General features: G+C 33.0%; 2 protein-coding genes across 2 annotated transcripts; both read right to left on the bottom strand.

Annotated features, from left to right (window-relative positions):
* Positions 1-17,512: 17,512 nt before the first annotated feature.
* On the bottom strand, positions 17,513-30,226 carry LOC127724295 (uncharacterized). Its single transcript, XM_052231224.1, has 6 exons — positions 29,985-30,226; positions 22,721-23,143; positions 21,202-21,265; positions 20,504-20,665; positions 19,706-19,839; positions 17,513-17,643 (listed from the first exon to the last, which is right to left on the bottom strand). The coding sequence occupies exons 1-6, from the start codon at positions 30,213-30,215 to the stop codon at positions 17,569-17,571; spliced, it is 1,089 nt and encodes a 362-aa protein (XP_052087184.1). The 5' UTR covers positions 30,216-30,226; the 3' UTR covers positions 17,513-17,568.
* A 29,115-nt stretch (positions 30,227-59,341) lies between these two features.
* LOC127724854 (neuronal acetylcholine receptor subunit alpha-10-like) lies at positions 59,342-60,894 on the bottom strand. The gene has a single exon (XM_052231865.1). The coding sequence runs from the start codon at positions 60,839-60,841 to the stop codon at positions 59,438-59,440; it is 1,404 nt and encodes a 467-aa protein (XP_052087825.1). The 5' UTR covers positions 60,842-60,894; the 3' UTR covers positions 59,342-59,437.
* Between the last annotated feature and the right edge of the window lie 11,195 nt (positions 60,895-72,089).

The raw sequence follows: 72,089 nt of genomic DNA, 5'->3' as shown, positions 1-72,089 counted from the left end.
TGTTTAAATTATACCGAGCAAGTATGTTGACCGTTGTAACCTTTCTGCATCACGTGTGTAGTGATAATACTTTCAGTCCTATTCGTCTGCTGACCAACGTCACTTACATATGGAGAATCGAACTGGATTGTCAAGTTGTTGTACGAAACTAAAACAAAATCATATTTTAGTCATTAATCATTGAAATTTGTAATTTATATAGTTTTTGTTATAAAAAGGCATAAAATTGCAAAAGATACACTTATCATATTGCATTTGTTTTAAGTGTTCAAAGAATTGCTCTGATTCTTCCTTTTTTATTTGTTTTTGTCTGTACAGATTTATCTCCTCTGGATCTTATTAGAACACATCTATGAAAGTATTCCATATCCATATGGAAAATAATTTGTTTATTTAGAAAAAGGTTTTGCACCAGTAAAGGCGTAATACACGCACGTGCATTGCATACCACGAGGTAGTTAAAACGACTATTGAAAAACTTCTCAATATCCCTTTTCTTTCCTAGCAAATATGTAGTCCGCTTCAGAAATTGTAATACAACATTCCGCCCCACAAGAAACAATCAAAAGCCCATTTTCAAAGACATATACTGTACTTTGTATTTAAGTCAACAGGTGTTTTATTAGTCAAACCTTTTGGTTGTTTGGAAAACACCTTTAAGTGTTGGTTGTGTGTTGTCACGAACTATTTACTCCTTTTATAGAGTAAGAGTAAAAAGATAAATTCTGGTGTGGTTGTAAAAACTAACTTGTGTGGTAATTATAAGTGTTTAAAAACGTTTTCTCACGGAACTTAAAATCACGGCAAAGCACGTCCGACTTAACTAACAGTTTTAGTAAGAAACAAATTTTGCGCACAATGTAATGTGATAAAGGTCGCTAATCTACTTACGTTCGTGTTCCTTTCTTATGTTATTAGAGGGAATTGCCGGTCCACACTCAAGGTCGCCCATCAGTATAGCCTTTTCTTGCTGTTCGAAGTTTGACAATATGCACTTAGCTTGTGAGAGATTCTCTACAGCCCAAGATGAGGAAAACAGTTGCTTTGTTTCAGCTATTCGAAGATAAACATTATACATAACAATTTATCATGCCTGCTTGGTGGTTTTGTTATGTGTTACAGAACATGTACTGATGATTTAGTCACGGACTTATATTATGTATACCTTTAAGTAACATAGATGCAATACAATTGATTGTCGAATCAAACTGAGGATATTCAATGGATACGAATTCTTCAGTAAATGCTTTAGAATACTAAAGGCTCTAGATGAGGGTTCTTCATTTCTGTATTCTTTAATTGTTGTGATTTTTTATTCTATTCTTTATTTTTTTACCTTTATTCTGCAATTTTTGCCTTACATTCTCTTTTCTGTATACCCTATTCAGACCCGCAAACTAGATATACATGTTATATCGATAGACAATTGGGACGTGACAGTCCTTCAACATATTTTTTTTATATTTTCATAGGTAAAATACATTAATATTTCAGACATTGATATCTCAAGGTTATATGTTTGCTGTCTTGTAGAAAGCTTTTACTCATAACAAGTGTGTCGAAAAATAAATGTAGAAGTCTTACGTTCGTAATAAGCAGCATTTCTAGCGGTTTGCATTTTTGTGCAAGCAATAGTACGTCCTGCAATCTTGAATGAAATAAAATAATAAACCATAAGTACATGATAATAATGATACAAAGTGCTTGATACTGTGTGGCAACTCTGAAACGTGGAGACAAAATTTTGTATTGCAATCACTCCCCTGACATACATATCCACACAAACACATTCTTTCATGCACTCTCCTCTTAGCAAATAGATTACAAACTCCGAAAAGTCGAGCCATATATTGTTCATAATTTTGTTTGTAAATTTATATTTTTACATTCTTTGAAACTTAGGAGTATGTTCCATCGTTATAATCAAGAATCTAAGAATAATCAAAAACAGCTATAATATTTAATGTCTTTGGTATCCGCAATTGATCACATATGGCAATGCTAAATTGAATGTTGTATAAAATATAGTCTTTATTGAATAACTGATTGATTGATTGGTGTTTTAACGCCACTTTCAACACTACTGTGCTAATTCGTGGCGGTCAGCTTTTATTGGTGGAGGAAGCCGGAGTGCCCGGGGAGAACCACCGACCTTCGGTAGGAAAACCGACAATCCTAGTCAATTGAGATTGGAATCGAGTGTACCTGCCGCGTGCGGGATTCGAACTCACAACCTCAGTTTTGACAGGCTAATTATACAGTAGTTCGACTACTTAAACCACTCGGCCACAGAGGCCCCTTCGAAGATATATAAAGCAGACTTCAAATGTGTATATATCAAATATAGATGATTCCTAACATCACTGAAGAGACATTAATTGTCGAAATCCGGATATGGTGAACAAATTTTTGCACCTCAAGTTTATTGTTTTCTGTTTGGTATTAAATTAATAATAATGATCCATTTTGTTACATCTTGTGATCCGTTTATTTGGCAATCGCCAATGGCAGTCAGCAGGGTTTAAGAACATTCGTTGTTGAACCTGTTAGTCAAATGCGTTTTGTTAAAATATACTTTTTCACTTTTTTGGTCTTTTGGAAAATGTTGTTTGTGCTGTATTTAGACCCCTTTACCAAGAAATTGTTTTGCATGCACACGTATAAAAATGGTGGTTTTTATCCAACGCAATCATAGGTTTGAACGTTGTTTTCAATTTAGATTTAATCAAATTATAGATTATTACATTGACACCAGTTGGATTATCGAATTTATCCAATTGAGATAGTTAAACTATCGAAGATTAAAGTCCGAACCTCGGCGAGGACTTTAAATTCGATGATTTAACTATCGAGATTAAATAAATCAGATAATCCACGGGTTACATTGTAAAAATCTGTTTCTCTAATGATTATCAAATAAATTTACATTTTGATATGTCATACAATATTAAAGCTGTCTATTTCTGTTAGCACCTTTCGAATTATCAAGAGAGCAGATAAAGGTTATGAACTTTTAACTTAGCCAATAATCTACTGAGATCATCGGGTTACCACACGTTGATTAAATTTTATCATACAATGGGTCCAGAAAGGATTAACTTGCCAAAGAATTAAAGAGAAAAATGGTAAAAATGAAGATTGCAGTGTCCTTGATAGACCGCCGTGTACTCAATAACAGATTTGTCAGTATAATGAATGAGAAAGCTTGTTAATAATTAAAAGCAGAAATGCTATAAAGTGTGATACATACTTCAACAATTAATTTTCCTTCTCTGTTGGCCTGTTTATCGCTTACAAAGAACGTCGATTCTGCTTTTGTTATTGGATATTTACTAAGAATCATATTACCAGCAACATTAACTTGCTGTGTTTTAATACATGATCTCGCACGTGTAGCCCCTTCAGCTCCCACACAAGTAATGCACTCTTGTTTCAGATTTTTCCAAGCATTGCATTTATTTTCTTTGTCACATTCTAAAATTCCTTTTATTGTGGTTATTCCAGTGCATCTTCTCATGCACCACAAAAGTTTTATTGTTAGAATAAACGGACAAGGCGACGAATTCGCTGTTAATAAGTTAGTTGTCGTTCCATCGTGTATAGAGCTGTAAACGTATGGATATTTTTGCTTAACGTTGTTAAATATTGTTAATATATCATTTTGTAAAAACACCTGAAAGAACACAATGAGAAGCATAAATAATTATCAAACCAATCAACAAAATCTTTGTAAAAGTATATATGTTTGTATATAAAAGTCTTAAAATTTGGTCAACGATACTGATTTAAGATAGTAATATACGAACAAGATGTAATAAATTCGTTTCGACAAATATTTTGGCAGTTTATGTGTAAAATCAGCTCACTAGTACAGGTTATTTTAAACAAGTTTTTTAATCTGAATTCTTGCACCTCATCAAAAACCAAAAATTGTGGCTGCGTACTTATGCATCTCTGTCAAAAACTAGTTCGTCTAAATATTTATGAAATAATTTTTGCAACACCTTTATCAACGAACACTGCTAATTCTTCCTATTGAAGCCGTTTGGATGAATCCCATTCAGTTCTGTATCAAGAAACTTCCCGAACTTCTCCGGACCTCATTCCAGGGAATGTTTTGTTCAATAACTAAGACTTGCTTTGATTTAGGTCATCGAGTTTGCGGTTCGACTGCCTGACGTGTTGGCTATCTGGGATAACTGTCTTCTTAGTGATATCACTCCTCTGTCCATTGAGGCGTTTGTAGAATTTCAGCCCTGAATCACCAACATATTGGAGGTCACAAACTACATTCTAGAATGTAATTCACATTCTTTCTTTTGCAGGTCATATTGCAAGATATTGTATAGCTTTTTTTTGGTGGCCTTACTGATTATACTGATGCATCTGCTGGAAACAGTTGCAACGCTTGTCACAACACGACTGGCATTATCCAGAAGTAATCCACGGCTTAAACACTTCACCTTGTACCAACATATTCCTTTGACTTTTTGGTTGCCTAAAGGCTATCATGGGAGGCACGGGTGAAATCTAGCATAGTTAAGTATCCTTTTTCAACAACCTGATTTCCAAATTTATGATAACTCATTCATTTCTTAATCACTTGGTTTGGACTTAAAATAGAGATAATACTGACATATTTGTTTTTTTCACCTTGTGGCCTAGAAAGAACGTATACAGTCCCCAAACTGTGTGTTATAGCTAGAAATTTTAATACAAAAAATGCATAAAAAACTAGATGTGTCGGAACGACACGAATAACCCCGCTCGCAAAAAAAAGCTTCAAGTCATTTTTTGGCGTGGACATTGGAGAATGAAAGTCCGTATAACTGTTTTTGTCATGAAAATTCATATTCCAAAGCCCGTAATTTCTGCACAAATCAGCGGAGCTGAACAAACGTAAACTCAAACTAACTCATCATAGTTGAATCACATACTAAAAATCAGCTCAATATCTAAAGTCGTTTAGGAAAAAGTCCGTATACTGTTATTTTCATGAAATTTTCAAATTCTAAAGTCCGTAATGTTGGCAAAAATAAATGGAGCTGAACCAAACGTCAACTCGATCTACAACTCATCATAGTAGACTCACATACTAAAAATCAGCTCAATATATGAAGGCGTTTAGAAAAAAAGTCCGTATTACTGTTTGTTGCAAATGACGGAATGACGGATAAGAGTAAAACTATATAACCCCGACCACTTTGTCGTCACTCTCAGTGGGCGAGGGGTTGGCAGCTTTCACGGACCACCCCGTTGTTTCCCACATAACACATAGCCGGTCAATTGTTCATGATCTATACGCTTGTTATTGTCAAAAGCAACCAACTTTAATGTCTTACGGTTATTTGAAATGCAAATTTGTTTTAACCACAATATAATTGATGAAGAAATGCATGAGTTAGAAGTTCAAACTTGAAACTTTTCAAAATAATCAGTACATAATAAACTCATCATTGATACCTGAATTAAACTTTTGTACGCCAGACACGCGTTTCGTCTACAAAACACTCATGAGTGACGCTCAAATCAAAAACAAATTTAAATAGGACCAAATAAAGGATGAAGTAGAGCATTGAGGACTAAAACATTCCGAAAGGTTTTGCAAAATTCAGCTGAGGTACTTTATTCCTGTGGTAGAAAATCCGAAGTATTTCGATAAAAGTTAAATCAACAGTTGATTTTAATTATGACCTTATCAATGATAATTTATGTCAACACAGAGGTACTGACTACTGGCCTGATGTAAAGTAGATATTGACCTCTTCATCTAGTTGAGTTTTATCGAAACTGGTCCTCAAACCGCTCGGGTCTTAAAAACTAAATTTATTTTGAATTTGATTTAAACTTACCTCATTTAGACATACAACATCCGCATTCTCTGCCAGTAATGCAGCAGGGAGTTGGGCAAGTCTGCCAGCTTTATTCTCAAATTTAGATACTAACTTTGCACTGAATGCCAGAAAAGATTTAGCTGTATCACCGCCATCACTTACTGTTGGTTTATTGTACTGTGGACAATCATTTATTACACATGACACCAAATTAATCGAACACACCAAGACAAAAAGTATGGTTTGCATTTTTATCAACGTCCTGAAAACATAACATTGAATTAGTTTATATTTCGCATAGTGAAAGAAAAAATGTTTGATCATGAATTAGATGTTTTGGTTTTGATAAATTGAATTGATAAACATAACATAATTTTTTTCTTCTTATTTTGTAAAAGAAAAGAAGACAACTCTTACATTGTCTTTTTTGAGACATTAGGTACAATTTAATACAACGGGAGGGATTGTACTTGATTTTCATATGATGAAGACCTAATCTTTCAATCAGTTTAACTGAGGTTTGGAGCTGGCATGTCAGTAACTGCTAGTAGTCCTTTGTTCATTTATGTATCATTGTCATTTTGCTTAGTTTCTTTTGTTACCTATTCTGACATCGGACTCAGACTTCATTTTTGCGCCTGTCCCAAGTCAGGAGCCTCTGGCCTTTGTTAGTCTTGTATGTTTTTTTAATTTTCGTTCATTTATATGTTTTGGAGTTTAGTGTGACGTCCATTTTCACTGAACTAGCACACAATTTTATTTAGGGGCCAGCTGAGGACCACCTCCGGGTGCGGGATTTTCTCGCTGCATTGAAGACCCATTGGTGGCTTTCGGCTGTTGCTTGCTCTTTGGTCGAGTTGTTGTCTCTTTGACATATTCCCCATTTCCATTCTCAATTTTAAAATTGATCTATTAATTTTGTGTCTATATTTTAAATGTCAGGTCGTATACATTATATTCTGAAACGCTGAATTATTACTCGTAGTTCATAGTCGATTACGTTGACTTCTCCCCTCTATCCCAAATTCCTTTTCAATAAATTTAACCATTACATCATAATATGCCATAAAGATTTTGAATTTTTGATAATATATAAAGTTTCACAATTTTGAAAACAATTGATATTAAATTCCATTTAAAATGAGAAAACTAATACAATAACAAATAAGTTACTTACCTATAATTTGAGAAACTTTCAAGATGATGAGGCTGGTTTGAATTTCTCAATGATTGCATTGTGTTATATAGTCAAGCGGAATCGATAGAAACAATTCACCCAGCCAAATGCTGCTTCGACAACACCTTGGTTTTCAGTAAACAAGTTTATGAAAACAACCATTATTACGTTTACAGCATTGATTTTGTTAATGTTAATGAGTAACATATTGTCTTCAAGGGCACCAGCGTGTGTCATATTGTTTGTTAATAATTTCATGTTGGAGAATTGTCGTTAAATTTTTATTTCTGAGGAAAAGTCTCAGTTCCATTTATTTTTTTCACTTAATTTTAATATGTTTTCTGTATGCAAGTTTTTGTTTAACTCTCGTTGTTTTGATATGATGCGTAGTTTTTATCGCCAAAAAAATTGATTCGATGTACCACACTTACTTAAAGTAAGTGGCGCTTATTTGTCTTACCTAGAGCATTAATGTTTCAAACATTATTTGTTATAAGGTGTAAGCAAAATCTATTGTTGTTATCGCATGGAGATTTGCATATGTCTGTTATGGTTCCTTGGATTTTCAATGAAGACATTTATCACATTCACGTAACCATAGTTTTATATTTTACAAAACGTGGAGATGTGGTTTGATTGCCAATGAACCAACTATCCCCAGAGACAAAAGGACGATGATTAAATAACTGAAGGTAACCGTACGGCCATCAACAATGAACAACACCTATAAAGTATTATAAGCTATAAAAAGCATCGCCATGACAAAATGTCAAACAATTCAAAAGAGAAAATCAATGGCCAGATTAATGCTTAAAACAATGAATAAATATGGAAGACAGCAAACAACGACAACCACTGAACTGCAGGCTCTTTAAAAAAGATCTAAGAAACAAACAAAATCAACAGTGTGCTGTTTGATTGGATTTCGCGTTTGCATTCATACCACATTTCCTTATTCTAAGACCAGTCACAGTGTTTGAAATGCGGATTGTGGTTGCTTTATAATTTTTTGGTCTGAATTGCAACATTAAACTTCTTATTAAGATCTTTACACAAGACTGTCGGTTAGTGTTTTGTTTACTTATGAATATGTTAACAAATATAATTACGTTGTCTGAAAAATACGATAACAGTAGATAAAGTTTAAGAGAGGTTTAAACAAAAATATAAAGCTCCTTTTGTTTTTCTTTATATTTGTTTTTGTTGTATCAAATGAATTTTCACACTTCTGATATTTTTCCTTCTTCAATATTTTGATATATTTCTTTAAGTTTTAGTTTGTAATGTATACTCTCTAATAACTTTTTGCAAGGTGATTAACCCTCCGGTAATATTCTAAATGTGTATCAATTAATTTATTTCATGGTTATGAATGCAACATGTGTCAACATAGCTGAATGTCGCAGCAGTAATCATCTTGTTTTACAAATCAGTCTCATATGTTTTCATATATATTTACATTTTGATGGATAATATTTGTAGATCAAAATATAAAAAATAAGAAGATGTGGAATGATTGCCTATGAGACTACTCTCCACATGAGACCAAATGGCACAGAAATTAACAACTATAGGTCACCGTACGGCCTTCAACAATGAGCAAAACCCATACCCCATAGTTAGCTATAAAAGGCCCCAAATGACAAATGTAAAACAAGAAAACAAGAAAACTAACGGCCTAATTTATGTACAAAATAATGAGCGCAAAACAAATATGATACACAGAAACAAACGACAACCACTGAATTACAGGCTCCTGACTTGAGACAGGCACACACAGATTGTAGCGGGGTTAAACATGTTAGCGGGCGCCAGACCCTCCTCTAACCTGGGACAGTGGCATATCCTTCAGTCTGTCTGTCCGAGGGTGCAAAAGAATTACAATATTCCGATTCTTTCTGCTATATAGATGATGTTCTCTCACTACGAACGCCATCACGAGTTGGTTGACCGTTATGGAATATCCGTTTCACAGATGAGAGCGGATGTTTCAAATGTCCTAGCTACAATCCCGTCCCCTTTTCCCCGAATGTGACCTACCGAATTAGACTTATTACCCGGTTTGTACTAACATGAGCAACACGACGGGTGCCACATATGGAGCAGGATCTGCTTACCCTTCCGGAGCACCTGAGATCACCCCCAGTTTTTGGTGGGGTTCGTGTTGCTCAGTCTTTAGTTTTGTATGTTGTGTTTCGTGTACTGTTGATTGTCTGTCGGTCTTTTTCCTTTTAAGTTTTCGACTTATGAGTTTGAATGTCCCTTTGGTATCTTTCGCCTCGCTTTTGAAAAAGCTAGATTGTCATCTCATATAAATTTCTAATCTTACATTATTTTTTTCTTCCTACTTGTTTTATTATTTAGTTGATTGATAACATAATTTATTTGTTTTGACTCAATTTTCTTATTAATAAAATGTATATCACATTATGTGGTTGAAATAAATTGATGTGCGACATGGACCTGTATATCTATTAGCAATTAAAGGACATTCAAAAATGAAAATCAGATGACTTCATTTTCCATTTCAATAAGATAGTCTGAAAGAAGTTATAGCATTTAATTCTTTTTTTTTAAGAAATCACACAGGGAAAATATGTGTGAGATTACAAATGACTTGCTAAACACACGCGCAAATTCTATTCTATTCATCAAGTATGGGTCAATCAGATATCTGCGGTTGCTGTACTGCAGTAAAGGTAATACGGAAAAAATAAAAACGCCTTAAAAAGCATACAGCTGTGAAACCTGATTGCAAATTGGAATAACAAAGCAAATGTCTTAAAAGGGACATTTAAATATTTGATGGCATTAAAACTAGTCAGTTAAAGTTAAAAAAAAAATATTTTGATGTTCTCTATTTCATCTCTGAAATTATGTAGTCCAACATAAAACAATCGACCTACCTAACTATCCTCCTTTGAAAAGTAGGATAAGGAAAGGTTAAACAAACATATGTAGCCCCTTTGGGTGTTTCTGTATATTTTGTTTTATTAAGTCAAATAAATTTCCACACTTCCAATTTCTTTACCTCCTCAAGGAGTCGATTTAGTTCTTATATTCTTATAGATTAAGATTGTGATGTATATTGCAGCATGTGCATAATGATTAACCCATCGGTTATGTTCTAAGTGTGTACAGCCCTTGGATGGTGTAAATTTCCCCCCAAAAAACGTGTATGGTGTAATGGTGTTTGGAATATGGTGCAATGGTAGAAGTTGTATGGTGCTATGGTGTATGGTGTAAGGGAAATGGTGTTATGGTGTAACGTGCGATCGGGAATGGTGTGAATGAATGGTGTACGACATTTAAAACTATGCAAAATATTGATAAGAACTGATTTTTAATTTTATACATTAATTTACAATATTGTGATCAAAAAACGTTTTTTAAAATAAATAAATAATTTTGTAGTCGCACGCTTTCTTTGAAATCAAATTGCATTATGGTGTAATGTGTAAGGTGTATGGTGCAAAAGGTGTAACGTGTATGGTGTATCAATTAATTTATTTCAAGGTTATGACACGTTATAAAAATAGCTGTAACAATCAGAAATGTCACAGCAGTGATCAGGTTGTTTACAAATCAGTCTCGTGTTCTTTCAATATATTTTCATTCTGATAGATAATATTAATAGCTTATTTTGCTACCCAATCAATTTCTGAAGCATTGAGCGTCTGTCAGTCCGTCTGTGGGTCCAAAGCAAATAGTTTCTGTATTTTAACTTTAATATCTTTTGATGGATTGTAATGAAACTCTTTTATAGAAAAAAAATTAGGGAAGATGAAAAAACCCTGTTGATTTGAGAGCTCTTATGGTCAAAAGTTGTGGTCACAGTAGCAAAAAAATGGAATTTTAGGAAAAATTGTTCCAGGATGATGAATTGAATTGAAATGAAATTCATGTTGTGAAAGGCAAGGATAAGGAAAAGAGCCTTTATGATTTTAAGATTTTTCTGGGTTATTACTTGAGGTTAGCATGCTGGATGCTGGCTGTAAAGGATATATAAACTGCAGTTTTTATTTCAGGATGTTCGCAACTTTGTTTCAAAATAACAAGCTTTTTTAAAGACTGTTATGAATTGATAGTTATATATAAATAACGAAACTAAACTGAAGCAGAAAAAAATGAAAGATCCGTTTCTTTGTTTTTGAGATGAAAGAATATCCATTCGCATAAAACATGAATAAATTATTCATCGATTTGCACTAACTAAAAGTTATTCGTCGTATCCAAAATCATCTAAAAGTCTACTTTGACTAAAGGAGATATAAACTGCAGTTTTTATTTCAGGATTTTCGCTACTTTGTTTCAAAATAACAAGCTTTTTAAAGACTGTTATGAATTGATAGTTGTATATAAATAACGAAACTAGAAACAAATTGAAGATCCGTGTCCTTGTTTTTGAGATAAAGACCAACAGACAAACAGACAAACAACAGTACACAAAACACAACACAAAAAACTAAAGACTGAGCAACACGAACCCCATCAAAAACTGGGGGTGATCTCAGGTGCTCTGCAAGGGTAGGCAGATCCTGCTCCTCATGTGCCACCCGTCGTATTGCTAATGTAAGTGCAAACCCTGTGATTACAGCTTCGTCCTTTGAATGGATGAATGGATGGCTGTATTACGTCCAGTGGCAAATCAAATGCATATTCAGGACTATAAGTCCTTTGGTTTGTGGTGTATAGTTTGTTTGTTTTTTATTTGTAATTATACCACATCTTCTAATCATTAAATTGAAGGTTTTATTGCAGATTTTGATTGTTGCCAATGATCTTACGAGGAAAGGGGTATTATATTTGTATGTTTATATAGATTCTTACCTTATTATGAGTGAGTTATCGGAGTTCTTTAATCGAGGTAGTTAAATTATGGAATTTTAAGACCGAGCCTTGGCGAGGTTTTAAAATTTCATAATTTAACTACCGAGATTGGAGAACTGCGATAATTCACTCATAATTATGTAAAAATCTGTTTCTCTAATTTTTTAAAACAACGAAATTTAAATTGATGTGCAAATTCTCCCAACCTTTCTATCCGTCCCTGTAGATTACTACGCATCCTGTTGCCATGGATGAAAATGATATATATTTCAATTATGAAAAGAAGTAACAAATCAGTAACTGCATATTTTATAATATTAACCAAAAAATTTGAACAACACTATAATATTTTAAATTGCTCATCATTTCCTGAAAAATAACACGTCCAACGAAATATTGGCGCGGCTGATCTACAGAAATAATAACTTCAATGGCGGAATAGCTGTGCATAGCAATTATTCCTGAGAACTATCACTGTCAAAAATGACCCTCCCACGTTTCCTTTCTTTAGGTACACTATGAATGTTAATGTTAAATGTTCCTCCATATATTTGGGCCCCGAAAACATAGTTAAGCCCGGCAGGTGCAGCGTGACCTTGTCCAACTGAGATCTGCCTCTCGGATGTTGTTGTTTGATGGATATTTCGTTCTCCTTGGTTATTGTCTATCGTCACTAATGCTTGTGATACCTGGATTCTGTCCTCGCAGCTACCGAGAATGCAACTACTGATCTCTTTGTGTTTATTGGGATTTAACTTCGAGTAACTTGATATGCTTTGAATGTTTCTGTGTCCGGATATCTGTAAATGAAACAAAAACTAAATTAATTTACGAAGCCCACGACTTAAAATCTAAAACTTCTTCGTGAGAAAACATAATAAAAGCACATACAAAATAAAGTGTCACAATCGTACACATAGCACACATGACAAGAATTTTTTTTCATGTTTTGGGACTTCATGATTGGACATTTTTAAGTTCTTGAATATGGCACTGAATATTATCTTCGTCCCATGGGTTTTCGTTCTATTAAGAATGCATTATGACGTCACGATTCCTATTGAAAAAGCATGCATAGTACGTAAACATATGATCTTACCATATATATTTGTCAAATTGGACTTATGGATTAGTCCAAAAAGATGAACGAGAAATTAGGATGGATAACAATTAAACTCAGGTTTCAGGGACGAGACCACCTCAGAGATTGACCCCCTATCCCCCTCCAATATATTCTTCCACTTTGTGATGCTCTCTTATAAGGTTTTTTTTTTCTCTACGTGTGGTGTAAGATTTTCCGGGAAAATTAGTCTATTTTTGTTTGTTTCAAGAGAATACAGTAATGGAGTATTACATTCATAAAAAAAGAATTATGCAGTTTGTGTAGTGTACATGATCGATTTTAATTTCCATTTTCAAAAACATCATCTATTTTTGTGATGTCAGTGATGAATTTGTGGTGTGTAATGGCAGGTCATCCACAAACACCTAGACCACTTTGTCCTGTGAGAATCAAAATATTTTATGGGTGCCATTGTATCTTTATTTTACCACAGGGTTGCAATTGGTTGTTAATGCCATTATCCAACCACACATGATAGCTTGTTAAAATAAATTGCATAAAGGGCCAACCCGTAATGAAATAATGATAATTTGAAATGCCCACGAATTATATCCATGATATCTTCTGCTACATATAAATAAAAAAAGTATTTACATCTGTGTAATTTTACATGTTTTATCATGCTCTTTGCAGGCCCATTCATATAGCACAATACATTATTTTTCTTTATAATAATTGGAATAAATTTATAACCTGCTTAATATGATTATGCTCAACTCCTGCATCATCCAGCTTCTGGAGCATAAAACGTCGTGCAGAATGATTAGTTAGATGCCTTTCTGCTCCCTCGTCTTGATCATCATTTTCATCCCTGTTTCCAACTTCTTTTATAATCCCCAGTATTACAAACAGAAATCATCATTTTAGGTCGCATGGTTTTGACTTATAAATTTTATTTTCAATAAAGATTTTGATTTGCAACGGAAACAAACTATATTTCACAACTCTTTTTGGTTGGTTATTTATCAAATTGTTTAGTTGATTTTGAAAGTTTAGAAACTTAACAAGACTTGTTTATTAACTAGCTCAATTTGATAAATTTGTTGTACATATTAATATTGTTTATACATGTACATGGTGTGATAGTACCAGTTTTGTATCATTTTGATTCTGTAGAATGAGAATGTATCACTATGAGTCAGCTAGCGATGCGTAGTGACGAGAATCATTCAAATGACGAGACATGATACATTAGTTGTACCATCACATCTTTATTTGATTTGTGCAATGCCATCTTGTTAATTCATGAGGTAAATTGTTTTGTATGTATGAGAAATTGCTCATTGTTGAAGGCCTCATGGAGACTTTATGGTAAAGAGCAACAACAAAAGTGTTGTTATGAAATAATAATAAATTGCTTTGTTTTCCATGTATTAATTTTGATTTTGTTTGATGAAGACATTTACTCCATATTCATTCATTTTTATGAGTTTTTGGTAGAGTTATACAATGTACTGAGGGATAAAAGAAAGAATGTACATGTATATTATTTTCACAATCTTCAGAAAATACATTATTTCATGATTTATATTGATTCTTACTTTGTTTTGGGTGAATTATTTCAGTTCTCTAATCAATTAGTTAAATTATTGAATTTTAGGCTAAGCCTTGAAAGAATCTGTTTCTTTAATCATTTATAACTAAAACAAAATTAAAATTTTACATCACCCAAGCAATTGTGAAAAAAATGTTCTCCTCACTAGTGAAATAAATGATGTAATTGGATTTATATTTAACCTTGTTAGTACAACTGGTAGTACACTTATCTATCGATGAGTGATCCAGGTTCGAATCCTGGGCAAGGTAAATTAGCTGATGGCCAATTACAATATGTAAATTTCAAATTACCTTTTATAAACATGATATTATAGTTTTTGTTTGTTTGTGTTACTGATGAAAAGTTATAACTGAAGTTTTGTATTTGATTTTAAATTTTACTTTGCTCAAGACCAAGGACCATACTTTAAATCTATTGACAACTAGTTAGTAAAACCAGCAGACTTGAAAATTAAGAAAAAAAGAGCAAAATTAATGTGTTAAAGGCAATACAAAATAAATTTCTTCATTCTCATCTGATCTTTTTTTAAAAATTTGAACTGGAGTGAAAAATGCTGTAAAATTTAAAGTTATTCACCAAAAATTGGCAAAACCCCAAAAGCATTTTTTTAGGTGTGCAGATAGGGTTGAGAAACTAGGATTTTTGAACTTGACCACAAATTTCATTTTAATAAACTACAAATTTAAACTCTTCCATCCAGTGACTCCCGTCCAACATTTTATGAAGGTCCAAGATAAGAAACTGAAAATGAATTTCTTGTAACCTTTTCTACAACTTGAAAAAAAATCTTCTACACACTTGACAGTTGAATTTTCTCATTACAATGCAATCGGCAAGCCTCGTGTATCTAATGAGAAATTTCAAATGTCTCGGGTAGAAATATTGTTTCATATTAGAGTTGGAGAAAGAAAAGTATTGCCACCTACAACTTGTATTTGTGTATTGATTATTTTGTACCTGATTTTTCTGCCATTATCTTCATGAAATTGCCCAATTTATTTACACCCACTATCTGACTTTTGTACCAACGTATGGACTTGTTTGGGTTTGTATTCATTTGAATGTAGAATGGATTCTCATCTTTGGAGAAATTTGAAGGACGCTTGGATTTGTACAACTTGTAGGCCTCAACGGGACATCTTGACTGGTCATTTAAATTGGCCCAAGCCCTCTGAGGTATTTCCCTTTTATTTTTCACATCTGTTCCTGTCCTTGTTTTTGTGTTTCTCTCATTCATTTGTAAATATTCATTGTCAAGGTGATCTTTATAAAGTTTTACATCCCCCCACCTCATCTGTTAGTGTTCTGTTACACCACGAAGCCCGAAGTAAACAGTATTACAGAACCAAACTGTATGAAGCAATGCAGTCGGATTGGATAATCCCAGCTGTCCACTGCTGAACAAGGCATCAATATCTGCATCAGTTAATACATCTGCCTTGCCAGATCCATTTCCCTTACCCATTTTTTTCAAGTCTACATGTTGAGCTGTTATTGCATCTCTAGTCTTACAAAACTCAATACTCTTTGTGAGATCATGTCCATAATCATGGCGCTTTATGAATCTGTTGGAACTACAGAACTGGCCTTTTAATGTTGCTGGTTCATAGTTTTCTCCATCACTTTCCTAGCTGATATGAAAAATAGGCTGAGTAAGTTGTTCAGTTATTTTGCTGGAATGTTATGTATTTCTCTTTTTTCATTTTTTTTCTCCAAGAACTGCATAAGTGTGCGAAGATCTGATGTAGTTTTTTTCACTGTACCCCTATTTTCTTGATTTGCTATAAAATTATCAACTTCTTCTTCATCAATGGGGACAAACTGTCTGATATATTTTGTGGTATCTTTTCTTGCCCTGGGTATTTCAGATTGATGTGTTTGTGGAGGGTTTGGTTTGAAACTGTAGGCATGTCAGAATCATCGGAGTCATACATTTGAGATTGAAAAAGTTGCAAAAGTTCTTCTGTTACTGTAGGCGGAGAGGAAGAAGTTACTGGTTCTTTTGGTACCTCAGGATCAGTTAGAAAGTTGAACCTGTATCTGGCTTCTGTGATAATTTCCCCATCATTTAGTTTAATTTCCCATAACGGGAAACCAAAGTTTCCATTTTCCGCTAATATAACACCTTCTTCACCCGAGAGAAGTCTTACTCTTTTTCCCCTTTCCGGAACTTCGTTCAGGGACATCTTTTTATTATTTAATTATTGAGCAGACGATGATCTCGCGATTTTGTTTACACGTAACCAAGGAGTTTTACGAGTATAAAGTAGGCTAAATCCGATAAGTTCGAAGGCAAAATGTTCTGTTCCGGGAAGTCCCTCCAAACAAGGCGCACCAATATTTCATGCAGTTGGAGAAAAATTAGTCCCGGCAGAAATATTGACCAATCAGCTGCCGAGAACAGTTTTTTCACTAGTGAGGAGAACATTTTTTTCACAATCGGTCGGGAAAGGTGAAAATGGTAAAAAAATTAAGAGAAATTGTGATTTATATTGTTGTTCCTAAATCATAAAACCAAATTTCGATCTTCTTTCTTCTATATAATAATGTATGTTTGGTATGGCAATATTTCGCAACTTTTGACAATGAATTTCCTAAATGACTCAATGATTGCAGTTGACAGAGATTTTTATTCAAATGTTTTGCATGAAAGTGCACTGCTTTACTTTCTGATCTGATCTGCCTTAATAGAGGTATCGACATGCTAAATAGCTTCGAATCTCTTATCACATGTCTGATTTTTACAAATACATATACAGTTGATTTGTTTGGGGGTAGGGGTTAAAGTTTTATTATTTTCCTTTTTGGAGTGGAAGGGTTAAAATGAAAATGTTTTTATTGTTTGTGCAATAGTGCAAATGTCTATAACTATTTATGGTTTATTTTCAATATATATTATTTTGTTTGTATAGCTTTGTGTGGTTTATTGATAATTTAACTGTTTAATAATCTTATGCGACATTCAAAGAAGAAAAAAAAACGAAAGATATGTTTGCTGTTCAACACTTTATTTAAACATGACACGTTATTTTATCAATCTGCAGCATTACGATGCTATGGTACATTTAACACCGAACTGATTCGAAAGTTCTATTCCATTGTATTTGCCACCAAGAACACGCTAAAACAAAATTAGATCAATATTAGCATTTGCAATATAAAACACATTATCAAAAATATATTAACATATATAAATACAGGTCTTAATATACTAAGTACATATATTGGAGAAATGGAGTAAAAGGTTAACGAAGTCCCAGGAAGCAGCCATACACTAATAAAACCAAACTGACATCTTCAGGTCAACTTATGTTTTTATTAAAGGACAAACATGCGTACTATACATGTATGTAAAATTCTGACTCTACCCAAGTTTAAACTTGTTGTTAATCAATTTGAAAAGAAATACCGAAGATCATACATTTCTGTCAACTACAATTAGTCAATGTATAACTAAGAAAACATAGAAAAGAAAACAAAAAACCGAGTAAGTATTTGTGAGTGCTTCCACCGTAATTTACAACAACAAAAAAAGTTACAAGAGTAAAAACCAGGATCATGACAAAAGTGTTTATAATGACATCTTATCGATATTAGACAGATGGGTCATATGACAGTGTGAATCTATCTCCAATAATTTAATGTTGCTATGTAGGGTTTTCGGGGGACTGTTTTTGCTTTTCGGCGGTTTGTTTTTTCTTTCTTTTTAATGAACTCAGAATAACGTCATGATGCTGTAGAAAGGGAACACGAAGCCAAAGAAAAAGGACAAAAGCTTCGAGGTGCTTTTTATTATTAAGTTTAAGATAAAACACTGACATATGGGATATTTAGGAACTGCAAAAGGCATATGGGTACGAAATTTCATTGGCAATGCACTTTACAACAATTTGGGAAAATCTGTCATAACTGGAATCTTTAAAACACAAGTAATCTTGTCCATAGGTTTTTCTTGTTAACGACCACAATCTATCAGGATCTGCTTACCCTTCCGGAGCACCTGAGATCACCCCCAGTTTTTGGTGGGGTTCGTGTTGCTTAGACTTTAGTTTTCTATGTTGTGTCATCTGTACTATTATTTGTCTGTTTGTCTTTTTATTTTTGGCCATGGCGTTGTCAGTTTGTTTTCGATCTATGAGTTTGAATGTCCCTCTGGTATCTTTCGTCCCTCTTCTATTAGAGCAACTATTTGGAGAAAGAATTCCACTCACAAAAAGGACTGATCTTTTTTAAGTTTTCACATTGTAAATATATGTCAATATTTTATCACCTTATTCGAAATTATAGGTATGTGTTTATAATATTTTCTATTTAACCTGAAAAGATAGCAATTTAACCTTGACGTAACTTGTGTGGCCCTGTTACATATGATAGTATTATACATGTTTGATATTCCAGTGCATACGAAACGTGTTTCTTGCAAAAATTTCAAAAGGTTTGGAAAGCAAATGCATAGAAAATTAAAAGAATTCTATGCAACTGTCATACAAGTGAGAGGTTTAGCTAGCTATATTAATAACCAGGTTTGATCCACCATTTTCAACATAATGAAATGCCTGTACCAGGGAACATGACAGTTGTTTTCTATTCGTTTGGTGTGTTTGAGCTTTAGATTTTGCCATTTGATAAGGGACGTTCCGTTTTGAATTTCCCTTGGAGTTCGGTATTTTTGTTATTTAACTTTTGAGACAAAACATAACGGGCATAAAAAGAACAGACAAAAAGTTTATAGTCAACTCTGCGCAAGGGCGTTTAAAAAAAAGACAATACAAATTTATAACCTCTTTTTTGGATTTGTCTTCATCAGGAACGCTAAAAGCCAATCTTAGTTTAAGTTCAATAACACCATTTTATAACTGAAAATAAACCAGTTTAACTTTATTATGTAAATCGTACCAGTAATGTCGTATCAATAGTCATCGGGGACTAATCAGCGGCAATCGATTTAGTGTTATATATATATATAAGTATCGTGCAAATGTCAGTTTTCATGACATGTTTCTGGAATAATATATTTTGAATTACAATAATAAAATCCTAATGTTGCCGTTATTTCAAGAAATGGTTTCAAATCAAAATAAACTTTTAACAGGTCTGCCTTCTTCAATGATTTTTAATACAAATGACTCTTTGTGCATTTGCCCATGCTTTCATCCTTATTATATATCCTGATTAAAACATACCGAGCAAGAATGATGACCGTTGTAACCTTTCTGCATCACGTGTGAAGTAATAATATTTGCACCCCTACTTGTTTTCTGACCAACATCACTAACATATGGAGAATCGAACTGGACAGTCAAGTTGTTGTATGAAACTGAAACAAAATCATACTATGTTCATTTATCATTTATCCTAAGAAGCATAAAACTGAAGAAAAAAAAACTGATCATAGTGCAAGTGTTCAACGTATTACTCCAATTTTTCTTTTTTGATTTATTTTTTTGTGGGTACAGAAGTATCTCTTCTGGAACTTATTTGAATCATATCCATATGGCAAAATAATTAATTATTTAGAATACGGTTTTGCACAAGGAAAGAAATGAAACACACAGATGCATTACATACCATGATGTAGTTAAAACGACGGTTAAAATGCTTTCTGTCCTAGCAAATCTCGAGTTTCTTTGGAAATGTAATACACCATTCCGCCTAACAAGAAACAATCTTAATCAGATGTTCAAAGGCATATGCTGTATTTTGTTATTAAGTGAACAGGTATTTCATAAGTCAAGCCTTTTGGTTGATTGGAAAACACCTTTAAGTGTTTGTTGTTCGTGTGCTTACGAACTATTTACTCCATTTATAGGGTAACAATTTAAACCCGGTTGTGGTTGTAAAATGCAATTTATGTCGTAAATGTTTTTAAACGTTATTTCATGGAAATTCACGGCAAAACCCCGTCCGCCTTAACTTACAAATTTATTATGAAAAAGATTTGGCGCACAATGTAATGTGACGAAGGTCGTTAATCTACTTACCTTCGTGGTCTTTTCTTATGTTATTAGAGGGAATTGCCGGTCCACACTCAAGGTCGCCCATCAGTATGACCTTTTCTTGCTGTTCAAAGTTTGACAATATGCACTTAGCTTGTGAGAGGTTCTCTAAAGCCCAAGATGAGGAAAACAGTTGCTTTGTTTCAGCTATTCGAAGATAAATATTACACATAACAATTTATTATGCCTACTTTGGTGCTTTTGTCAAGTTTTGTGTTATAGAACATTGATTGATGAATTAGTCACACTTATATTATGTATACCTTTGAGTAAATAGGTGCAATACAATTGATTGTCGAATCAAACTGACAATATTCAATGGTTACAAATTATTCACTAAATGCCTTTGAATTCAAGAGGATCTGGATGGGGGTTCTTCATTTCGGTATTCTTTAATTGTTATGGTTTCTATCCATCCTTTTTTTTTAACTTGATTCTGCAATTTTTTACTTACATTCTCTTTTCTGTACACCCTATCTAGACCCTCGTACTAGATATACATGTTATATCGATAGACAATTGACATAAGAGACGTAACAGTCCTAAAACATATTTTTTAAATTTTTACAGGTAATATACATTAATATTTAAGACATAGATATCTCAAGGTTATTTGTTTGCTGTCTCGTTAAAAGCTTTTACTCATTACAAGTGTGTCAGAAAATAAATGTAGACATTCTTACGTTCATAATAAGCATCACTCAAAGCGGTTTGCATTTTTGTACAAGCAATAGTACGTCCAGCAATCTTCAATGAAATAAAACAATAAACTATCAGAACATAATAATAATATACAAAGTCCTGGATACTGGATGACGAGAAAGGGGGCAACTCTGAAACAAGGACACGTCATTTTGAATTGCAATCTCTCATCTTACATACATACCCACACAAACTTATTCTTCCATGCACTCTTCTCTTGCAAAATGAATTATAATCTCCGAAAGATTTTAAGGTAATTATTTGTCATCTTTTTGTTTGAAAATTTACATTTATATTGTTTGAAACTCAGAAGTATGTTCCATTATTTATGTACTCATAAGTATATTCCATTGTTTTTGTACTCAGAAGTATGTTCCATTATTTATGTACTCAGAAATATGTTCCATTGTTTATCTACTCAGAAGTATGTTCTATTGTTTATCTACTCAGAAGTATATTCCATTATTTATGTACTCAGAAGTATGTTCCATTGTTTATGTAATCACAATAATAATCAATGACAGCTATAATATTTAGAATATCTTTGGTATCAGCAATTTTTCAACTACTTCAATGCTAAATCAAATGTTGTATGAAGTATAAATTCCTTATTGAATAACAAAATCTAAAGATACATGTACCAGGCTTACAAATTTGTTATACCAGCTTATAAATTTGTTATACCAGACGCGGATTAAGTCTACAGTTGCAAACCAATAAAATAAGGTGGACGATCATTGAAATAAAAAATTTGAAACAATGGTGCCAAATCTGGTTAAGGAAGGAAAACCTTTGTTTTTCAAACGATTTTATCTTTTATGATCTGCAAATTTAAAGAGAATGACTGCATTAATGATAAACTTTGTTCTCACAGCTGTAATGAAACAAATGCCAGCAATTAAACAGACGTCAATGGGTATAAAGTGAATATAGAATCTTACATTTGCACCAGTTGATTGTCGAATTAACCAATCGAGATAGTTAAACTATCGATAACTAAAGTCAGAACCTCGGCGAGAACTTTAAATTCGATAATTTTACTATCGAGATTGGATAAATCTGGAAATTCACAAGCAACTTTGTAAGAATCATTTCTCTAATGATCATCAAATAACTTTTCAGTTTTGATAAACGAAAATCCCCTTCGCGTGCCTTCCACATTCCTGATTTCTATGTCAAACAAATATAAAGTGTTTATTTCTCTAACAACTGTTATCACATTTCGATTTATTTAGAGAGCTGATAAAGGTTATGAACTTTTAACTCAGGCAATCACCTACAGAGAGCATCCTATACCACAGGTAAATTATTTTTTTTAAACAATCGGTCCAGAAAGGATAAAATTGCCAAAGAATTAGAAAAAAAATGGTTATAATGAAGATTGCAATGTCCTTAATAGACCGTTGTGCAGTTTGAACCCAATAATAGTTGTTTCAGTATAATGGATTAGAAAGCTAGTCAATAATTAAAAGCAGAAATGCTATAAAGTGTGCTACATACTTCAACAATTAATTTTCCTTGTCTGTTGGCCTGTTTATCGCTTACAAAGAATGTCGATTCTGCTTTTGTAATTGGATATTTACTAAGAATCATATTACCAGCAACATTAACTTGCTGTTTTTTAACACATGATGTCACATGTATTGCTCCTACAGCTCCCGCACAAGTAATGCATTCTTGTTTCAGGTTTTTCCAAGCATTGCATTTATTTTCTTTGTCACATTCTATAATTCCTTTAATGTCTGTTATTCCAGCGCATTGTACCATGCATACCAAAAGCTTCATTCTTAGAAAAAATGGACAAGGAGATGAATTCGCAGTTAAGAAGTTATTTGTCGTTCCATCGTGAATGGAGCTGTAAACGTAAGGATATTTATGCTTAACGTTGTTAAATATAGTCGATATATCATTTTGTAAAAACACCTGAAAGAACACAAAGGAAGCATAGATAACTATCAAACCAATCAATAAAATCTTTGTAAAAGTATATGTTTGTATATAAAAGTCTTAACATTTGGTCAAAGATACTGATTTTAGATAGTAATATACGAACAAGATGTTATAAATTCGTATCGACAAATATTTCGCCTCAACAAATAGCCTTCTTCAGTGTCAATTTTTTTTATCAAATGCAGCAAATAGCAGTTTATTTGTAAAATTAGCTCACTCGTATACGTAAATTTAAACAAGCAGTTTTAATCAGAATTCTTGCACCTCATAAAACAAAAAACCAAAAAACGTGGCTGCGTACTTATGCATCCCTGTCCAAAAGTAGTACATTTAGATATTTGTAAAAATTGATGCAACACCTGTATCAAAGAACACTGCTAATAATTCTTCCTGTTGAAGCTGTATATATGAATTCCATCTAGTTCTTTTATCAAGAAACTTTCCCAAACCTCGCTGGGGTTAATTCGGGAAATGATTTGTTCAATAACTAAGACTTTCATGTGGTTTAGGTCACCGAGTTTGCAGTTCGACTGTCTGAAGTTTTGGCTATCTGGGATAACTGGTTTCTTAGTGATATCACTCCTCTAGCCATTGAGGCGTTTATCAAATGATATGGTTGCTCTGAATCACCAACATATTGGAGGTCACAAATTAAACATTCTAGAATGTAACTCACATTCTTACTTTTGCAGGTCATGTTGCAAGATACCGTATAGCTTTTTTTGGTTTCCTTGCTGATGATACTGATGCATCTACAGGAAACAGTTGCAGAGTTTGTCACAACACTACCGGCATTATCCAAAAGTAATGCTCGGCATAGGCACTTTACCCCGTACCAAAGTATTCCTCAGACTATTTGGTTGCCTAAAGGCTATCATGGGAGGCACGGGTAAGATCTTGCATAGTGTGGTATCCTTTTAAATTATTTGATTTCATTTTTTTTAATACGAGAAATGAACAAAATGCAAAACGATAAAACTACGAAAACAATCCTACAAGCCTAAAAGTAAAATGTTTTATCAGTGATTGATAAGAGCCTAAAAGAGAGACGAAAATACCAACGGGATATTCAGACTTATAAGTCGAAAGCGAACTAGCAATGCCATTAATAAACAAAAACTATTGATTTTTATTGATCGATAAGACTTGTTATAAAGAAATTTGCTAAGTTCAAAATTTACCGTAAATAAGATGATAAACTGTCGATGAATTATGAATGTAATTTAATAAATTTAAAGTTAAGATTTACTATCAGAATAAATTTTTCTTTTCTTGATCACTTGGTTCGGGCTTAAAATAGAAATAATAATAATGTCATACTTATTTATTTACCTCGTGGCCTGGAAAGAACGTATATAGTCCAAAACTGTGTGTTATAGCTAGAGACTTAAATACATAGAATGCATAAAAAACTAGATGTGTTGGAACTACATGAATTGACCCACTCACAAAAAAGCTTGAATCCATTTGAAGGCGCGGAAATTTGAGAATGAAGACCGCATAACTGTTATTTTCATGAAAATTGCAAATTCCAAACTGCAAAATTCAGTAGAGCAGTGCCAATAAAGGCAACAGTAGTATACCGCTGTTCAATAGTCATAAATCGATTAAGCGAAAACAAATCTGGGTCACAAACCAAAACCGAAGGAAACACATCAACTATAATAGGAAAACAACGGAACAACAGAAACACTGAACTGCAACTAAAACAAACGCCAAGATATATAGAAACGGACTATTTCATAACAACTGCCATATTCCTGGCTTGGTACAGGACATTTTAAGAAAAAATGGTGGGTTGAACCTGGTTTTATGGCTAACCAAACATCCCGCTTATATGGCAATGTTAAAAATATTGCAAAAATGACAGCATAACGTGACAGGAATACAATACAAATAAACGCAAGGACACTCAGGACAGAGAAACACATAGATAAATAATATAATAGTACATTACAACATGTAAACCATAGGACACCTCCCATGAATCCACGACAGCACACCAGGACACCACAAACGAATTATAAACTGTGCGTCACACGAATGTATCAACGCCACAAATAGTGTCGTGTTTTTGTGACGTTTATATTATCACGGGTAAATTTCTAAAAATAGAATAGATTTGTTTTATTGTAGACACGTACACGAATATAAGATTGAGTTTGTAATGGTGTTATTTTATGTTTTTTCTAACCATGACAAGAATATTAAAATGGAATTGTGTTTGTAATGGTGTTATTATTTGTATTTTCTAACCATGTCGGTTTTTATTCTAAATCAAAACTGTGTATAAACAAACGTTCCTGAAAAAACGTGAGATCAATCTGTAACCCATCATAGTCGACTCAAATACTAAAAATCAGCTCAATATGTGAAGTCGTTTATAAAAAAGTCCGTACAATTGTTATTTTCACGAAATGTTCCATGTCTAAAGCATGTAATTTCAATTTCGACAAAAATCAGCGGCGCGGAACCAAACGTAAACTCAATCTGTAACTCACATACAAAAAAGCAGCTCAATATGTGAAGTCGTTTAGAAAATAGTTTGTTTATATAAAAAAGGAAGATTAGGTATGATTGCTTATGAGACAACTCTTCATAAGAGACCAAATGACATATAAATTAAAACACATAGGTCATCGTACGGCCTTCAGTAATGAACATAACCTATACCGCATATTTAGCTTTAACTGTTATTTTCATGAAATTCTCAAATTCCAAAGCCCGTAATTTTGGCAAAAAGAAAAAAAGAATTAAAGTAAGGTCGATCTAACACTCATCATAGAAGACTTGCATACTAAAACCCAGCTCAATATATATGAAGGCGTTTAGAAAAAAAAGTCTGTATAACTGTTATTTTCACAAAATCTTCAAAGTTCAAAGCCCGTTTTTTCGGCAAAAATCAGCAGAGCGGAACTTAACATTATCTCTATCTTTAACTCACCATAATAGACTCACATACTAAAAATCAGCTCAATATGTATAACCGGGGCCATAGAAAAAACAAGATTGCATCGTCAATCTCAGTGGGCGATGTGTTGGCAACCCCTTGTTTCCCGTATAACACATAGTCGGGCAATTGTTCATGATCTTTAAGCTTGTCATTGCCGAAAGCAGCCAACTTTAATACATCAGACGGTTATTGAAATGCATATTTGTCTAACCACAATATATTGATCATGAAATGTACGAGTCAAAAGTTCACACTTGAGCTATTCAAAATAATCAGCACATAATTAGCTCATCATGAATACCAGGATTTAAATTTTGTACGCCAGACGCGGGTTTCTTCTACAAAAGACTCATCAGCGACGCTCTAGTCGAAAAAAAATTTAAAGACCAAATAAAGTACGAAGGTGAAGAGCATTGAGGTCCCAAAAATTTCGAAAAGTTTTGCCAAATACAGCTAAGGTAGTCTATTCCTGGGGTAGAAAATGCGGAGTATTTCGAAAAATTAAAGTTTAATTAACGGTTGATTTATAATTATGACCATATCTAGGATAATTCATGTCAACATAGAAATGCTGACTACTTTCCTGGTGATGAAGTAGATATTGTACTCTCCAAGCAGTTGAGATTTAACGAAACCGGTCCCCAAACTGCTCAGGTCTTAAAGTATAGAACCCTAATCCGGGCCCGGTCAGAAAGAACGTGCAAAACAGTAGTACATATTTTAAACAAAATAGGTCCTACGCATAGCTGTATCTTTGCCAATAGGTGAAATATTTGGGTAGTTTTGGTATCAAATGAAAGCTTGGGGACTTTGGATCACTGTAGACTCCTTGTTGAAAGTTTCTTTTGAATAATAAAAAAAAGTATATAAAACTATAATAGGAGGGCACGTTTTTCCTGTTGTTCAGATCAGAAGTACCTTTTTTTTGTACTACCAAACTTCCGGGAACCAGTTCGCTCTAATATGCAATTAAACATATGTAGAATTTTTCAGCACAAGTTAGGATAAGCTATAGTTTTGACATGAAATGACTATCACTTTTTTGAACTTAAGACAAAGTAGTCATTAATGCTTGAAATTGCAGAATTTAACATAGAAATCAATGGGGCTATGACTTTGTGGTGTTATTCCTATTACTGAAAGGCATGTGAAATTCCAATCTTATAAACCATACCCATTACATTGGAAATTGATCACATTTGTTGGTAGTAATCATGTTACATTAATTATTTTGTGTATCAATTATTTGGGTGTCAAATTACAGCCCTCAAATTGCTACAATAGGGTATTTCAGCCTTTTTTGGTCAGTTAGCATGCATTCAATTAAGACTTTACCTGCAGTATCTAAGACTGAAACCAATAATACATGTATATTAGTACTGGTTTATAGTATAAATATAGCTTTTGGTCAAATTATCTATTGAGTTTTCATGTTTTATTGGGTTTGCTAGTTGATCATTTATTTCAAAGGAAATTGGTGTATTCTTATAAAAGAATTCCAAAATCTCACTTAAAATGCAGTTTATAACCAGTTTAGCAAGTTGTCGAGCCGGGATATACATAAATTGCTCTTGTTGATCCATGTTTTTACATAAAAGTATGGTTTGTACCGAATCGCTCTCGTTTTTCAACATATAGAAAAAGGGGGACAAAATTATCAATTATATTCTATGTTTGGACCACTATATTAATATTTATATTCAATAAACAATATCTGATAAAAATAAGACATGTAGGTAAAAACATTGTTATTTGAGTAGATATTAAAAAATAAGAACTGGTAAAAATTGAAAAAGTCTCGTTTTGGTCACTTTTATTATCCATATGGATTTTTCTTTGTATAAATAAAGGCAACAGTAGTATATCGCTGTTCAATACTCATAAATCGATTCAGCGAAATCAAATCCGGGTTACAAACTGAAACCGAGGGAAACACATCAACTATAAGAGGAAAACAACGGAACAACAGAAACACTGAACTGCAACAAAAACAAACGCCAAAATACATAGAAACGGACTATTTGATAACAACTGCCATATTCCTGACTTAGAAAAGGACATTTTAAGAACACATGCTAGGTTGAAACTGGTTTTATGTCTAGCCAAAACTCCCGCTTTCATGGCAATGTTAAAAATACCGCTAAAATGGCAACATTACGAGACAGGAATACAGTACAAATAAAAGCAAAAACTCTCAGGACAGATAATTACATAAATAAATAATATAATAATACATTACATGTAAACAACAGAATATCAATGGACACATCCAATGAATTTACGACAGTACACCAGTACACCACAAACGAAGTATAAACTGCGCGTCTCAAAAGAGGGGTGAAAGATACCAGAGGGATATTCAAACTCATAAATCAAAATAAACTGACAACGCCATGGCTAAAAAAGAAAAAGACAAACAGACAAACAATAGTACACAAAACACAACATAGAAAACTAAAGACTAAGCAACACGAACCCCACCAAAAACTGGGGGTGATCTCAGATACTCCGGAAGGGTAAGCAGATCCTGCTCCACATGTGGAACCCGTCGTGTTGCTAATGTTAGTACAAACCCGGTAAATAGTCTAATTCGGTAGGTCACATTCGTGAAAAGGGAACGGGATTGTAGTTTCGACATTAGGAACATATCCGCTATCATCTGTGAAACAGATATTCCATAACGGTCAACCAACTCGTGATGGCGTCCGTAAAATTTACGAAGGGATCATTTCAACTTCACTATTTGGAACTCTTGGTTTAATAGCTTCCTTGTGAGCAGGAACCCTCTGTCAAGGAAATCATGATAGGAAATACTAGCCCGGGAATATCGTATCAATAGGGAGAGATATACACCGTATGCAGGCGCTGTGGGAATCTTGCTACATAGAAATGGAAAGTTCCCAATTGGGAAGCTGAAATCATCTCTTTTGTCGTAAAGTTTTGTTTTCAACCGACCCTCATTTTCAATTTCTAGATGTAAGTCAAGATATAAGGCAGACTTAACTGTATCTGTTGTATCCTTTATCTCTGATTCGATATGATAGATGCGTTCAACATAGTCACCAAATTTTGAATTATCTAGTTAGAGAACATCATCTATATAGCGGAAAATAAAGATAAAGGATACTGCTAGCTTTTTTTCTTTCTTCCTAAGAAGTTCCTGTATGAAGTCAGCCTCAAGAATGTATCAACGCCACAAAAAGTGACGTATTTTTGTGACGTTTATATTATCACAGGTAAATTTCTAAATATAGAATAGATTTGTTTTATTAAAGACACGTAGAAAAATATAAAATTAGGATTGAGTTTGTAATGGTGTTATTGTTTGTATTTTCTAACCATGTCGGTTTTTCTTATAAATCAAAACTGTGTATAGACAAAAAATTCCTGTGCATATAGTAGCTTTAAACTTAAAATCATATATATGAAATTGCTGATTTATTATCTTAACTCGACATACATGTAGAAAATGAAAATGAAATAACTCTAATATAAGACAAGATGATGTAAGACCAAACAGTAAACACACTTGAAAACAAACAACATCAAGCAAAAAAACTGTAGACGAACCACGAGTAACTCGACTATACTGACAATTAAGACATATGTTAAATGTACTGAAAATACAGAATTATACCACAAACGATACGACATAACACAATATCGAACCAGACTTATAACGCATATGTTACTACCAGTCCAATTTGAACATGAATTTAGTGATATAGTTTTTCGACAAAAGCTTTAAGTGTTTTCTATGCTAGAAATAGATAATAGAAGGAAATTAAGTAAAGCAGAAGTCAATATAACAAGTTTGGTGCTGTTGTAAAAAGATTGTTTTTTAATTTGATTTAAACTTACCTCATTTAGACATACAACATCCGCATTTTCAGCCAGTAAAGCAGCAGGGAGTTGGACAAGTCTGCCAGCTTTATTCTCAAATTTAGATATCAACTTTGCACTGAATGCCAGAAACGATTTAACTCTATCACCGCCATCACTTACTGTTGGTTTATTGTACTGTGGACAATAATTAATTACACATGACACCAAATAAATCGAACACACCAAGACAAAAAGTATGATTTGCATTTTTTAACAACGTCCTGAAAAACATAACATTGAATAAATTTATATTTCGCACAGTGAAGTAAACATTTTACATTGAAGAAAACAAATCTTGGCTCATGAATGAGATATTTTCTAGCAAGTGTATTGATAAACATCACATTACTATTTTTTTTCTTTTTTGTAAAAGAAAAGAAGACAACTCTTACATTGTCTTTTTTTGAGACATTAGTTACAATTTATAACAAATTGATATACTAATTTTGACTCTTTATTTTAAAAAAGGTCGTATTCATTATATTCTGAAACGCTGACTTATTACTCACAGTTCCTACATGACTGCGTTGACTTCTCCCCTCTACCTACAATTCCTTCTAATAACACCATAATATACATGAAAGTTTTTGAGTTTTTGATAATATATAAACTTTGACAATATTGAAAACAAATGATATTAAATTCCATTTAAAATGAGAAAACTAATGCAATAACATGGATAATGCAATTACCTATAATTTGAGAAACTTTCAAGATGATGAGGCTCGTTTGAATTTCTCAAAGATTCCATTGTGTTATATAGTCGAACGGAATCGATAGAAAAAATTCACCCAGCCGAATGCTGCCTCGACATCACCTTGGTTTTCAGTAAACAAGTTTAAAATAAAACAATTAAAACGTTTACAGCATTGATTTTGTTAATGTTAATGAGTAACATATGGTCTTCAAGGGCAAAAAATTATGTTTGGATTCGATGTACCCCAAGTGCTAAATGTAAGTTGCGCTTATTCGTCTTAGTCAGAGAATTAAGGTATCAAACAGTCGACTTTATTATAAGGTGTAAGCAAAACTTAATGTTGTAATCACCTGGAGATTTAAATATTTCTGTTATGGTTCCTTGATTTTTCTTGGTCGTTTATAACATTCAAGAGACCGTAGTTTTATATTAAAAAATGCAGAGATGTGTTTGATTGCTAATGAACCAACTATTCCCCAGAGACCAAATGACGATGATTAAATAACTGATGGTCACCGTACGGCCATCAAAAATGAACAACACATATATAGCTATAAAAGGCATCACAATGACAAAATGTCAAACAATTCAAAAGTGAAAACCAATTGCCAGATTAATGCTTAAAACAATGAACAAATATGGCAGACAGCAATTGATTTGCAGGTTCTTTAAAATGTATCTAAGAAAACAAACAAAATCAACACCGTGCTATTCGATTAGATTTCACATTTGCAATCATACCACATCGCCTTATTTTAATACAGTCACAGTGTTTTAATTGAGGTTTGTGGTTGCTTTATCACTGTTTGGTCTTAATTGCAACATTAATTTTCATAATTCTAATTAAAATCTTTACACAAGACTGTCGGTTAGTGTTTTGTTTAATTCTGAATATGAAAACAAATATAATTATGTTGTCTGAAAAGTGGGATAAAGAGAGGTTAAACAAAAATATGTAGCTCCATTTATTTTTCTATGTATATGCTTTTTGTTGAATCAAATGAATTTTCACACTTCTGATATTTTTCCTTCTTCAATATTTTGATTTATATCTTTAAGTTTGAGTTTGTCATGCATATCCTTGAACAACTTTTGCAAGGTGATTCACCCTCCGGTTAAATTCTAAATGTGTATCAATTAATGTATTTCAAGGTTATGAATGCAACATGTATTAACATAGCTGAATGTCACAGCAGTGATCAGCTTGTTTTACAAATCACTCTCATATGTTTTCATATATATTTACATTTTGATGGATAATGTTTATAGCTTACTAGTATTATCTTTCCCAAAACAATTTCTCGAGCATATATCCTTCAGTCAATCTGTCCGAGGGTGCGAAAGAAACAAATAGTATTTGGATATAAACTTAAATGTCTCCTTGATATAGATTAATGCAACTCAATTATAGACGGGGAATTTTGGGAAGATAAATATAAAAAAGGCGATGTGGAATTATTGCAAATGAGGCAACTATCCAGCAAAGTTCTAATGAAGTTGATGTAAGAAAAGCATCTAGATTTTATGGTCACTAGGTCAAAAAGATTATTTTTTTTGAAAACTTGTTTCCGGATGACAACTTTTTTTTTGGATTTAAACAAAACTCATGTGATTAAAGATTTAGAGAAGAATGAGCCTTTCTGATTTCAAGGTCAAAGGTCAAAGTCACAGATCTTAAAACTAGACGACTGCAATTTCTTCTTTCTTTGTGATAACTCGAGGTTTGCATGGTGGATTTTAATAACACTTACATGAGAGGTACTGGTAGAAAAGGGACACAGCCTGTTGATTTGAAGTCACTCAGTAAAAATGTGTCATTACAAAACAAATGTACATAAAGACAAAAGTTCAAGTATACAGAGCAAAGGTTTTCGCATGTTGGAAAATCAAACAGAGTGCTTTCAGAGATAAGAAGATGAGGTATGTTTGTCAATGAGACAACTGAACACCAGAGACCAAATCAAATGACGTATGACCTTCACCAAGGAGCAAATTTTATATAGCTTAGCAAACTATAAAAGGGTCCGACTTGACAAATCAACTTCATTATTTAAACATAGCTTTGTAGTTGAAATTATGCCTTCGTAAAGGAGAGGCTCCGGAAGAGTGTGCAGATCTTGCCCCTGCTTTGTTAATTTTACGGACGCCATCACTAGTTGGTTGACCGTTATGGAGTATCAGTTTCACAAATGACAACGGATATGTTCAAATTGTCGTAACTACTATCCCGTCTTCTTTTGCCCGAATGTGACCTACCAAATATGACTTATCACCGGATTTGTACTCGAATGAGCAAAACGATGGGTGCCACATGTAGAGCAGGATCTGTTTACCCTTCCGGAGCACCTGAAATAACCCCCAGTTTTAAAATTGCTCAGTCTTTTGTTTTCTATGTTGTGTTTTGAGTACTGTTGTGCGTCTATAAAAAAAGAAGATGTGGTCTGTTTTTCTTTTTCTTTTTTAGCCATGGCGTTGTAAGTTTATTTTTGACTTATGATTTTGAATGTCCCTTTGGTATTCTTCGCCTCTTTTTTGTTTTATTCCTGTATCTTACATATCATACATATGATTGTTTTGAATTTTCATTTTTACTGATGGTGGTAATGTTGTTTGAAGGCCTGTCCGGACATAAACCATAATTCTCCAAAAGGTAAAAAAAAAAAGACATTAACGAATCATGGTGATATAAAATCTGTTTTTTTTTTCTATTTTCAATATAGGTGGTGGCTAACAATTAATGAGGTTGAAAATCGGTACTGTTCTTTTTTATTTCGTTTTTTTTTTTTAGTTTAGCCAAAATATGTTTTATCCATAACTAAAACAATAACTATATCCCGAAGCTTGAAAAAGCCAGATTGGCGTCTCACATAAGTTTCTAATCTTACATTTTTATTTTCTTCCTACTAATTTTATTATTAAGTTAATTGATAACATTAATTTATTTGTTTTGACTCAATTTTTTTTTTATCAAAATGTATATCGTATTATGTGGATGAAATAAGTATATTTGCGACATGGACCTGTATATCTATTAGCAATTAAAGGACATTCAAACATGAAAATCAGATGACTTCAGTTTCCATCTCAATGAGCTCGAGATTGTCTGAAAAAATGCTCTTATTCGTTTTTAAAGAATCATGCAAGGAAATATGTGTGAGATTACAATTAAACACGCGCGCAATTTTCATCTTATTCGTCGAGTTTGGGTCGATCAGATATATGCGGTCACTGTAATGCAATAAAGGTAGTACTGAAAAAAATAAAAACGCCTCAAAAATCATACAGCTGTGATAGCTGATATATAAACCTGTATGAATATGGGAATAACAAACCAAATGTCTAAAAAGTGACATTTAAATATTAGATGGCATTAAATCTAGCCATTTAAGTTGAAAAAAAAAACATTTTTCTTTGACGTTCTCTGTTTTATTTATAAAATGATGTAGTTCAACAAAAACATTTGACCTACCTAACTATCCTCCTTTGAAAAGTAGGATAAGAAAAAGTTAAACAAACATATGTAGCCCCTTTGAGTTTTTCCTTTGATTTTGTTTTATTGAGCCAAATAAATATCCACACTTTCAATTTCTTTACCTGCTCAATATGCTGATTAAGTTCTTATATTCTTATAGATAGAGATTGTGATGTATATTACAAGGTAATTAACCCTCCTGTTATGTTTTAAGTGTGTATCAATTAATTAATTTTAAGATTATGACATGTTATAAAAATAGCTGTAACATTCTGAATGTCACAGCAGTGATCAAGTTGTTTACAAATCAGTCTCGTGTTCTTTCAATTTTGATAGATAATATTGGTATCTTATTTTGCTCCCAAAAACAATTTCGAGAGCATATAATGTCTATCAGTCCGTCTTTGGGTACAAAGCAAATAGATTCTGTATTAAAACTTTAGTATCTTTTGAGAGTTTGTAATGAAACACTTTTTATAGAAAAAACATTAGGAATATAAAAAAAAAACTGTTGATTTTGAGGTCACTAGGTCAAAGGTCGTAGTCACAACAACAAAAAAAAAGGAATTTTAGGAAAACTTGTTTCCGGATTATAAATTGAATTGAAATGAAACTCATGTTCTGAAAGGCAAGGCGAATTCGAAGGAAAAGAGCCTTTATAATTTCTAGGTTTTTCTGGGTTATAACTTGAAGTTAGCATACTGGATTTTATTAACATTTACACGATTGCTAGACGGAAGGGAATAGAAACATTATTTTAATTCTGAATTGAATTAGTCCAAATTTGTCATTTGACAACAAAATTTACACAAACAAATATTTCAAGTAAAAATGAGCAGACATTCGAAACTTGTAAGCATGTTGGAGTGTTTACAGTATATACAATATTAATAAGAAATTGTCGTATAATTTTCAATGAGACAAATGACCATTAGAGACATAATGATGTAGAAGTTAGCAACAATAAGTCACTGTATGGCCTTCAACAATGGGTGAATTCCATACCGCATAGTAAGCTTTAAAATACCCCGACATGGCAAATGTAAAATAATGCATAAGAAAAAACTAATGGCCTGATTTATGTACAAAACAATAAAACGAAAAACAAATATGATATACAGCAACAAACGACATTTACCTTATATGATGTGCACTTGTCATTATTTGATGTGCAAACACCTTTATATGGTGTGCAAATATCCTTACATGATGTGCAAATATCCTTTTATGATGTGCAAACATCCTTATATAATGTGCAAATATACTTATATGATGTGCAAATATACTTATATGTTGTGCATAAATCCTTATATGTTGTGCATAAATCCTTATATGATGTGCAAATATACTTATATGATGTAAAAACTTGCTTATATGATGTGCAAATTTCCTTATATGATCTGCAAATATCCTTATATGATGTGCAAATGTATTTATATGATGTGCGAATATGCTTATATGATGTGCATTTTCCCTTATATTATGAGCAAACATCTTTATATGATGTGGTTGAGGCATTATATTATGTGCTTGTAAGATTATATGATGTGGTTCGGTTTACTTCATTATATGATGTCAAAACGTCCTTATATGATGTGCTTTCAACGTTGTTATGGTCAATGAACATGAGTACCATTAGAACGATTACTGTCCACGACATAACTGATCTGCTTCTCCGGAATTACTATAAACCCAGCTCAAATCTGTAGTTATCGGTTGGAAAATGGTTGAGATTTTTAAAAGAGATAAACATTGGCACCTTGGTACCTCGTTTTAAAGATGACAAAATGAAATCTGATGTTATTGGAAAATTGTCAAAATATGAATTGCAAAGTTTAGGTTTAATGGATGGGTCTACAATAATGAACATAGAACATACGGTTGAAGTTATTTAATTATGAATCTTCGACTGTGTATTGAGCACAAGTATTTCAAATATTTGACCTTCCAGAGAATATTCTGCATCTTTTTTGATGCCAGTTTAATGTTTCTAATCTAGCAGCTCAAGACTCGTATCAGCTTCCGAAAGTGCATTTTATAGAAAAAATGAGACAGTGCAATTTAACAAAAAATAACGTTTAAAACATTTCGGAGAGAGATTTAGATCAATAAATACAGGAGCTAGTTGAAGAATTTCTCATCTGCGGCGAAAATATGATAAAACAACTTTTATTGCAAAAATCACCACCTAATCACAGTCATATTTAAAAGTATTTCATAACAATAGCTATAAAATTTTCCACTCATGCATAATTATACCGGTATAGATGATTGATTGATTGGTGTTTACCGCCACTTTCAACAGTATCGTGATTTTTTCGTTGCGGTCAGTTAATATTGGTGGAGAAAGCCGTAGTGCACGGAGAGAACCACCGACCTTCGGTAGAAAAACTTATTTGAACTAACAACCAAAGTGTTGACAGGCTAGTGTTACAGTAGTTCGACTACTTAGACCACTCGGCCGTCAAAGCCCCCGGTATGGATGCAGGGAAAAACGGGATGAACTTCAACTCGGTGCATTTCATTTGCGCGCAGCATTGTAATGTGTTTTCGTGCATTTATTTTACAGCTTCAACTAGACAATAATCCACAATATAAAAGATTTCGTTGGAAGCCGCTCATATATACAACCAAGTCAATCTGTAAACAGGACTGAGGTACCGGCCATTCATCTTTCATTTATATTTTTTTTTTTGGGGGGGGGGGGGCATGTTTATTTTAAATGTTTGATTCCGAATTTCTTGAAAAAGACTTTATTTATTTCAGAAGGAAAGCGAAAAAACAGGTTGTTTCCATTGAAAATGAGGGGAAAAAATACAACGATATTGAAATTAAAAAAATAATCTTGTCATTGAAAGTGTATTTTCTATTTAAATCGAAAAATATGGAAGAAAATAAACATGCTTCAGCCCACAAAAGATTAAAAGTCGATGCCTAACCAATCTGATTAAGAAACAGATGCTGTGTCTTAGCTTTGGTTACAAGAATCTGACACCACTCCATTTTACTTTCTGTTCTGGTAATTATTACAACAGCCAAGGAAATTTAAGCCTTCAAATTTTTGAAGGTGTGTATCAATCCGACAAAACCAGAGAATCCAAAATGGTCTTTAAAACAGAAAGTAGAATAGAGCGTTTTCAGATCCTTGTAAGCAAAGCTTGGACACACAAGATCTTTATTTTAATCAGATTGGTGTCAAATGAACATAAAAAACTGCATTAATTTATTGTTCACTGATGCCTGTTGGTCTCATTCAGATAGAGAGTTGTGGTTTTTTTTTAAAGTAAAGCGATGCAGAAGTAAAATCAAGCGCTGTAGATATAATGTCCAGCGCTGTAGATATAAATTTCCTTTACACCTCCAGCGCTGGACTTTACATCTCAAGACCAACAGGGCTCCGTAGTTATTAAAGCTTGAGGATTGAGGATGTTAAATATATCTTTTTTCATATAAAGTCTAATTTTCCAACAAAAACTGTTATTGGAATATAGGCCTGTAAGCCATGTGAGCTATTCTCGTCATAAAGCATACGTCGTCCGTAAACTTTCACATTTTCACCTTCTTCTCTGAAACCACTCAGCCAATTTTAATAAATCTTTGCAAGAATAATGTATCGAAAGTCCTAAACAAAAGACCTTCATTTAGTTCCAATTGGTAAAATATATTTCCACCAGAGTCAATCTTTGAACTTGACAGGTCATTTTTCTAAATCCTCTTCATTGAAACTGCAAAGCTATGTCTGGAAACTCTATGTGATTAATGATAAGTAGAACCCTTTCAAAGATTACGATTTACTATTGATAAGTTGCCGATACTGGTCACAATGGCACATAATTTCCATTGAAAAACAAAGGGAAATAGTATTATTAAACCACTTTTTCATCAAACTAGAGGCTCTCAAGAGCCTGTGTCGCTCACCTGATTCTACTTTGGTTTTGGAAATCATGTAAAAATAGATTAAAATCATAACAGATACCCTAATAATGAGTGAGGCCAAATTTGGTTTAATATTGGTCCTGTAATTTAATAAAAAAAATCCTGGTGGCCATCTTGAACAGTAAATCGGCAACAAAGTAGCAACACTTAATCAGCACCTCATAAGAAACATTTATGCCATGTTTTGGTTTCATTCCATTCAGTGCACCTCTAGAAGAAGCATTTGTATGTATTTCCCATAGGATCTTATGTTAAAGGAAGTCCCCCCATTGGCGGCCATCATGGATGAAGGATAAGCTTCAAAGTAACAAAACTTAGTCAGCACCTCATAAGGAACATTCATGCCATGTTTGGTATCAATCCATTCAGTATGTGGTTCTCTAAAAGAAGACATTTGTATGTATTGTCCATAGGGTCCTTTGTTAAACATTGTCCCCATCTGGCAGCCATCATGGATGAAGGATCAGCTTCAAAGTAACAACACTTGGTCAGCACCTCAAAAGGAAAATGCATGCCATGTTTGGTTTCATTCCATTCAATGGTTCTCTAAAAGAAAAAATTTGTACGTATTTCTCATAGGGTCCTATGTTAAACTAAGTCCTCCGCTGGCGGCCATCTTAGATTAGATTATGGATCGGCTTCATAGTAACAACACTTGGTCAGCACCTCATAAGGAATATTCATGCCATGTTTGGTTTCATTGCATTCAGTGGTTCTCTAAAAGAAGACATTTGTATGTATTTCCCATAGGGTCCTATGTTAAACTAAGTCCCCCGCTGGCTGCCATTTTGGATACTGGATCAGCTTCAAAGTAACAACACTTGGTCAACACCTCATAAGGAACATTCTTGCCATGTTTGGTTTCATTCCATTCAGTGGTTCTCTAAAAGAAGACGTTTGTATGTATTTCCCATAGGGTCCCATGTTAAACTAAGACCCCCGCTTGCCGCTATCTTGGATTATGGATCGGCTTCAAAGTAACAACACTCGGTCAGCACCTCATATATATATATAAGGAACATTCATGCCATGTTTGGTTTCATTCCATTCAGTGGTTCTCTAAAAGAAGACATTCGTATGTATTTCTCATAGGGTCCCATGTTAAACTAAGTCCCCTGCAGGCGGCCATCTTGGATTATGGATCAGCTTCAAAGTAACAACACTCAGTCAGTACCTCATAAGAAACATTCATGCCATGTTTGGTTTCATTCCATTCAGTGGTTCTCTAAAAGAAGACATTTGTATGTATTTCCCATAGGGTCCAATGTTAAACTAAGTCCCCTGTTGGTGGCCATCTGGGATTATGGATCAGCTTCATAGTAACAACACTTGGTCAGCACCTCATAAGGAACATTCATGATATGTTTGGTTCCATTCCATTCAGTGGTTCTCTAAAAGAAGACATTTGTATGTATTTCCCATAGGGTCCTATGTTAAACTAAGTCCCCCGCTGGCGGCCATCTTGGATTATGGATCGGCTTCAAAGTAACTACACTCGGTCAGCACCTCATAAGAAACATTCATGCCATGTTTGGTTTCATTCCATTCAGTGGTTCTCTAAAAGAAAACATTTGTATGTATTTCCCATAGGGTCCTATGTTAAACTAAGTCCCCCGCTGGCGGCCATCTTGGATGATGGATCCGCTACAAAATAACAACACTTGGTCAGCACCTCATAAGGAACATTCATGCCATGTTTGGTTTCATTCCATTCAGTGGTTCTCTAGAAGAAGTTCAAAATGTAAAAAGTTAACGCCGACGACGGACGACGACGGACGACGTCGGACGACGCCGGACGACGGACGACGGACGCCAAGTGATGAGAAAAGCTCAAAAGAGCTAAAAATTGCACAGAATTTCAAAATCTATACCTACATGTACTTTCTATTTCCACCAAATTTATTCCAGCAATGAATTCTTATAGGAGTAATTGGCTTAAATAATAGTTTTTGGGTAGAAACTGTAAACAGTTGAAATGGTGAGCAATACACGATCTAGAGAAATATCCAAATAGTTAGTCCTTCCTTTTTCATACTGATTTCGGATAAAGACTCGTGTATCTAATTCTTAATTTTAACACATTTGTTCAAGTAAAAAATATTGTTTTGTAAAAATTTGTCCCTCCAAGCATTCTAAAATTGTGAACCTTTGAAATATTTTTTTTTTATAAAGGTTCAGTTCGGGAAGATTCAGTTTGCGGCGGCGGCTTTCAATATTTGGCGATTATCTTGGAAACTAAAATAGATTTAAAAAAAAACAAAGGTGCAATGAAAACAGTCTGAATATGCTCTGTTGTAAAGGTCCCTTTTGGGCAATTTGAGCTCTTATGGGTTTTGTTGTTTTATTGCCTATTATGTTGATAACTTATTTATAGATAAACAATTCCTTGCAAAATGGTAGGCAAGAACAGATTTGCAAATAGATAATTAAACATGACTGAAATTATAAATCAACTACTATGGGTCATTTTCTTTCATTGGGGAGCTGGGGGAGGGGGTACATGAGAGAAAACATGGGAATTTCTCTTTTTTTTTTTGTCAAGTCCCCACTTTGAAGAAGGAAAAGAAATTCAAGAACCCTCTTTCCATAGACATAAACATTTCACCCCCACCCCACCCCTTTTTTACACACACACACACACATTTCTCAATACTTTTGTTCGTAATAACAACAAAATGCATTAAATTTCTATTGCTATTATAAGTATAAAATATTGCGTCAAGTGTGGAAGTTATTTGCGACTTCAGGGAACTTAATTTGGATATGCCGGTTATGGTCTCATTGATATTTACCACACCTTCATTTAATAGTAGCTTCAGATGAAAAATAGTTCGCTGGAAGAACATGTTGAAACCAAGGATTTAGGTCTGAACAATTGAGGCGAGCGGAGCGAGGCGTAAAAAATAGATGTCTTTTGAGTCAAAACTATTGTTTTACTGTAGGGGGAAGTGTAGGGCAATGGTCGAACCTTGAACAGTTGGGGCAAGTATGGACACACCTTTCAAGCTTGATACAGCTCTGAATTTGGATTATGATTAAATATTTGACACAGCATAGCTTTTTGACACATAATGAATATGGTCCAAGAACTTAAAAGTTGAAATTGGACATTTACCTATTATATGGTCCAATATCCAAAATCTAAATATATGGTTAGATTCAGCATATCAAAGAATCCCAAGAATTAATTTTTTGTTGAAATCAAACAAAGTTTAAATTGGACCCTTTGGACCTTAATTTGGACCAATTTGAAAACGGGCTCAAAATAAAAAAAACTAAATACTCGATTAGATTTGGCCTATCAAAGAACCCAAATAATTAATTAATAATTAAAAAGATTAATTTTCGACCCTTTGTACCTCAAATTTGGACCAATTAAAAAACGGGGCCCAAATTTAAAAATCAAATTACACTGTTAAATTCAGCATATTAAAGAATCCGAAGAATTCAAGACTTTAATTTAACACCAATTCTCTGTATGCACCAACCAACAGCTGGCCACATAAAAAAATAATGTGATGAAAAAAATACTTCTAACATTGACGTTAGTCGTATTATTAATAAAAATCAACTTCAAATCTTAATCTTCTAAGTCATTTTTGTCGTTGCTAAGGAAAATAAATTTTCTTACCAATCAAGGACAAATTTACCTCAAAATGATCACATTTAAATTACAAACAGCTCAGTTTTTTTTATTGCAGATAGCTTTAAATAGCTTATCATTCAATTAACAACAGAATATGCTTGATAAAAATATATTTATAAATATAGATCATTTATGGTGACATACAGTATAGAATATGACAACCAATAGGTACTGTGGAGCTTTGACAAAAAGAGTTAATTTGACTAAGTTTGGGCCCAAAATATTTTTTGGCTGAAATATAGCTAAAACATGACTCACTACACATAAAGATTAGGCATCCAGCTTATCATTTATGAAAAAATATCTCCGGGTAAACATATTTTTAGTTACTGGCGGCTAATTCAAATTGGGTCATTAGGGGGTGTAAACTGTTCATGGAGGACAATTTTACATATCTTTGCCAATTTCCACCATATAAAGCAACTTATTTGTTATATATATGTTGTTTTGTGTGAATATGTTTGTTTAAATGACTGACCTATGGTGGTGACTAAGAAACCTTATTGCAAACCTTAAAAAAGGGAGGGGGTATAGTGCTCCATACCACATCGACGTTTGTTTTGTTTGTTGGCACACACAATTAGTAATAGGGCACCGATATCAATGAATTTTGGAATGGATGATTCTAATGATGTTCTTAAAATACAGTTTTGAGATAAACTTAATGGGTTCATTATATTCAAGGAAAATTTTGGTTTTTTGTTAAAAATTTGGGATTTTGAGAATCAGATTATTTTAAAGGTTATACGTTGAGTATTTAAGGAAAAACTCTTTTGAATCAAAGTTGAACATATAATTTTTTATTCCTTTTTTTAAATTCAATTAGATTAAGAAAAGGTGATAGGAGAAAATCTTACATTTTTGTAGAAAAACCTAAATTTTGGGATGAAGTGTACTTTAGGCAGATGCTACATTCAATAAGTATCAGTGGCAGTGCTACTGTTGTTCTTTCGTATTTATTCTTCACATTTTTTTAAAAGAAACGCTGGTTTCTGTATTTTCTTCACATGGTTTTTTTTTTGGCTATACAATTGCTAATTGCCTTTAATCTAGCAGATACTTTTTGTCTTTGGCCGAACATGATTAGTTTTGCGTGTATAAAATCTTGTATTATATTTCAAAGTTTTTTTTAATAAATGTGTTTACTTAAAATTGCTTTATATAATTAAGCCAAGAATACTTTGACTAATAATTTTGTATTGACATGTGCAAGATATTTTTGGTCCATATCCATTTAGTTTCACATCAATATATGTATCATACACATGATACAGTTGTAAAGATATTTTTACACAATATATTTAATAAACACAAATTACTTATACAGATATACTCATATAATTAAAATTATGTGTTTATCTTTTAAATAACAAGAATAAGAAAAATGAGAATGCAATGCAGTACTAAGCCCAAAATTAATACATCGGTCTATGCAAAATACTTTTAAAGCGACTAATATGTCAGACTAAACTCAGCCAGGCAGAAATTTTTATTTCGTAGATTCACTTATTGTCACAAAATAAAAATATATAATTCAGTCAGACAGAGATATATTGAATAAGAAACATCAGTTAAGTGATAAAACCAATGTGACTTTATCACAATGAAAATAAAAGTTTCTTGCAAAATAAGCAATCAAACAAAAACTTATTCTTTTATGAGCAAATTATTGTCAGGCGATCTTTCCAAGGGCTAATACTTTTATAGAAAATTCCAATCACAACCCAACTTTTTGGCAATTGATACCATGCATATGAAATGTGAAAACAATGTGGTTGATAGGAGTATAACTCTTGAAAATATAATGACATTAGGGAGTTCATTGTTAGAGTTCATATTTGATTTGTTTTAATTTTGCATAATGGCGAAAAGAATTTGTCTGTCATCAGTCTCAATAGATAGTTGGGAAACTGACTGGTCAAAGTGTTGTTTGTGTCAGGAAGACACAGTTGAAACGTTAAAATCAACTGTCGATGGGTATAAAATGTTGGCTACCAACATTCCTAAGTTTCACGAAATGAATAGCTTACCTATACCACTAGACGTTAGAAGGTTAAACAACGATTCCGGATTTGAAAGCACTTTAACCATGAATGAGGCGAAATACCATCCAAGTTGCCGAATTGAATTCAACAACACCAAATTGAAACGTGCCGAACAACGATACGAGTCAACGAAATCTACAAAAAGTGAAACTGGTTGTTCATCTAAGTTCTTTCGCCGTTCAGTTGATCATTCAGATACAAAATCAAAACAAGATATTGTCAAGTGTTTTTGTGTGACAAAGATTCTGCGTTTTCGTCACTCAGGGAAGCAATGACAATGAATCTGAATGATAGATTGAAAAGTTGTGCTGAAACTCCCCAGGACAAAGAGTTATTGGCTAAATAAAGTACTGGGGATGTGATAGCGCAAGACTTGAAATACCATTCCGTTTGTCTTGTAGCTCTATATAATAAGAAAGAGCCGTTTAGAAAAAGACAGAAGAGCATGCACAAATTGATATCGATGCAGAAAATTAGGCAGGAGATGTTGCCTTGGCCGAATTGGTTAGTTATATATTCGAGACTCAAAGAAATAGTGATAGGGCTAATGGCTTTAGACTTGCAGACCTTGCAAATATGTATGAAAGAAGTACAATTCCTATACACAGGACATGACATTATTGGTTTTTGAAAAAGATGTTGGTCCAGCAATAGCATGAGCATGTAATTACGACGACATCATACATATCGGAAAAAATGCAGAAATTATTCGGGCAAAAGTTTAGGAACATAAGACTTATTCTTCTGGTTCATTTTCTGCCGAAGAAATCCAATCAAGCATCCCCACATCACTGCTTGAATTAGTGTGCATGATTGAACATGGACTTGATATCCAATCCAAATTAGAGAACAGTGTATGCAAGTCTGATCTAGCAATTCCTCAGCTGCTAATGTACAACTATCATGCAAAACACCGAAAGTATCAGAACAACAGCGGCATGCAGTAGATCGTGAACCTCCTTTTTGTATCTATATCGGCATTTTAATTTTTGTAAGGACCAGGAAGCGTCAATTGATCGATACCTTATTTCAATATGGGTTATGTATTTCATATCACCGGGTATTAGAAATATCAACTCAACTAGGAGATGCTGAGGTTGAAAGCTTTTTGTCCGAAGGTTTAGTATGTCCCCCTGTTTGAAAAAAAGGGCTTTTCACTACAGCTGCTGTTGACAATATTTATCACAACCCTAGTTCAATAACTGCAAAAGCATCATTTCATGGGACGTGAATTTCTATTTTTCAGCACCCGTCAGATGACAATAGTGGGATTGAACGTGGTGACTTACTACTGGGTAATAGACCAAGTTCAAGGCAAGTATCTTCTCTTCCAGATCATACACCAATATTAGACCTGCCTACTTAAAAACTAAACCTAAACCTCCAAATACCCCCGATACTATACTAAAATTACCAGATCATGATTATCTCGAAGAAAGCCTCCAGTGTGAATATGAATGGCTAAACGTAGTTCATCTAAAAGACGAAGATTTGGATTTCGAAAACATATCTTGGTTGTCATTTCAATCTTCAAAAAACAAGGCCCTTCTGTTCAAGTAAGTTTAACTTCTTTGATGCCACTGTTTGAAGAACAAGCCCATTCAGCTGCAATGATCAAGCATTCAGTGGATAAGATGAAGGAGGTGGTTAACTTTCTTTATACAGGACAAACACCTATTATAACTGCAGATCATCCACTTTTTGTTTTAGCAAAGCAAATTCAGTTGGAATGGCCAGATTTGTACGGAGAAGATAAGTTTATCGTCATATTTAGTGGATTGCACATTGAAATAGCTTGTTTTAAAATTCTTGGTAACATTTCAAGTGATAGTGGATGGACAAGTGCCCTCACTGAAGCCGATATTGCAATATCTGGCACGGCAGATTCTTATCTTGTATGTTCAAATGTACCTAGGACCAGACACGCACATCAGATAACTGCATGTGTTTTGTTTGAATTGTTAATGTCGGCTTATGAAAGCATAAACGTAGAAAATATAGCTGATGACTCTGTGACGTTCGATAATTTGATAGACTGGTGTAATGAAAGAGAGTCATCTCGACCACAGTTTAATTTTTGGCGTTCAATTATGAATTTGAACTTCTTGTGCTTTCGGTAGTACGCTCATTTCGTGAGTCAGATTTCGTACTTTACAAACAGTCCTTATTAAGCATGATACCGTATTTTTTTTGGTCTTGGTAGTGTAAATTATGCTCGATGGTTACCGATCCATCTCCGAGATATGGCTTCCCTTCACGAACATAACCCACAGGTGGGAATGGAATCTGCCAATGGTAATTTCACTTTACGTAAGACCAACAAGTTGTTTTCCAATATTGCAATTGATCAGGCACATGAACAGAATAATGCAATTGTGAAGGGCGATGGTCGTGCCATAGGTTTAACTGAAGATCCCTCAGCTTTGAGACGATAGATGGTAGCTGGACCAGAAGTCAGTAGACTGGTAGATGAATTTGGAAGATCTAGTGGTTTGAATCATTCTACAACAGACGAACGACACCATGAAGACTCTACAAAAACACAAAAGGATTTCTTCGAAAAGGTTGAAAGGCTTTCTAAAGTGATGAACGAGTTTGGAAATCCATTTCTAGAGGAGTCATCAGATTTGTACAAAATTAACTCTAGGGAAATTGTTGATTCGGAAGCAGGTAATATATGTAAAGTCAAAGATATTGGGTCCAAACAATACGAAGATCTTTTGAAACAAATGCGAAACGAAGGAGAATCTGCTTTTTATGACCCAATAAAAAAGAACAATTTCCAATTATTCAGCCGTAAAACGAAACCGGAAATGTCTTTGTCAAAAACAAAACTAAAGAACCTGAAAAGTGATTGCCATCTCTTTTCTAGACTTTTCGTTTCATTTCAAAGTAGACAGTGTGACTTAGAAGAATTCTTTAGCCATGAAAACCAAACTGCTCCACCGTCTTTGTCTCAGGATGACACTTTAAACAGTGGTATTAAATCGCAGCTAATGGATAAACTTGAATCATTCTGCGATTTGCTATCAACTGATCCACATTCTGCATTTATCGTTGATGGGACAGCAATGGTCAATTCCAGGCCAAGACGTGGGGCAAAAACATTTGATGATTATGCGAATGATTTCATACTGCCTTACATAAAATCTTGCAACGATAAGTATTCAAGAGTAAACATTGTATTTGACGTTTACTTAAAGAATAGTTTAAAGGCTGGGACGTGAAGAAAGCGAGGAGCTGGTGCTAGACGGAAAGTTGTTGGTTCAAGTAGAACGCCAAGGGTTTGGAGTAGTTTTCTCCGTGAAGATGACAACAAAACTGAACTGTTCAAGTTTTTTGCGGACAAAATTGCTTCCTTAGAGACTGATACGATGTTTATGTCACTCAAGGTGAAAAATGTTCTTTGCAATATCAATACGGATACTTCCCAGCTATCCCCTTGTAACCATGAAGAAGCAGATAAACGAATGTTTGTCCATGTTAAGCATGCTGCTCAAAATGGTTTTAAAAAGGTACTATTAAGTAGTACTGACACGGATGTAGTAGTATTAGGAATTGCAGCATTTAAAAGATTAGGTGTGGACAAATTGTGGATAGGTTTTGGAAGGAATAAAAACTTTCGATGGCTTCCAGTACATGAAATTTTAAATGCGTTAGGTCCTCGTGTAGCTGCTCTTCCTTTCTTTCATGCATTCAGTGGATGTGACACTGTGTCGGCATTTCGTGGGAAAGGGAGGAAGTCAGCTTGGCGGACATGGGAAGTATTTCCAGATGTAACGGACGTTTTTGCCCGCTTGAGTATGAGACCAAACTCTATTGAAGACATAGACATGGACATCATAGAAGCATTTGTTTTGTGCCATATATGACAGAACAACATCAACATTTGCTGTGAACGAGGCACGGTTTGAATTATTTGCCAGGAAGCAGCGGCCTTATGATGCAATTCCGCCTACCAGAGGTGCTCTTCTGGAACACACCAAAAGAGCAGCATACCAAGGGGGACATGTTTGGGCTGAAACGGATATATGCATTCAACAGGTACCAAGTCCTGAACACTGGGATTGGATAAAAGAAAATGACAATGACAGTTGGAAACCAAAATGGACTTCTTTGCCTGCCGTTGCATCCTCGAGTCAGGAACTTTTGAAATGCGGATGCAAGAAATCCAGCTGTGTTGGTAACTGTAAATGCTACCGTTCTTGCCTTCCTCTTACAGGTTTTTGTACATGCAACTGTCAGTTAGATAATTATTAGATAAAAAAAAAACTGTTTTTCTTACCAAACTAGGCATTAGGACTGAAAAAAATAAGTAATATCTCTTGTGAAGTTAATTGAAATGATAAAAATTGACATTTTCGACGTTTTTGCCGCCATTTTGGAACCAGAAGTCACCTTTTTTCTTCATAAATGTATTGTCTTATCGTATTTTAGGAACTGTAATTTACTTTTTTATTAAATCTAACATTGGATTATACCTACAACACAGGATTAAAGAAATGTAGCCAATTTTTAATGACGCCATTTCCAAAATTAGCGGTGGCCATCTTGAAAAAATGAAAAATATTTATGGCCAGCAGCTGTTTTTTTTAAAATTAATATTTAGTCAACCTTTATTCCAAATTTCATGCTTGTATCACGATTTGCACAATAAGTTGCATAATATCTCCCACTAAAACTCACCTTTTGACTTTTCTACTTGTATTCTGTGTAATAATAATTATTTAAGTCAAGATTTTTGCTACAAGTATAATTTGAATGCACTTGGCCTAATTTATCTGTTTTATGCCCTGCCGCTAGGCGAAAGGGACATTTAAATTTTACCCTTGTCTGTCCTTAGGTCTGTCCGTCTGTAAATCTATATGCCTCATCCACATTCATGGCAGCGCATAAAAAATCTTTCTATTCATGTATATTTATTCCTTGTACATATATTATTTTGCCTGAATAAGAAGTTATTCTTTAATCACTGATGGTTGCTATATAGTTTTAGATGTGGTAAAATCTCAACCATGCATTTGCGCTTGTCTGTGTATTTCAAGGTATTTTCTGTTTCTGTACTCATTTACCCCCTTGTTAAACATAAAAATAGCATGTCATGACCATGTTCAACTGCTTTTCCAGCAAGTGAAAGAGCTAGAATATAAATGTGTTGTTAAGTTTAAATGTTTGTTTCCTCATATGATTAACATAGTTTTAATACAAAAAAATTATGTGTTTTGATACATCTGGATTTTGATTATTTTTTTAACATTGTTTCTAAATTTGTTTTGAAACTTCATTCAAATATCTTTTTAGAATTTCTTGAGTGCATATTTTTATTTAATTGATTCACATATCTTTGTCTTAGTAGCTTTTGAGAGAAAAGTTCTCCTCTCTCGACTAAATAGAGATAGAAAGAATTAGCTCTGGAGTAACGTATAAATTTGGATTCATAAATTCTATATACTGGTGATCAATGGTGATGCTGGAATATTACTTAACAAAATTGGGAAGTTTGAAAATTAAAATCATCACATCTGGGTTGCGTTCAATGTCGTAGCGGCTACGTAGTGCTACGTAGATTTATGACTTTTGAACGAGTAGATAGCCTAGCTGCTATCAATATCTATGTAGCAGCTAGGCTAGCTACACGTTCAATAGTCATAAATCTACGTAGCCGTAGCCCTAAGTAGCCGCTACGATCTTGAACGCAACCCTGTTATAAATTTTTCATTGTGATCTACATTTTATGTACCAGCAGTCTTACTTTGAAAGTAAAGGTCTAAATATGAAGCAGATTTATCGGTGTCAGAAGTGTCTTTAATTTCGAGCTCACTAGGATATATAAGATATGAAAAATTGCTGAATCGATTATTATTAAGAAACAGTAAATTGTCAATATATATCGAAAGGTTAAATTACAAGACTGTAAATCATAAGCATTAATAGCTATTTTTTTAACGTACATTTTCTATATGTGTTTAATCTGTAGAATCCTTTCCATGTTTAATGTGCTGTGGGATCAAAAGTTTTTTCCTACTATTTCTGCAAATAGCTGAAAAATAAATGGCCAATGCGTAAACAAAAATGAACCCCATTTCTGGGTTAATATGGGCAATAAATCGTTCACTTCTTTTGATTTAACAGAAACAATATGTCTGAACGACTTCAGTGATTTTTACTTTTTTTTAGCTTAAGACGTATATTGAAGTGTACATCATATAATGATGTGTGCACATCATATAAAGGTAAACTGACATCATATAATTACAAATGCACATTATTTGATTATTATAATAAAAGGTGTTAAAATAAGACAGCGTTGGCACTTTGGCATTCCATAATTGTAGATACATGAATATCTATATTTAGTTGAAATAATGGGAGATATTCAGCGTGTGTAATCAATAGGAAAATATTGTAAACTATTAAATTTATATTAATTGTAATTAACTTGACATAACCATGATAACCAAGTCTGAATTTGCTGAAATATATTTGGATATTTTTCTAAAGTGTTACTTGGCCTGTCTCGCTGGGCTCTAGGGTTACCAAGGGTTTATACATTACAAGCTAAGCTTGGGGTAAATGCGCCTTTACCCTCCTACTAGGCGTCAATCCCTGTTAACCTCGTCCGGTCCTAAATCTATGGCTCCTTGCCTTGCTCGTTCTGCAGTAAGACAGGGATGCACACAAAGTAGAGGCAGAGAGTACACAACTGTGACCCTTGTGTCATGTATCCCTTCGGATCCCTCGGTGCTGTACAAGTACTTTCACGACAGACTGGGGAAACCCCTAGTTCTACAATTACACAACACTTCATTTGTGGAGGATCATGATTATAAATATAATCAAATAATTATTACGTGTTCCAACTGGCAAAACATATCCAGCATTTTTGTGGACAAGAAGAACCTGGTCGATGGTAAGTTTCCGGTCTGCTGTTATGGCTGTTCTCTTGCTCCTTGACAGTTTCTTATGTACATTTATCACATCTGGAACTTCACAAGTTGTTTTTATTTTTCTGCGATCTATTATACTTTCAATGTGTTTCAGATGACGGTTGCATATACATGTTATATTTTCAGAATTTATTAACTTAAGCCAATTTCTGCCAAAAGTGTAGTTTGTGTTTCATAGTTGAAAGTTTTCAACACTATTTGAAGTATTTCAGTGTTTATGTCACAAATTATGTCAGGAAATTGTTTTAAAAATGGACAAGCAACAGTCACAATTCATTAAATCAAATTCTGTGGAATATTTCAATGATACTTGTTGTAAAACAAGGAAGAGAGATCCAGAACTAGTATAATAAAGGTGTCTGCTGGAATGTTATTGCTGCTATTGCTTTTTTCTATCTCCTGAACAAAGATTTTCAAAAAGGGGAAATAACTCGTTTTTCAAAATTACATCCAGATTAGTTTGAGCATAGAATTTTTAATTTCTGGAATATGTGACATGGTATAAGAACCCTCAATACGTCTAAAATATTTTTTTAATATAAAAGACTATTTTATCATCAAAATTATTCATATAATGCATTTATTTACAAACAGAACCTAAGTAAAAGAGAATTTAAGGGTAAATTACAATGAATAGTATAACTCTATTGGCAACTTTCTGCAACATTTACCCAAAAAATCTTGTGCAGCAATTTAATGACAAAACATTCACAATTGTATCTGTTATAGTCTTTTATGTGAGGAATTCTGCGTTTTGGGTTAAACCAAATTTTAAAAATGACAAAAATCATGCAGATTTTTGTGTTAAAGGGACAACTTTATCTTCCAAAAAACAATTTTTATTTGAAAAATTTGTCAGTTAGCAGTTTGAATGGTTGATATCTTCTCTGATATCCATGAAAATAACAAAAAATGTGATGCTTTATCTCATTTTTACCAACAAATACAATGTTAGCCATTTCACCTTGCTATACTAAAATAAACCTATGATATCACATTGTTTCCATGGCAACCAGACTATGCAGATTTTGTTGTTGATTTTTTTAAAGTTTCTTGTTTATTCCGACCATTTGACCTTAAAAAAAAGTAATCGAAAAAAAATGATCTGGCCAAAATTTTTATATTTGGTCAATAAAACCAGAGAATTGATGTTAAACCCCTTTGAAATTGGTCAAGAAATAAACAATTTATACAGTATGAGAAAAGTATTGTTTTCGGCCCCTACTTCATTAACGGTCATTGCAATAACCCCCAAAATTAATCCAAAACTTCCTTTTTTTGCATGGAACCTTGTGGTTAAATTTCATAGAGATCCATACACTTATACACAAGTGATTGTCCTAAAACATATATATGTTGTTTGACCTTTCCTTACCCAAATTATCACATAAAATACGTGGGTAGTTTAGTAGGTCAAATGTTAGTTTGTTCAACATAATTTCATAAATGAAACATAGAGAATCACAATAATTTTTGTTTAACTTAAAGTGACCAGATTTACATGCTACGTTAAATATTTAAATGTTTCTTTAAGACGTACCACAACAGTACTGTATGATTTATAAGGCGTATTCATTTATTTTCTGTATAAGGTGTATTGGAGTACAATGACAGCAGTTATTTGATCGACTCATACTTAATGAATGGAATGGAAATTTACACGCGTGTTTAGCAAATCATTTGTAATCTCATAAATATTTTCTGTGTATTACATCTTCGAAGAACAACAGCATTTTTTTATAAATGCTGTCACATTTTTTAGGACTATCTCACTAACAAAAATTTAAGTCATCTGAATATTATACAAATAACATGCTTGTCAATGTCAAATGATCGTGAGATTACAAAACAATCATACTTTTATTAGACCATACCACCTTATTTACAACAAATTTTGACAACATTCATTTCATATACTATAAGGTTTAGTGAAATATCAATGCTTAAAGCCAGCAATATAAACAGCAGTTTTGACTGATTTTGGCAGATTTGAGTATTTTATAGATGAAAATGAATTCATGTCTGCTAAGGAAGTCCTTTGATGCAACATTTTACAGTATTTAATCAAATACTCGTTATCTGAAAACCTACCTTAAACATGTTGAAGTTTGAAAATTTTTTTTTTATCGATTTCTAACACCGATGTCGTCAATGTATCATTTGAAACTTCTAAACATCGGAATACGATAAAAAGTAAAATAACTAAAATACCGAACTCCAAGGAAAATTCAAAACGGAAAGTCCTTTATCAAATGGCAAAATTAAAATCTCAATCACATCAAACGAAAGGAAAACAACTGTCATGTTCCTGACTTGATACACTTGGTACAGGCATTTCCTTATGTAGAAAATGGTGGACTAAACCTGGTTTTATAGCTTGCGAAACCTCTCACTTGTATGACAGTCGCATAAAGAGCAGCGTCATGACGATCATATCTTTTCCGAATTTCGTAACTCGCCAATTTAAGTTCTATCTTAATTCAAGACGTTAAATGATATGTCTCATTGTGTGAAAACTGCAATGTAGGTCTTCCGCTCATGAGATATATCATACTTTGTATCAGTCGGCGAACTTATGACATAAATCTAACTCGACATTTTCAGGTACAATGAACTTAAGTACATAATATTCAGTGTATTTTTTTTCACTTAAAATGTATAAAGTACATTCGCCTGATAATAAAGGCATCAACACATAATGCTTCGGTTTGTATCGAGTTTCTACAATAATGTATTTGAGCAGACAGAAAGCGAGATGATATTAATTCTAAGCAGAACAAACAGACTTGCGGCGGGAGCAGAATTGTAAAAAAATAATGTCTTCAAAGAGACAATTTATTGTAAATATTATTACACTAGGTTTATTTTAATTTTTAAACGACAGTTTCATGTCAGATCTTCTGATATTGAATATTATAACAATGTAAAGCATCGATCATTCATCTGTGTTTTAAGGACACATTTAAAAGAAAACAAACTATTATATTTTTTGTTTCTAAAAAGTATCATAATGAAAGAGATTTTATTTTTGTTTAATCAATGTGGTGTTGTTTTTTTTATTATTAATTTGTCAATAGAAACATTTTCTATTTATTCAGTTTTCATATAAAAGAATTATTTCTTTAAAATCACGTTCGATTCGAATAATTTATTTCCAAAAAACACCCCCCCCCCCTTTGAATGAACCGTAGATGCATTAACATTCTCCTTTTCAACTGATTTTAACACATTATTTTGACTAGTAATAACATGTCATCTGTGCATAATAACAGCTAGTTTTGTTTCTGTGACGATAGATTTGTTTACAGTGATAATTTTCCGTTTATGTATGGTGTTAAATAAGACTAATTTTTCTATTCACTTATTTCAGTTTATTCATTTTTCTTAGTATTTCTCTGTTTTTCAGTAGACATTTAAATATAAATACTCCATATATGTACATATTAAATCATAACCTAACTTGAAATGGACCTTATAATCTATTTATCATTTCCTTGGTATGACTTAATATTTTTAAATCAATTACTTTTTTATATCTTTCATATGGCATTTTTATTCTGGTTGTTTCTATATAGTAGTGTACTATAAGATAAATCAGATTGAGCTAATAGATGTAGTCATTAAGAAACAGACATTTGAAGGTACGGACGTCGAATTTGTTATTAATATTATTTTTTGAAATACATGAAACTTATTTTTTGCACATCTGCGCAAGGAAAAAATGTGTATGTATCTTATGAAAAATAGCATTCTCTTGTCATGTTGATATCATTAAATTTAAACAAAAACAAACGGAGTGAGTAGTTAAAATCAAATTTGATTTATCTGCCTATTTTGGAACGTGAAAAGTCAACAAAGGAATGGTTTGTCTACATCACACAATCTTGTATACTGTTTACTGTATACTGCTTAAGAACAGAAAAAAAAAACATATCACAGATGTCGCTATAAGCAAAGAAATATGAAAAGGGAAATAAATCAAAGGATCTTGGCAACTCAATAGATAAAAATATTTCGCATCGATAACGTTTCAATATGTCTAAATTTTCAAACAATACCAAACCACTTCTGCACTTACAAATTAAGGGTCAATTGCGGGCATTGTAACATTATAATTATAAGGGTTTACTGGAAGTGGTGCGTACTAATAAAAACAGCAAACAAAAAGTAGCTTATGACACTTCTTTTCTTTATTACATCACAAAATCACATATTCATTAATTATATGGTTTGTAGATTATGAATTTTCTATGAAGCTTTTTTTTTAAATTTAAAGATCAGCTGTTTTGTATGTAAGCTTATGGATATTGGCATAAAGAAACTATAGAAAAAGTACATAAGCAAAAATTAAAGACCAGAAAACAAAAATGACCATAGCACAATAACATGATGGCTGGATGTATAATATCCGAGTCACGCGAAAAGTATAGTACCAAAAATGGACTAAACAGTAAAGGTTAAAATATACAAAGACAAATAAAAACACCATAACACGTAATTAACATGATAAACAGTGTCAGAACCTAGAATCTATACTATAAGACCATCATGTATTATTTGTGAACTTTATCAACAAGGTCTTGGTAGCTTCCGTTGAACTTTATTTAGAAGAAGGACGAGACGTTCTTTGACATAACCCTGGTTCATCAACTTTTTGCTCATACACTGGTGACGTTTTATGAAGTCTGAGTAGCAGCTGAAAGCTCTTGAATACCGAAATAGTAAGGGTATGTATATCACACATGCAGGTGAAGTTGATGTATTGCTGCTAATGTAGGGAAATTTAAAAATTAAACCGTCCCGTTTGTCATAGATTTTGTTAATAAGATGACCGCTTATGTCAAATTCGAGGTATAAGTCTAAAAATGAGACGGAGGAAGCCGTGTCTATTGATTCTTTAATTTTACAGTTCTGGAGGATATACTAATGAAACCCAATCAGAAAATTTTGGATTGTTAATGGAAAGAACATCATCAATATATCTGAATGTGAAAATAAATTATCTGGCTTCTTTAATCTTCTTGCTTTTGATAAGAGTCTGAAGAATCCGACTCATATGAAAATAAGAAGAGGTGGCAAGGAGAGGCGCACTATTCGATCCAATAGGAATGCCGACCATTTGTTGAAAAAGTCTTCCTCCAAATTCAACAAATATGTGGTCAATAAGAAACTCCAGCATATTGATCACTTGTTCCTCTTTGTAGCATGTTTTACTTTTTTGTTCACTATTAACAAAATATGCCGTATGGTATCCCAAAGTAATAAATGTATACCATTTTTATATTGAAAAGCATTGTGGATTATTTCTTTTAGACGATGTTTCAATTTCACATGGAGAATAGTAGTATATAGGGTTGAAAAATGAAAAGTTTTGATAGAATCAATTTTGAATTAAATGCGAGTTTGTTTATTGTTGGCAATTGAGGTCATGCATATGTCAAACGGTTATCAAATTTGATAGATTCATCTGTGTGTTCTTTGATGCTAGAAGTGTTATATTTCCCAGTATTTGGATTTACTGCTCTTTTCTTTTGGCTTGCGTGTTTAACTCTTTGTTTTTGTTTTTAAAATGAATCGATTGCTGTGGTTAACTTAATATTGTTCGAACCATTCATATTTCTTTTCCTCTTTTGTCAATTGTTAACATCTATTGTCTTCTACTTTTCCATTATTTTGTTCTTAAAGTTTAGCAAACATTGCATTGTCGATTAAAATATTTCATATGTCAATTAATCTTGACTCAAACCGTGTTACTTCTATTTTGCACGAATTTCCGTTTCACTTTCAGATAAATTAATTTCAACAACTTGCAGTATTGTAAATGTGATCGTAAAAGCTATAAAACTTGTGCTATACTCATTACTGATACTTTTTTTGCAAAGTAACTTGACCACCAAAAGCTACGATACACGGAGTCATGAGGATCTGAATTGTACTGCATCTAATAGTGTGTACGGTATCACTAGTAAAAGATTTTAGTCTGAAACGATTATTTTGATCTTAACAACATCTGAAAAGACTTAAAAATACATTATCAAGTCATTTTCAGTCTTTCAGTATTTTTTTCAAATTGATTGACTGCGGAAAATTTAGTACTGTTCAGACAATTCGCTTGCAGTCAATTCAGTACTGTTCAGTGGCTTTTCAGACAATTCAGTATATTGTCGATTTTTAATAGAAAACAAAAGATATTGAACAAATCAGAACATAGACTGAACAGATCTCAATTAACTGCAATTTAATGGTAGGAACAGCACGTAATTTACCGCAGTAGATGAGGCGGAAAATTGAGTTAAAAACTGAAAATGACTTAACAATTTATTCAGTACTTTAAGAGCTGTTTAAGATCAAAATTACCGTTTTGGCCTAAAATGCATCTAATACTAGTGTATTGTGTGTTGTGGACTGATCTCTGCCGGTAAAATAAAACAAAGACTTAACGAATGATTGAATGCTCACCAGTTTAGTGTAAATGATTATTAGAACAATAAATTTCAGTTTTACCAGCCTGACCATTCCATTGTATCCCTAAAAGTCAGGATAATTGAGAAAATTATCATTGAGCAAAGACAAAATTGATGATGCAAGTATTTTATCTAGTCCTAAGAGTAGTGATATCAACAAATTACAATTATTTATCACATCTGTTCGACGCAATGGGAGTCACGGTAAGCGAACATATACACCAACACTAGTTCACACTGTGACTTTAGATGGTTTGTTATAATCTGTTCATAAACCTTTTGGAATTCACTATGTTCGAATTATACTCTATTCTATACCTTTATAAAACTTCAATTCACTTTAAAAAAAAAAGCCGATAACACCAATCTTATTGATACAAATTCTGCAATAGTTATGGACATTAGTAACCACAGGTTATTCAAATCATGACCACTAATTCCAAAGATGTTTGAAACGTATTTTTTTCATTTAGAACTTGCTAAGGGTTTCGTTGCTATCATTATTGGTAACATTTTCCACCAAAATCTACAGAAAACAATACCTTATTATTTCAAAGATAGAACAATAACTGTAATTTAATAGAACAATACCTAATATATTGCTTGGAAAATTTTCAACCACAAGAGGGTATAAGACCCTTAGCCCTCAGGGATGTAAAATTCAAAACTACCGATTGCTCGTGTGCATCGTCCCAATATAAATATAGTCCCGCTGTTCATTTTATAACTGTAGACCTTCACATTGTAAATAATAAACAACTTAGAAATTTGTTTATCGAAAGGCCTGAACTATCAAATTCCCCAGTCCATCAACTGCGAACATGCCAAACATGGTTAAAGCATAAGCCAGATGAACCAAAACTGGACACTTTATCTGAAAGGATCAATGATTTACGGTCATTTATCCAGAAGCGCAATCTAAATCTACGATGTCATTGAGCTCGAAGATTTCTGGCCCTTTCAAGAAGCCTGAAGTTTTGGATGCTTTTTTCTTTTTTCACGACAAATGTGTTGCTGTTACAGCAGACACAGCCTAACAATATTGTTTTTCTATATGCAAAACCCATTATTTGGAATAACTCACAAAAGAACTTGGAATTCACAACAGTAATTACCACATATTTCACGAAAGAGGTTTTCGAAAATCACATACCCGTCCTTCTCTCCTTTGTTATTAACATTTAAAAGGACGACGAAACTCTGCCATCTGTATACTGGATACCTTAACTCCACAAAAATCCTGATAAAGAACGATATATAGCCGGGTTGTCAAAATGTTCCGACTAAACATCTCTCTAAAGTTCTTACCACTAGTATGGACGTCTGATCTGTAGTTTTACTAATTGTTTCTTATACCCGATTGTCATAATTTTATTGATTGTGAACTCGCACGGCGTGAGATGAATACTCAGAAGGAGACACTAACCCTGTCGGCGCACCCGATATCGCTCCTTTTTTGGAGTATCAGTTTTTGTTTCTTTCTTTGATTCGATTCTTCCTAATGAAATTACGAGATTTGAACATCAGTAAACTACTGTCGCTTTAAATTCATTGTGGATTTCACCGTCGACGTGTCGTGATTTACCCTGAGTGTTTGATACTCCTTTAACTTGCTGAATATTCATACCTCTTATAACGTTATTTTTGCGTCTTATCTACGCTTACTTCTTCTTAACGATAGTTGATTGGTGTTAGTTTTAAAAGTGTTCAAGACATTGTTGATATTAACCTTTCATTTAACTTGCATCTAAATCTGATGAAAAGTAGGGGTGGCAACTGAAGCAAGACAAGGCGAACAGGTGTCTGACGAAATGTATCCACGATCCGCGTTGCAGCGTAGGCCTAAAATATTATTATTATTATTTGATTTCAATACGTTAAAACTACAGTATCAATACATACCTTCAAATCATGGAGATGTTACAATGTCATAAGTAACTATTTCTTGATATTATAAGTATTTTGAATCTTGTACGCAAAAGCTAAAGACATGAAAAAAAAAAGAAGATACCACGGTGAAACCAAACAGAAGAAATTTGAATATATTAAAACGATACTAGGCTAGGTATGAAACGAAGTATTATCTGAAATAAAATTACTGGAAGGTTAAGTGAAGGAAAAAATGATGGAGCTCTATACTATCGTTTATTTATCAATGTTTTGAATTTTAGTCTGCAATTCCTTAAACAGTAATATAGAGTGTATGTATATCATCGCTCAAATTAGATTAATGATAATATTTTTATGTGCACAAAATATAATATAGCATATGCTAAAAAGATAAAAGTACTTGCAATGATATCAATATTTCGCGAAACGTCTGACCATGCAATACGTTTATTAATATCCATGTAGTCAATTATTGCTCCGAGTTGTATTTTCATTCCGTTTTGATGAATATATAATTGATCGAATCCTTCCTTTACCTGAATAGATATATTTCCGTTTGTAATCAAAGTATATTCTTCTTTCACTTCCGCTGTTGGAGATTCAATTTTGTTGTTAGTTTTCTTTTTTACCTCCTTTTCCTTTGAGTGATCATGTTTACAACATTTGCATCGTTTCGTAAATTTTCTACATTTGAACACATCGGTGCAATTAAAACAACACTTAGAAATGCATTTTGGAGACTTGCAATAAAACAACGATGTAATTATAACATTCATCATAATAACAAGCCCACTTATTAAGATATTGATCCAAAGCAATCTTCCAAAATTAGATACATCATCAGAATTTGGTGGCATAGAATCATTGAAGAGGCGAATGAGCACTGCATTTGCCAGAAAAACAAAAATTGATAAACCAAGTTTTTCAGAACTTTTTGCAGGTAACAAAAAGGAAAAACAATCAGCAATTGATAACGAAATTGACGGCATCAGGAAATTCCAAGTGTAAAACGTTCTTTTACGTTTCATTTTTATCTTCAATTGCAAACCAGAGATTTCTGTATTCGATCGAAAAAAGACTTGCCCATATGAGTAAAATGACAGAACCTCCCATTCACCATTGGGTACAAAATTGGCAAGGCTTAAAGAATCCCCTTCACTTCGTAATATTTCAGACTGATCATTAAGATAGGATTTCGTTACGTTAATGTCGCATGTTTGAGTTTCAAAGGGATAATTCGTCATATCAACTTTACAGTGAGTTTGTAAATTAACATAAGCCCACCATTCAATTAATCCATCATGATTGACGGTGACGTAATGATCATCATCATCATTTGTCAGCATTTTCTGTGTACTTACAGAATTCAAAATTATAACATCAGGTTTCCAAATAGACGCTAGGGTAACTGTCAATCGATCAATACCACTGTAATTTGTTAAGTTCCATACCATAAGCTCATCTCTCCAAGATATCTTGAATGCTGCTGACGTGGACAGCAATTGATTCTTCATATCCAGCTCGTAAACCGATAAAAGCGAAAAATACATCGACACTTTCACAGATGAGTTCATGTCCATAACAGGAATAATTTGTCTATCATAGTTTTTAAATAAATCTTTTTTTAACACTATTACATCAGTAATGCTGTAGGCCATCAGTTTTGCGATAAATAAATATGCACAGAAAATAAATAGAGCAAAATCCATGTTCCTTCTAGATTGGTATAACATCATACTAATTTTACCTGTAATAAAGCCTGTGTTTTGGATGTTTCAGACGTTGCTATCGAACGGTAGTTATAACAAAAGGTGCATTTCAAAAGAAATTAAATTCATTGATTTGTGTACGTATTGAAAATAGTTTAAAACCCCAATCTATACAAACTTCATTCAAATGTTAAATGGATGATTGCAAATATTTTGAATAGGATATACAGTTTCTGTTTTTTTGGGAAAGGTAATTCCGAGTATATTTTCTAGTTTCATTTTCATTTACCAATACACTTATCAGGTTGAATTTAATTCGCTTTAATGATGACGTTTTGTAGGGGTTTTATTTTTGAATAATTTTGTTTTGTGCGAAGGTGTATTTGAACCATTACATGTATTAAAATGGCTATAAATAATATCAAATCAGATCTATTATAGATTTATCATCATATGTATTATTAATTCATTTAGGTACATGGCTTACAAATGCTTCGCAGAATACTTAATCTAGGTAAAAATATATTTTGAATAACGGGTGGTGGTAGGATTTTGAAAAATTGTCAATGGTCTTGAAATACATTTAAATTTTAACCATATGAAGCTACATATCAATTTTATACACATATCAGGTAACTATACTGTATAAAGTCAAATTTATATATCTTATTGAAATAATGATGATAATTATCAAGGTAATGAAATGTTTAATGTGTAAAACAGTAGAAATTTTCAGTTTTTTATATTTACAATTTGCGGGATTTGCGAAATATAGCGAATTATAAGAGAATGGTTGAAATTCTTTTCAACAGAAGATACTTTAATTGACATTTTCATTTTATGCTAACTTTTGCGTACTTCTTAACATATTCTTACGACGGTTATGCCTTATTTTACCCTTGATTTAATTCCGGGAACTGTGCTTTATTACTCATGTTACTCTTTTCATAATAGGTAATCAGCTATTAATGTCTCTTTGAGATTCTGTCACTATGTAATGATTGCACGTTGCGTGTTATGTTTTTGGATGTTATTTTATTTTGTTAACTGATCTTGCCGACTTTAAATAAAACACATGATTTAAAATGATCTGTTAAAATTTACAGCATTCATAGATGTCGGAATCAAAACACATCCATTTTTGTGACATTTCGAAAATTGGTCTTTTGCACATGTACATCTTGTAACATACATTTCCTGGTCATAAGGGTTCAATTTAGTCTGACATTTAAAATTTGTTGATAACCATTAAACTATTTTATTTGAAATCTTATTGTTTTGTCTCTTCCGTGACAGGTTTACGGACAATTTTGAATTCCTCTTCATTTCAGTAAAGATAGATTCTTTTCCCTATTTTTTCATGAATTCCGTGCGAACCATTCGTGTGTTCGTTATATCGGCTTATAGTCTTTCCTCGTAAATATGACTTCTCTTCTCAATCTTAAAATTAGAAAAAAAACTAAATACTCAGTAGAAACGATTGCATATTATTTCAAATACAGTTGGTTATGATGATTTATTGAAATTAATAAAAAAAAAAAGTATAAAAATAAGTTCTAGCAGACAATACTGACTGACATTTCAAACCAAAGGGACATTCAAACTCACAAGTCGAAAATAGACTGACAACGTCATGGCTAAAATGAAAAAGGCCAACAAACACACAACAGTACACAAAACACAACATAGAAAACATAGCAACACGAATCCCAAAGTAAATATAAATACATAACTTATGCTTACAAATTAGAATATCATTAATTTAATAAATAAAAGATCTCTTACAACATTGCACAATGTTTTTTAGTTACTGCCTTCGACTATCTTTCATAAACTACTGATTAGACAGTTGTCTGTCGAGTAAACGCTCATCTTCATGTGCAGAATTTTGACTTACGTAGGTATTTACTTAATCATGGAATAGGAATTTGGGGACATCAAAATATTGCCACAACTAAAAAAGAACACGCTTGAATTATTCTTTTTTTGCAATGTCAAATTCGTTGTACAATCATGGTGATGAAGTTATTTGGATCCTTTCTTCATAAATGAACGTATATCCGAAAAAAAAACAATTTCTACAAATTAACAATTTTTTGGAATTTCATAAAATAAAACTTCATTTGAATTTTAAGACAACACGTCAAGAAATGACGGCTATATCCGGGCGACACGACAAAATTGGCCATTATTTGCACAGGTCCCTGTCCTCAAAATAGGTTGTCCAATTTTGATATTTTGAAAACGGACTGACGGACAGGTAAAAACTTTTAATCATCCGGTCTTTGTAGCGTGGGGTATAAAGTATAAAAGTTGAATGTAAGTGCCAAAAGAGTCTTATGGTGTCGAAACGTGTTCCCGTAGAAACTAAAGTCCACAACATTGAATACACACATTAATGAATAAACGTACTATCTGATTTGTACTGTCAAAACGTGTACTGTTCCCTCATATCTTTTAATAATCGTAGTTTTGTCGATTTTGTTTGATAATGGAGTTATTCTTTATCATATTTAAATCGATGTCAAGATGTTACACATATTGCTAAATTATTATGAAAATCCAAGCCATCGTTAGTAAATAAGTGTCAATGAAGGCCGTCATAAAACGGCAACACCAGAACATGAGAACAAACCAAGAAATTAAGCCTTTGCAAAATTTATCAAATATTCTTTTTAATAAACAGTAAATAAGATTACATTATGATTGGGGATGGTATAGCCTTCCACTTATTTTTTTTTTATTTTGAATTCATTTACTTTCAAGTGTTTATTGTTTAACTCTTTTTCGCTGTATATATATATATATATATATATATAAAGAAGCTGTGGTTTGAATGCCAATAAGACAACTTTCCACAAGAGACCAAATGACACAGAAATTAACAACTATATGTCACCGTAAGGCCTTCAACAATGAGCAAAGCCCATACCGCATAGTCAGCTTCAAAAGGCTCCGAAATGACAAATGTAAAACAATTCAAACGAGAAAACTTACGGCCTAATTTATGTATAAAATAATAACGAAAAACAAATATGTTACACAGCAAAAAACGACAACCACTGAATCACAGGCTCCTGCGACTCTTACTCGTAAGTCATTTCAATTGTAAGATTTTTTGTGAAATGAGTCGCTGACCTTTAAATCATAAAGTGACTATACAGCTTATGTTAGCAGTTTTGTACGCTAATCTTTGATACTGCATGATAGTAGAACACATCAAAATAAGGCGAGACAATTGAAAAAACGTGGCATTTAGCTCAACTGGCTGAGAAGTATAGGATGAAATTCTTAATATAAAAAGATTGGGACTATACGATCCTAATAGTTATTTTTTTCGGATTTTTTTTTTTCTTTTGATTTAAACGTTCATTTTAATATTGAAAATCGTCATGAACATGCATGGAATATTTGCCAATTGTTTTTAAGAAAGCAACAAATAATTGAGGGTGTGGATGGGGGTTTACAGAATAGAGAATTATGGGCAAAACATATACAGAATAGAGAAAAATCGACCTAAAATAAAGAAAAGAGAATAATGAGGTGCCAAAATATAAAGAATAGAGAATAATGGGCAAAAACTATAAAGAATAGAGAAAAATGGAATAAAAGATTAAAGAATTCAGAAATGAAGGACCCCTATTTATAGCAAGCCGTTCTCGTCAAAACTATGTTTTAACCATTTTTTCGAAACAAATTACACACTGAGAAATAAAAAAATCACACTGAGATTAAAGATCCTAAAATAACAACTGAGAAATCGAGATTACACACTGAGATTTTATAAAAACGCAGAGATTACAAAAAATGAAAAACACACACTGAGAATTGTTAATTACACAATGAGATTTAAAAAATACACACTGGTATTAATATGCAAATCACTAATGAATATTCATGAGATGAATAATTCAACAGATTAATATCTTGGTCTCCCGAACTCTTGTCATTATAATGAAATGCGGTTCCTACAACCAACATTCGTAACAAATTTTAAGACTTAACAACTTTTTTTGCTAACTCATGTTCATAAGTTTGTTGCCTATAATTCAGATTATTACTAACAGTATATCGGGATTTTTTGCTTAAAACTGTTTCAGCATGGTCCCTATTCAAAAGTCTTTCAACTGTTACCCTGATTTCACAAGGTAATCTTTTATATTTTTGTTACGTTTATATGCTATAATAAGCACTTGGGAATTCACTGCATTGTTTGTATTTTTGCAGATTGTTCCAATGTTTTCTTATAATTTTAATAAAGTTTTTCACCATTTGGTTATATTTTGTAATGAGAGTAAGTGGGTATATTTCTTGTTCTATTGGTCTTTAATAATGAAGTTTTTCTATACGTTGTATTTTTAATGTTTTTATAAAACATTTAGCGCCAAATTGAAGCATAAAAAGTGCGCACAAATCTCAGTGTGTAATTTTAAATTCTCAGTGTGTAATTTCAAATTCTCAGTGTGTGTTTTTCAGTTTATATCATCTCAGTGTGTCTTTTTAGAAATATTCATGCAGATGTAGTGAGACTTTGGACTTGTTCTATAGTTAAACAGGATTTTTTTTAAAGTCCAGAGATTGACGGCTCACGCAGATCGAGTCGAAATGTGACGTTGCTGTGGATGCCTTGTATAGATTGTGATGTCAGGTAAATATATAGGTCATAGAAACGTATGCAGTAACGTCGAAGATGGCGAATATGTACACTGCTTTCATCATATCGTTATATTTTAGCCTTTTTGTTGAAGTTATTACCCGCTGTATACCTTTAACAAAGCCAGTTGATTTCAACACCGCTAAAGCAGGCCTTATAATTGAATGGGAGGTATTTAGGTAAGTTATGTACGAACAAAGTTAATATCATTTTAGAATCTCTGTACTTCAAGGTTAGAGTTCTGAAGGAATGAGTTTCACAAACAACCAAAAAACAACTTACAACTAAAATTGATCGTAAGTCTTACACAATTCAGTATACTTACGATCAATTTTTGTAAGAATTTTTGTAAACTCATTCCTGCACTCCGTTTCACAAAAAATCTTACGAAAAAAGTTGATCGTAAATATATATATATATATACTTAGTTGTTCATGACCTCCGAGTAATTATTATTTAATACATGATATTTAGGAAATGAAGGGCAATTTAGAGTTAGGTTGGGGCGGTAAGGGATTGTTTAGGTTAGGATATGGGCTAAGGTGGCAGTGTACGACATGGGTTAAACGATTTTTTTAGGATAAGGGTTAGTTAATAATAAATCTATGCAAGAGAAATGATAGATTGGGAACTCTAAAGCAAAAGAAGGCCTGACGACCGAGCGATCTGCATAATCCATTCAGGATTTTAATGGGTTTTTAAAATCTATTACGAAACCTATCGACACTGGCGTGAATTTACCGCTTTATAAACCGAGTATCTATAATACAAAGGATATGGGGTATACATCCATGACACAAAATCAGTACATGCACAACAAAAAAACACAAAAAGCAAAGGAAACAGCGCTTTTATTGCTGTTCTTCATCTCAAAGTCACAGTGAGCCATTCAACACGGAGCAAAAAACAAAAAATAAACTCTCACCTCACTGCATGTTTAAGACGGCCCCTAGCACCGACTTGAGCGGAAATATTTGAATAAATAATTTGGATAGACTTCGTAAATGTAATACAACTAAATCGGGCCCGGTCTAAAAAGAACATACTGGAAAGTAGCACAGATTTAAAACAAAATAGTTCCTACAATGCATGCCAATTTTGATGTTTAAGAGATTATACCAACAAGTTTTCACTTAGCCCCACAGTCAGTATAGAAGTCATAGAAGAGATTGTAGTAGAAATACAGTCCTATAAGATTTTACTGGAATATTTCATCAACTTAGAAGATTTGGCAGACCTGTGGAATTAAAGATTTGAATATATTTGTGTCTCAAGAATGCTTCGTTGTTCTCCCTGTCTTATTATAATTCATTATCCATTTCCCGATTTTGATATTGATTTTGTTCTTATTTTCAATTCTCCTTTTCCTTTTCCTTTTTTCCATTGTATTCTATTTATAATCTTTTATTAAATTGATCTTATTCTGTTCTCATTTATAATTTTTTCTGGTAACTTTTGTATTCTATATATATTTCCTTTTTTGTTTCTTTTCTCTTTTTTTTCATTTCATTCTTTATTTCAAACAGTGGGTGTACTGTTGCAAGGTGAAAGTGGTGCTCTACACCCTGGTGTTGTTTTCTATCTATTTCATTACCAAGGAAAAGTTTATCTACTCAAGATTACGGAGAGGTGTGTAGTACTTCTTTTTTTAATTTTTTGTGGGAGTGGATGTGTCGGAGGTTGGGGTAAGTGATAATTATAAATACTTATCCTCATTTTGGCCTGGAGTATTCGGTTTCAATAAATTGTATTGTGTATTGAGATTTGAAAAAAATGTGGCTATTACAATTTATCTTAACGGTTAAGTTATTGAAATGTCAACTTACTGATAATTTGAAATGTTCGGGCGACCTTTATCAGTATTGTATAATTACTCATCAGTATCGTATATTTATACATTTTCTCATTTAATTCTTTGTATAGTAAAAGCCAGACATTTGTTGGCAGCATGGTGTATAAATTATCAATATTATGCATCCTACTTTAATTTTTTACAGAAATGAATGTTTTACAAGGACTAATGCATCATGATCAATTGAGAATTAAAGAATCCGAAGAAGAAATGCATGGTGAGATTAATTCTATTGAAGTACAATTTTAACTTTTAGATATCGCAGGACCATATACCGGGGTATCACAATAGTATCATATCTTAGTCAAACAAAACCTTCGAAATTATGAATAACGGTGTGTCCAAAAAGTATACCGGGCCTTATAAATAATTGTAAATAATTTGATGCTTTGTCTTGATCAATGTGCTCAGTGATTGCTTTGGGTGTTCCTAATTAGTTTGCTCAAATATTGCAGCCCTCATCATAAGATTAAACATACAAAGAATACCGTATACCGGAACGTACATTGAGTCTACAGGCAATATACAGCAAAATGGATACAAATCGGCAGAGTGAACACAAGTTTTCATCTGAATTGACCACTTGGAAACGCACAATCATGACAAACACTTCCAAACTTAGAAGCTTGAACAAGGAAATTAGGGAACAGCCAGTAGAAGATACAGTTAACAGAATTATGGACACCAGACGATATGCAGGTTGGTATAAATATTCGTTAAGACTAAAAACAAATTTTAAGCATGCGTGAGTCTGTGTCATAATGTTATATTTATTAAATTTGTTTTCAACTAAAATAAAGAAGTAAAAAGGAAATTAAATTGCATTAAACAATATTTCATTAAAACTGCAATGTCAAAATTATTAGTTCTTATTACATAAATCTGACGCCATCATCGTGATTCGGTTTTACCGTGATAGAACAAGTGTCGTATCCAAAGCCAAGTCATCTATTCTTCGATTTTGACATTCTAACCAAATTTTAGTTTTACAAAAAAAAACAACCTTTCGAAACATTTAATATCAGATCATATACACCAGTTAATGTGCTGCACGCATGAACTTCATACGCGTAAATCGCGCGTATTTTTCGCTTGGAAAACGTGAAATACATAGTATAAAAATAAGGAGATCTGATATGATTGCCAATGAGACAACTATCCACCAAAGTTCAAATGAAGTGGATGTAAGCAATTATAGGCAACCGTACGGCCTTCAACAATGAGAAAATCCATACCGTATAGTCGGTTATTAAAGACCCCGACATGAAAAATATGAGTTTATTTTCTGTCTTCTGTAAATCTGCAAAATATCATACAGTTTACAATACGAAACGTATACATTAGTACTATACACAGTCATTTTCAATTTGTTCAGTAATCCTAACGTGAGGGTACTCAAATTGCACCTAATATGACAGAATTTTCACCTACATTTATTTAAGATCCAGACAAAATTTTTAATTCCCGTTAATATGTTAATGGTTTATAGCATAAACATGTTTCAGATTGTTTGTAACCATTTACAAGTTTAAGCATAGAAAAATAGGCCTATGATTGCATCCATTCTTAAATATACATCTATAAATACCGAATATCTGACATTTGTTTTATTTCTCCAAATTTTTATAGCAATTCGACATTAGTCAATGCGTACTATTCATTTTATAAGAAATAGATGCCTCGGACATATTTCAATTGCTCATTTTTAAAAGTTGTCTTTTTGTATGCATCGACATTTTCGTACATGTCACTTTTTTCTCTGTAGGTTACATCTATTGATATATATTGTGATCTTTTTGTCCATACATGTATTTAAATATATTTAGCTATATGTTGAAAACATGCATAATGACGAATTATAAAAATACAAATTATTAAGTCTCTCAGAAAACTTCTAGACGTGTTACGACTATTAACGGTCATTTGTATAATTGTTTTCTTTTTTTTTTTTTTCTTTTTTTTTGCATATGCAGCTAGTGCAATTATGGACACAGTCGAAGACCTTCATTACCGAATCGAGGCTGTAAGGGATGCTCTGAACAATTCATCAAAATTGATGGACATAAAAGGTAACAATGTGAAATATGACAAAAAAGGGGAACGTTACAAAAATGATGAATGTATTCATACTCTAGACAATATAATATTAACAAAAATAAAACCTTGTTTTATGTAATAAAATACACTGCGATTAAAAACACAATTGAAAGTATATTTCCCGTTAAAATAACAGAATAATCCTTTATATTCTCTGCCTTGCATTCTCGTGGTACGTTATGCGTGTATTCTCTGCCTTGCGCTCTCGTGATATATTATGCATGTATTCTCTGCCTTGCGTTCTCATGGTATGTTCTGCATGTTTTGTCTGTAATTAAATAACAAGATATTCCATGTAATATTAATCGATCTAGATAAAACATGTGCATGATATGGCAAACAATTACGTACAATTGAACTCGTTTTACCGTATATAACCGAGCGAAAAAAAACACAAGCAGAAGCGGTAATCTCAAATCCGATAATAAACGTTCAGTGGCATTTACAAACGCTGTGTAGTATACTGTATACTTCATTGAATGATAGTTTTTTTAATGGAGAGAAAAGATACCAAGAGGGCATTAAAAATCATAAGTCCAATGAAAACAGACAATCAAGGACGCATTATAAGTCCAATGAAAACAGACAATATCAAGAACGCATTCAAAATCATAAGTCCAATGAAAACATACAACACAATGGCCACAAATAAAAACGATGAAATGATAAACAACTAAAACAAAACTTCACATAGAAAACTCAAGACCGAGCAACGTGAATTAATCCATCGAAAACCAGCAGTGAAATCATGTGCAAGGTTAGACAGTCCCTGCTCCATACATGAGGGTGTGGATGGGAGCATTTCTGTATTCTATAATTTTTAGGTAATTTTTCATTATTCTTATGAATTTTGCCTGTTATTCTGTATTCTTAAAATTTTAGCACCCAATTATTCTCTATTCTTTATTTTATGTTCTATTTTTCTCTATTCTTTATTTTTTAGCACTTTATTCTGCACCTTTTGCCCATTATTCTCTATTCTTTATTCTTTGTCCTATTTTTCTTTATTCTTTATTATTTAGCCCTTTATTCTGCACATTTAGTCCATTATTCTCTATTCTATATACCCCATCTAGTCCCTCATGCATGTTGCACTCGTCGTGTTGCTAAAGTAGTTAACATCCGATAATAACACACTACATAGAGAATGATACTCAAATCTAGAAAAGACAGAGATAATGGCCTTGTTTTGAAATTGATCTACAATTTCTTTTGTACAATATAGCGTTTTCTACATGTGTTTGCGCATATATCTTTGTCTACATATATTCGCTAAATTTAAAGTCCATAAACAGCAGTTACTTTACTATATATATGTTTAAACTATATAAAGAAAATAAAAAAAAATATGTATTTCACAATTATTATTGTTATAGGTTTGCCCATCAAGTGTATTAATGGTAACAGCAACATCTGAAGAGGAAATGATCTTAACTAATGACATGTGTCAGTTTCATAACTATAATATTTTTTAATTCTTCTTTTCATTTAATAGATATAAACGTTGTCTCCTATAGAAGTCTTGTATTTGTTGTTAAAGATGTATAGTTTGAAATTCGAAATGATTTAGTACACGCGTTTTGCTACTGTCATTTTTTTCTTTCAATTTAGAGTTCGTTTATTTTGGTCCAAAGCTAATGTGGAGAAAATAAAATAACAACCTGCGTTTCCCCCTTCTCCTCCGAGAATTGGTGGAGCTCGTATTGCCAAATCTTCAGTTTTCTATTTTTGTTTTCCTGTTCGTTTTTTTTTTTTTGTTTTTTTTTTTTTGTCATGGTCTTGTCTGTATTTCTTCGACTTATACCCGGGGCCTCGGTGGCCGAGTGGTCTAAGTAGTTACTACTGTAATCACTAGCCAGTCAACACTGATGTTGTGAGTTCGAACCCCGCTCGTGCGGGTGCACTCGACTCCAATCTTAATTGACTAGGATTGTCAGTTTTCCTATCGAAGGTCGGTGGTTTTCTCCGGGTACTCCGGCTTCCTCCACCAATAAAAACTGGCCGCCACGAAATAGCCCAAAAGCGGTGCTTAAAAGTGGCGTTAAACACCAAAAATCAAATCAAATCAAATCGACTTATACCGACTGCTCCTTAAGTCGCCAACAACGATGTAGTAGTCGGTGATTCTGCTGTGGAATGATTTATAATCCTGAAGTCGACGAAAACCGGGGTAGTAGTCAGTGATTCTGCTGTGGAATGATTTATAATCCTGAAGTCGACGACAACAGTGTAGTAGTCAGTGGTTCTGCTGTGGAACGATTTATAATCCTGAAGTCGACGACAACAATCTTAAGAGGAAAAATAGTCGTAAGTCATACACATTTCAGTATAACTTACGATCAATTTTAATCGTAAGATTTTTGGTGAAAAGAGTCGCTGACTTGGGACAGACACATACAGAATGTGGCAGGGTTAAACAAGTTTGAAAGGGCTAACCCTCCCCTAACCTGGGACAGTGGTGTAACAGTAAAAAATAAGAACAAACTATTAAAATCATTTGAAAAAGGCTTAACTCATCAGATGGATACAAATAGATATGTTTGCAGAATTCTAGGGGACCTAAAACAATAAATGATTTCAAAAGAACTGCCGCCACTTCTTTTGTAGTTACTCCAAAGGAATATCTACTGTAACCATCAACTATTTTAAGTATGTAATTATACCCATGCTAA

This window comes from Mytilus californianus, unplaced genomic scaffold (assembly GCF_021869535.1).
Source record: "Mytilus californianus isolate M0D057914Y unplaced genomic scaffold, xbMytCali1.0.p SCAF_14, whole genome shotgun sequence".
Taxonomy (NCBI): domain Eukaryota; kingdom Metazoa; phylum Mollusca; class Bivalvia; order Mytilida; family Mytilidae; genus Mytilus; species Mytilus californianus.
This window is presented reverse-complemented; position numbering and strand designations above follow the sequence as displayed.

Bases quoted from the DNA above. Each gene is read 5' to 3' on its own strand.
- LOC127724295 (XM_052231224.1), bottom strand. From the start codon at position 30,215: ATGCAAATCATACTTTTTGTCTTGGTGTGTTCGATTTATTTGGTGTCA. The intron at 23,144-29,984 runs GTAAGTTTAAAT...GTGTTCTTTCAG, and splicing joins ATGTTGTATGTCTAAATGAG to GTGTTTTTACAAAATGATAT. The intron at 21,266-22,720 runs GTATGTAGCACA...ATTTCATTGAAG, and splicing joins AAGGAAAATTAATTGTTGAA to ATTGCTGGACGTACTATTGC.
- LOC127724854 (XM_052231865.1), bottom strand. From the start codon at position 60,841: ATGATGTTATACCAATCTAGAAGGAACATGGATTTTGCTCTATTTATT.